We start from the raw sequence: 72,089 nt of genomic DNA on the forward strand, positions 1-72,089 counted from the left end.
GGATTTCTTTTCTGGTGATCCTCTTTATTGGATTTTATTCTTGTAATGATGTAAGGATCTCATATCATTTAAGGTAAGGGTGAAAACTACTTTAGTTTACAAGATATTTACTGTTTTATCACTTAAAACAGTATCTCGGCCAAAACCCATGTCTATGTTTTAAATTGCTACGAGTTTTTAGCCTTCATCATGTAGACATTTTCCGGACATTATCTGGTTGTTTAGAGTTTCTTTTGGATGAACTTGCTAATATATGCTTAATATTATTCAGCATTCATATAGTCACGACAATATCATCTGTGTAATTTCAATCCAGTTGACTACAGCTACTACAAAATTTGAAATTATGAGCGCCACACTGTTATTCATACAATGATAGTATGTCAACTCTGACATCTTAATTGTTCTTATATAGTTAGGGTAAGTTAATTTTTTGTGGATTTTGAATGTAGTGCAAAATTTATTATCTGTGAGATTCATCTAATTAATTCTATAAGTTTGGATCTTTCTTTTCATTGCTACTTTAGAATTATGAGAACCCATGTATATTTTATTATTTTTCTTGATTTGTAGGGAGAATCCCTTTTGCATTTCTTGAGGATATTCATGGAAGATTTGTGAAGACATATGGCCGTGCTGTTCATACTGCTCTTGCTTATGCCATGAATGATGAATTTTCAAGGGTCTTGAGCCAACAAATGGACTACTATTCTAATGACCCTAATGCAGATAGGATAAATCGCATGAGGGGTGAAATGAACCAGGTAAGCTTCAAATTTTGATGGCAAGCTCAAAACAATTCAATGATTATTTGTTTCCTTTGTCCTTTCTTTTGTCCTTTTGGAATACCTTTTACTTGTTGTTTTTGATGTTTGCCTATTTGCTGTTGTTTCTTTCCACAGGGATTGACAATTATACTTACTTTATAACTTGCTCTAAACCCCCTTGATTTTTCTAATGATTATTTGTTTCTTTTGTCCTTTTGGAAGACCTTTTACTTGTGGTTTTTTATGTTTGCCTATTGCTTCTTTCCGCATGGACTGACAATTATACTTACTTTATAACTTGCTTTCAACCACCTTGATTTTTCTCTTTATTCCTAATGACACTTTCTCAATATTGCGCAGTTAACCTTTTTTTTTGTTAGGTAAGCTGGGATTGAACCTACGACCTCAAGGTTGGGATACAAAGCCTCATCCAATTGAACTATAGGCCCAACCCAATTGTGCAGTTAACCTATTTTAAGATTTCTAATCCCCTTCTGCCCCTAATACTTTCTCAACAAATGAAGCATATGTTCTTAACAAGTCTTTTTTGAGGGAAAACCTCTTTCGAGGCATTTGGATTACCATGCTCTCACATCTGAAATGCCAAATAAAGTGGAATATTTCTCTGAATAGTTTGTACGAGAGCAATATGTGCGCAGTACAGGAAAAGTGGTGGCTATGTGTGCACCTAAAGGGAAAGTGGTGGCTGTTCTATGGAACCAATTTTCTTCAGTATCTCTTTGTCATCAGGTCCTGCAATGTTCTCTATGGTACACTAAATTGCTAATGCATAAAAGAACCCTGAATTAGTAGCAAGAGAAGGCCCTTCAGAGAGGAGTAAGAGAAGGCCCTTCATATGCTATGTAAGAGTAGACACCTGAAACACTTATTGTACATCCTAAATATTCATGTTAATTTTGGAGATTTTTTTTCCACAAAGATAAACTCCTTCCCCATTAAGTTTAATGCAAACTAATTTGATAACTCTCGGTGTTTTTGGAATTCCAGAAAAACTTGAGAAAATTCAGGAAGCTACTAGGGGCACTTCAGAGTAGCTGAAGTGCCCCTTCAAAACACTATAATACAATAAAGACCAAAATAAGATGGAGTATTCTCTATTGCATGCAAGGAGTTTGATAAATCAAGGAATGTTACATGAGACTGGGAAAGCACAAATGAGAGAAAATGTCCATACTGTATCAAAAGCCTCATGCTTGAGGTAAGTGCTCCGGAGAGAGAGAGAGAGAGAGAGAGAGAGAGAGAGAGAGATATGCTGGTTGTGGAGAAAGCCAAATGATGAGTGCTAGGCCGTCTTGCATCAAATTGTCTACGGGAGTAATTCTATGCCGTTGGCCTTTCTAGCAATGCGACATACCTGAACAAATCTCTCGCGGCACTAATGTTGCATCTCAATGTGGCTAACCTTGATACTCAGATTACTTAGTGGTCAGTTACTTTAAAGAATGACAAGGCTCTAAATGAGACTTTGCATTTTGAAGTACATGGGAATTTATAAATTTTCATATCTCCCAGGTATCATGTACATATAATACGAGTATGCATGCCACAGTGTACAGGGTGATCCTTTAGACGTTACCTGAAATTTCTTTGAATACTGAAATTTTATTGCAGTATATAGGTAGGTGTTAATGACTATTGTTTTCTTTTTTGAATGGTCTGTTAATGTTTATTGTTTTAGTCTCCTTCCTAGTCTCTACTATTGCTTCCTTGGATTCCCTAACATTTGGCCTTATAGACGGTCCACCTTATTTTTCTTTTCTTTTTATCTCGATATAATCATGCAAGATAATTGACATGTAAAAGTTCAATTGCCCACCCGACTGTTTCCTTCATTTTCCTCTTTAGTGTGATTTGTGGCCATAGATTTCTAGTTAGATTGTCTGTGATTTGTAGAAGAGCAACTCTTACAAAAAAAAGTGATGGTTGTGCAATTTGGTAGGTGCGCAATGTCATGATAGAGAATATTGATAAAGTTTTAGAAAGAGGAGATCGATTGGAGTTGCTGGTTGATAAAACTGCAAGTATGCAAGGAAATACATTTCACTTCAGAAAGCAAGCCCGTCGTTTCAAGAACACTGTCTGGTGGAGAAATGTCAAACTCACGTATGTGCCCTAAAACCAAACTGCTTTTATTTATTCGTAATCTGCTCATAAATCTTTTAGTCAAGATGTTCCCTGATCATCTGAGTGAAATATTATAGTTCTGTTTTTAGCATGTGCTACTTCTACAGGTTAAAGTGATATAATCTGAGTGAAATTTGGTCTACAGGTTAAAGTGTTATCATCTGAGTGATTTTTAATCACGATGTGCCCTGTTTGCTCATTTACATGATATGGATATTGATATTTCACTCAGATGTTTTCTCTGTCAAATATTGTTTGATAGAGTTGTATATAAGAGTTGTCTCATCCATCACAAAGTTGTTATATCTATTTTTTCATCTATCTTTATGTTTGTACTAACTTCTTCTGTTGCTCTGCTGAAATGACTCTTCACGAATACAAGTTCCTGAAAGTTAAGTGAAATATTTGTAAAGAATGATCAACGTAAATTTACCTATTCTTCAAGTAATCCAGATTTGAACCTCCAATGTTAATATTAAATTGGCTGGGCAAATTCTTAATAAACAATGAATGCTGTCTATTCATTTACTTGAATTTTTGAATGATTGTCTTTACATTTACTTGAGAATATTCGAAACAAAAGGAAGAAATGATGCAATAGTACCTAAAGTTGCATAAGCTTTTTCATGTATTACCTAAAAAGCTGTTTTCATTGACACACAAGGTGTGAGAAATCAGCTCACCTGCATTCACTTGTGGCAGAATTCATTTGGGGAAACGAACTTAACAGTAACACTGTGGGCTTAGATCATCATGGAAAAGTATAATCCTCTGGAATTTTACATTATTATTGTAATTTTTAAACATAATAATGCCAGGGCTGATTGTTATAGTAATTAAACTCCACACAATGGTACCATCCAAGTTAAACATGGTTATATCTCATCTTTGAAGAGTATATGCATTAGTTCCAGCCATGGCATGAGATTGTAGACACAGATCCCAAGAAAACTCAATAGCTGGTCCATTTATATGCCTGTGTAATGGAATCAATTATTTTTTTATTGGTAAAAATATAACTTTAGTAAAAATATGCTTAGACCTATAAATAGTATAGGCTACTAATATTGGTACTACCATGTTTTAATAATTGCACTAACTTATCTTGCCTTTTATTATTTAAACTGCTGTCAAAGGTTATTACAGTTCACAAAAAGTTCTCATAATCCAATTAAAACAGAAAATACAAGCTGAGTTTGTGCAATTATTAAAACACAGTAGTGCCAAACTGCCAATATCACCCGCCATAGTATAAGAGAACAAGAAAAATAGTAGCTTCAAGTTTTCACCACCTGCTATCTCAACATGTGTCCCTGAAGCACTTGGTTGAAAGTGATATATCGGTTTATGACTGAGGTTTGAACTGTTAGAAATAGTTTCAGTTTTGCTCATCATTATCATATATCCAAGCCTGATTGAGTACCAATGATCTCCTTTCCGAGTCAAGCCTTCGCCATTGTCACAGGCACAAGTATTGAGGCGAATTAACTGTAACTTTCTGCTTCCTTATTTGTAGAGAATTTCAGCTGATTACTATGAGAGAGAGAGAGAGAGAGAGAGAGAGAGAGAGAGAGAGAGAGAGAGAGAGAGAGAGAGAGAGAGAGAGAGAGAGAGAATTTCAGCTGATGGAGAATTTCATAACTTCTATACTAGATAAAACTCGGGTTAAATCCATCCATCTCTTGGCCCAGATTACTCGAAACACACATAAAAAGCCTTAGTTAGACACAATCAAAAGGAAATATCCATTTATACGTAATCAGAATGGTAATTAAGTGTTTTCCAGGCCAAAAAAGAGAGGTGGTGATAGACTTACTTTCTAATCCTTAATATTTTCTAATATTTTATATAAAAAGATGTCATGGGGAATACAAAATATAAGAGCGCCAACTGTATATCACTAGTGAAATCGAAATTTAACACTTGATAGCAATGACATTTCTTCGACCGCCTCTGTACATCTCTCTGTGTTGTAGAACTATTGCACTTTTTACTTTGATGTTACATTTAAGTGAGAGTTTTGTTAGATATATCACAAGTGAAATCGAAATTTATACACTGGATAGTGTTACATTTCTTCCACTGCCTCTGTCCATATGTGTGTCGTAGTTGTGTTGTTGTTGAACTATTTTACTTTTTATTTTGATGTTAGATATATGTGCAGAAGCTTACTTAACTAATGTACATCTAACAGGATTGCGCTGATAGTTCTCCTCTTGATCATTATTTATGTGGTGCTAGCATTTGTCTGCCACGGGGTGACGTTGCCGTCCTGTCGGTAGTGCAGTGAATGTGAGTTATTTATTTTCATTTGGTTTTTATATAATACATATTTATTTCCTTTTGATTGATTTTGGATGTATTATCTATAAGTTTGTTCTCGTGATCTCGTCTTTAGGTTTGCTTGAAACCTCAAATCATGTAATTTAAGCAATAAACATTTTTGGGTCTTTTCCTTTCTGCTTCCCTTGAATTGATTGTATAATGTGCATCTATTAGAAGTTATCATCTTCATGGTTTAGAATATATTTACCATATTGTTTTGGTTTTGATACCCTCTCTCTTTTAATCTTCTCTTGTTAGCTGTTGACAACTTGTTGGGAAATGTAACAGCTAATGAGAGAAGTTTAAAATAGAGGGTTGCCAATATCAAAATAAGTGGGTTGCTGATATCAGTTTCGTAAGTGGCCATTTGGATGGCATTATTTTAAAATCTTGGATTTCTTCAAAATCTAAGTGGCCGTTTGGATATCAATATTTTAAAATCTTGGATTTCCTCAAAATCCCGGATGGGAGAAGAAGACCATCCATCGTTTTCTGATTTCTTACCCCTCTTTTCATCAGGCGAGAGTAGATCTTCTTGTGTTTCCCGGTTTTAGAAATGTCAGGATGGGGGAGAGATTTCTAAAACCTGAATGTCTTACAATTCAGAATTTTACTCCGCTTTCAAACTAAAACACGGATTCTAAAATCCCCGTATCCAAGAAGAGGGATGTTTCCAAGGGCATGCTTTCGCAAACATGAAAAAAAATTCAGGATATTTGTTTATCTAGTCCCGGGGGGGGCGCCAGGAGAGTGAGATTTTGGAGGGTGATGAGTAAGGAGAGCATGGCATGGGGTGAAATCAGGGAAAATAAAATTGCTATTTTAAACTGGATTTTATTTCTATTTTCCAGCCCCATCACATGTTTTCTTCACTCACCAGTCTCTCAAATCTCTCTCACACCAGCCCTCTACACTAGATAAACAAATATTACCTTTTTTTTTTCTTTCTGTGGTGATTATTAAATCCTGAATTTAAAGATATGATGTTTGGATAACATCTTATAATTTCCAAGGATTTAGTCATAGGGAATGTGGGCACGTGAATTATAGAGAAATGGATTGATTCAGTGTTGTAGGCCCTCATTATATTGTGGGCTTCTACCTTTATCTGTGGACTGTCCATCTAGAGGGTCTTGGATTACCAGTGACCCAAAATTCTGTCAGAGTCAAGCGAGGTTGCTTGAAGCATTACACCCTAGGTATCTAGTTTGGAATACCTAGTTTGCTGCCTCTAGGCCCTATATATAGAGATACACTCAGGTTATTGACTGGTTAATGGACTCTAGCCCAATTAGACCCACTACACCGGCCTATTATTTTATTGGGCTTATATTAGAACATAATTAGGGTTATATTATATACCCAACAAATTCAAACTAATCAGGCAATCTTAATCAAGTAATTAAGATCATCAAGTGCTGAAAATGCAGTTCATTACCTTGGATTGCCATTACTTTTTATGGTGATCTTTCTATAGCAGAAAAAAAATGAATGGGGAAGCCTGAAAATCGTGTGTTTGTACTACACGAGAGAGAGAGAGAGAGAGAGAGAGAGAGAGAGAGATAAAACAGAGGCTATAGTTTCTTCTTGTACCATTAATTTGAAATAAAAACAGAGGTTATAGTTTCTGCTTGTATGTACCACAGGACAAAAGCTCAGGACAAAGTTAATTTTAATGAGCCTGTTGTCCAGATACATAATTCCATGGGTACAAGGACCACGAAGGTCTGTGCATGGGTTTCTTTTAGGCTTTTGCATTCTCACACGGCTCGTGATAAATTCCAGGTTTCTCGCCAAAGGTAGAGAGAAGCCAAAGAAAAATCTTGCATTGGCTTTTGTCAATTTTGCTGTCCTAAGCTGAATTTTTTTTTCTGGTAGGACTTGAGAAAGTATTATGCTACGATTGAGTTCTTGATAATGTTGGTTATCAAATCTTAGGAAGCCGGAAACTGAGATTTAATGCTTTATACCATTCTACTTGTAGTAAGGGTCACAACACTGCAGTGATGTGAACGTGGTACAACAGTGCTTCCATTCCCACTACAATTTTGGGTTTTGGGACCCAACAAAGTCCTTGTGTTTGTTTTGGATTTTGAGAACCGATTGCGAGTCCAAAACTGATTATTGGACTCAAAATTAAGTAAATTTCAGTCCAATAATCAATTTTGGACTCACAATTGGTTCTAAAAAAGGAATGAGGCCTAAAACTTTGGGATTTTGGACTCATTCTACGGCGTGAAAAAAGCACTTTAACTTTTGTAACAGTCCCAACCCTTCAATTATTCTTCACCTGGGCAGTATGGGTTGCAGCAAATGTTGGGTCATAATACAATGTCGGGTCTACTAGAAATATATCACCCCAAAGCCAAGGTTATCACCCTCAAAACCTCAGTTTCACATAGAGACATCCCGAGTAAAGGGTGATCAAGCCTCTGAAGTAGTTTTGGAGAGAGGAAGGAGTCAAGTAAATAGAGATTTAGCTTATTCTCTGCCAACGTCAAACTTAGTACTATTCTCTTAAGAAGTTAGAGAAGCAAAGAAGTAAACATAAGTTTCATTCCAAACATTTTCTTTCTAATAACCACCACCGAATGCGGATTTTGAGCATTAAAAAGGTAAAAACTTCAAGGGATTTGCTAGGGATCTTCGCAGAAGGCATTTAACGGAATGGCTGTTGCATGAGAGTGCAGCCACTCCAGATGAATTAAATGAATATGACAAAATCTGAGCCTATGTGGATGCACTCTCATGCAACAATGGTTCCGCGAGATGCCTTCTGCGATGGTCCCTAGCAAATTTGAAACTTCAAATATATAGCATAAAATATTCATACATTAATAGCAAAATGCCCTAAGGTTTTTCTTGACTTAGTATTCACTTATTCTGAGTTGACTCAACCCACTTTCGAGCTGACTCGACTTTTCGCGTTTTTGAACTATGATTGAATACTGAATAGGATTGAACAGGTAGTAAATCTAAAGAATGGAAACAAATCTAATAAGCCTACTCCTAACGAATAAAGTTCTATGTTATTAAGGAGTTTTTATATGGTGCCGCAGCCAGATCTTCAAGTACTGTCAAAACGGTACCACCCTTGATATTTGATCCAATAGCTGCCCACTTTTTAAGAGGCTGCTGTTGGATCAAATATCAAGGGTGGTACTTCTGAAGTACCACCTTCACGGACGGGCATCATATAATTTCTCGTTATTAAGAGTGAACCCACATGTAACTTAGGTCGAAACCCTCCTTTTTATGCTAAGTTACATTAGGCATCCCTAATGAAAAGTAACATCTTGAAACCCTCCTTTTTATGCTAAGTTACATTAGGCATCCCTAATGAAAAGTAACATCTTTCCTTGTCATTCTAAACATACAAAAAAAAACATTCCAGGGAAATTATAAAAAGTTAAAAACAAAGAGAGAGTGTAATTACCAGTTTCCATGAAGAACATTATAATAATTTTAATTTCTCCTTAGAGGAGAAGTTGATCATGCCAGAGAGAGAGAGAGAGAGAGAGAGAGAGAGAGAGACATATCACATCAAAATGAGGGAAGTGGATTCACGGATCCACATAAATCCAAAGAGCCAGCCTACAGATAACAGAAACCATTCACGGACGGAAAGAGCTTAATAGCCTTAAACCCACCTTTCTCTTCTCCTTTCGTCTCCTTCCAAGATTCTGCACCACGTACTGCACATGCATGCCTCACCTAGCTGTATTCACCCTCCCCTCTCCTCTCCCTATCATATCTTTTCCTCTGCCCATTGTTTTACATCATCTTTATCTTCCCTCCCATCATCACATCAAACACAAATCTATCTCCCCATAATTCCCTTCATATATTTATTTACCCCTACAAGGTATTCTCTTAACTTTTCCATTCATTACCTTTTTGTGACAAATGATACTAGGATATAAAAGAGGAAAAAAAGCATGAACAGGGCCCTCCCACATGACCTTAGCATATCAACCAAATCCTTCAATGTCCTACTACTTTATAGATTACACTTTGATTCTAAATTTTGAAAGTGTCATTTGCAAACCATTGATTGGACAGTTGGGATCATCTCATGAGTGTTTTTTTTGGTCATGTCATCGGTATACTACAGTCTACCATATGGGTGATGCTAATGTTATGTCGGTTGGCCCGTATCAAGCTTCTCATTCCATGCATACGTAATATGTATGTAGATACATACAATGCCATACAGTTGAGGCTCTAATGACTGATGATCCATAAATTTGTAATCTCTTATGTCTTATTGCTCAAACCACGAATCAACCTTGTTCTTTTGCTGATAATTTGTAACAGTGATCACCTACCAGAAGATTTAAAAAAAAAAAAAAAAAAAAAACCAGTGATATAAGATACAAGAGAGTGCCTTCTTAAAAAATTTAGTTCAAAGTACATACTTGTGAATAATAATTTTGTTTAAAGTACATATGGTATGTAAATACATACTATATGTTGGCACATATGAAACATTCTTCATTCTCTTTAGTGGAATTCATTGTGGTGGTCGCAGCAGCTATGGAGTGATGTAGCAGTGGTTATGATACCAATGACAAATGGAAGCAGGACATCAGCATTAGACTAGCTATCACCTACCAGTGGCAATAAAGGTGTCCTGCATTTTTTCTATCGCTAAACTTGGTGCATCAGAAAAATGGGTAGGGTAAGGACAAAGAGTTGGACAAAAGAAATAAAGAGCGTGTCAAAAACTACAACAATTTTTTTTTTTTAACACAACTTATAATAAAAGAAAGAAGCTAACAATCTTATTCCGTATAAATAAACGACCCATTACATTATTTCAATTCTAACTACCATCAAGTCCATAACTGAGAGTAAATAATTTAAGTAGATGTCTGAAATAACAAAAAGTAAATGTGAATATGATAGCTACGTCATTCCACCACTAATCGACGACTTTCCCCATCCTGTGATGTATGGATTCTAGTTTGTTCATTTACGAATGCTCCGTCCTCCTCAGCATCCACAGGTTCTTCATGTCCAAGTCCTGTGTAGTAACTGAGTCAGCCCTCAGGCGAACAAGACTAATAATGTCCAAAACACTAAGAGCATACAAGAATATGAATTCCATTACAAGCTATCTCTTATGATCAACAAATTAATAATAGAACAACAATTAATAATCTAAATAGGGCATATTCAACAATTATGAACATTAAAAATTCAATGCAAATGATAGAATTTAAATGTGAACATGCATGAGACTTCTATCCCCAGGGTCATACGAGAATCCACTTTTCCTTTTTTTTTTTTTTTTTAATTTGGTATTTATATATACCCGCTGTTGATCCCTGACCATCAGGAACCCCCTCCACCGATACTTGGTGTGATTCCATCTAGGGTTTCCTTTGGGTCACCTTTCTAGGCCCACCTGAATTACATTGCCAGCCTGAGGTCGTACGCTCTCAGTCAGATTGGCTTTTGACTTTTTGCCCATGGTTGGCTCCCTGCCTCCCTCCTCATCCCGAGTGTTTATGCATGAATTTTCATACCAACCTTTTCCCTCTTTGTCATGAGGGGTATACTTATCTCTTTGTTACCTGCCATGGTTAGTTCACATTCACATTCATAATATTTCAACAATCAATGATAATTATTCATTTAGTAACTCCATAAAGAATAGAAAAAGACAGATACATATGAAACAACATTATAATGTCAATCCATTTGAAGTCACCATTAGTAGTTCGGTCACTATTACTTGCCTTAATTTCTGAGTGTAAGGACAACGCTAGGTCTCTACGAGTCACACAGAAAGGCCACCTGAAAATTTATATGCAAATGGTGTTAATGTAGTACTTTTGAAATTCTTTTCTTATTTCTAATATTTTATACCATCTTTCTTTCTTTATTTTGTAGGTTCTAACAAGGATTCGAGCACACCATGGACTCGAGGTGTGCTCATCCATGTTGAAGGTAAGTTCATTGGAGAAATAACGAAATTTTAACCAAGGTTTTAAATTTCAGTTTTGGAAGTAATTTCAGTCCTGTATGAAACTGAAATTTTAGCCGAAATTCCGAAATTTAGGCCGAAATTTGGTAGCGGGCGCTCGAAATGTTGATTTTTGGGTTGAAAATTCAGGCGGTAATTTCGGCTGAAATTATGTAAAGGAATAAAAAAATTAATATTTTATCTTAAATTTCGCCAAAATTTCGGTTTCGGAACGTTTAGGTTTTGGTCTTCACTGAAATTTAAAACCTTGAGTACAACAACTATCTAATATCTTATATAAAATGTGGCCACCAACAATTTTAATTATTAGAGCGCCAACTGTTTATACATCCCTAGAATGGCAAGTGTGTAGGCATATGCTTTAAGTAAGAGTACACATGAGCCAAATTAGTGAAATGATTATCATTGGAACAAGGGAGTGTGGATGTCAATTCTCACTCAATTAGAATTTAGAAGGTAATGCAAGTTTGGTTAATGCTAAGGTTAAAGATGCCAGTCCGAGCATTGCAAAATTTGTCGCTCTACATATCAGATGACCTTGTGTGATTTTTTTTTTCTTCACATTTTTTCCTCATGATCGACGCCAACATCAAGTACCACTTCACCCTTCCATGATCAATCTCCGGCGACAACATACCACGGTCACTCTCCCATCTGGTAATGTTCATCATGACATTTCTCCCTGTTCGTTTGAGATGGTGGCAACCGATTGTGGGCACCAAACCAATTATAAATCTCAAAATTAGATTTAGTTTTGAGTCCTGTAATCAGTTTAGGGCCCACAATCAGTTGCCACAATCTCAAACGGCCTTAAATAATAAGGAATTGAAAGACAATATGTCCAGGATGGATTGCCTACAAGACGCCAAGATCCTTGCCGATTAACTAGCTGTGACTAGTCAATTGACGCTGGATTTAGAACTGGTTCTTTGGTCATGGTCATGAATATGACAATCTTGTGATAACGATCACCAGTAGTGACATTTTCAATTAGACAGAGTGACAAACTACATGTCTCAGCCCCAGGATATATTTCACAAATGCTAGCTTCTCATCATATGTTTGTCTTCTTTGCAAGGCAATCCAAAGCCTAAATCATGTTCCATATGTCCGGTTCATTGTAGCGGCCCTGCAGTATCTCTCATTGATGCGTCCTGATGTTTCTTTTTCCGTCAATAAGGTTAATTTGCTAGTTCATGCATAGACCCACAACTAAAGATTGGGTTGTAGTAAAATGGATCTTGTGTTGTCTAGAAGGGATTATCACCTTCTTTTTTGTGGTTCATCTTTGCTCCTTGTACAAGCCTATTCTGACTCTGATTTTGCTAGGTATCCGAACTATCGCAGGTCTACTGGGTCTACTGTATCTATCTAAGCCCAATCTCATCTCTTGGAGCTCACATAAGCAACCTGTGGTGGCATGGCCATTTATCGAATCTGAGTATTAGGCCATACCAATACCACGACTAAAGTCACATGGGTATAACCTATCCTTGGTAAATTGGGCTTGTTTTTTAAATAACAGCCTATACTATTGTGTGATATTATTCTATCTTACTCGCACTAAGAGGTCGATAGGCAATCTACCTAAGCATCCTACTTTAGAAAAGCTTTGATAGCCAATCTTATATTTTTAGGAGTTTCACAATTGTGATCTCTTTCTTTTCGGTTTCACTTGATTATTTCCCAAGATCTTTTGTAACTTTTTCTAATATAAATGTGTATCTTCTCCCAAGACTAAGGCTACTAGGAGCATTACCGAAATTGCCAAACCATACATTTACATAGACTGGTTTTTAGAACCATAAAAGAAAAACACCCTGCAAGGAAACCGGCCTTACTATTTTACTCTCTGACGTTGACCCCGTTAAAACACCATAGGATTCCTTTATTAATGAATTCACAAAGATGTAATGGGAATCACTGTTAGGGGTGTGATCCAATGTTCTCAATTCACATTAAATATATAATAATAGTATCAAATGTGGTGTGGTTGTAATGTGATAGGCGTTCCCCATCTTTGATCAAAGTTGAGAGTCCATCAGGTAGCCCCACCTTCCAATTTCCTTTGTTTCTAAAACAAATCTCACACCCATTTTTAAGTGCACTAATAGGTGTAAAATTTGTTTTACGCCCATTTTATGTCGAAAGAAACCGAACCGAAATCATATACAATTTACAATTTTGATGTGTGTATATATATACTTCTTTACTGCTGCAAATAGTTTTGTAGTATAACAAGAATGTATTGTATTGGGATCCTTCTTCCATAAAGAATAGTTAAAAACATATACAATGCAATTATAAACAAGACCCATTTCTTTAAGTGTAATGTTCTAACTAAACTTGCTTGTTTATTTAATTTTTAAGTGAAACATTCTAACTAAGTATGTTTGTTGGTCTTAATAAAAGATATCCGATGGTCTCTTCTGTCCATATCAAATTCAAGGATCCCTCTCTTTAAACAAGTTTGAAGCCCAGTAGAAAAATTCCAACTTTTTCCCTCTCTACCATCGAAAATTTTTACTATGTAAAAGTAAAATAACAGCAAGATAATGTAAATAAATAATCAAATAATGTAGACACTAGGGCTACTTTTCCATTTCATGGAAAGACAATGCCAACTAGCAAATATTGGCATTTCCCTCCCTATCCTTTACGTGTTCACGTGATTGGTCTTTAGGTTTCTTACACACACACATTTTTCTATAAAAACACCACTCCATCTACTCCAACAGGGCCAATCCATCATCAGTAGTATCTGTAGTAGTAGTAGAAGAGAGAAGAAAGAAGAGAGAGCCATGGAGTCCTCCAAAACCTCAGCTCTCCTTCTAATTCTAATGATCTTCATTTCCACCACCCCTCCCATCCTTGCTTGTGGCTACTGCAATAAACCCCATAAACCACCCAAAGGTAAGCCTCCCAAGACCCCCATCACTCGTCCTCCAGTCATTGGAAAGCCACCCATTACAGTCCCCCCAATTGTCAAGCCACCCATAACACTTCCCCCCGTGACCCTCCCCCCAATTGTCAAGCCACCCATAACTCTTCCCCCAGTGACACTACCACCAGTTGTCAAGCCACCCATAACTCTTCCCCCAGTGACACTACCACCAGTTGTCAAGCCACCCATAACACTTCCCCCAGTGACACTCCCACCAATTGTTAAGCCACCCATAACTCTTCCCCCAGTGACACTCCCACCAGTTCTCAATCCCCCAGTAACACTACCACCTGTAACTGGAACACCACCCAAAACCAAATGTCCCCCACCTCCGGCGCCGCAGACCTGCCCCATCGACACACTGAAGCTCGGCGCTTGTGTCGATCTCCTTGGTGGGCTGGTGCATATTGGGCTGGGAGACCCCGCGGTTAATGAATGTTGCCCGGTGCTAGCGGGGCTCGTCGAGCTCGAAGCCGCGGTTTGCTTGTGCACCACCCTCAAGCTCAAGCTCCTTAACCTCAACATCTTCCTTCCACTAGCTCTTCAACTTCTTGTCACTTGTGGCAAGACACCCCCTCCTGGTTTCACCTGCGAGGTGTAAGATCTAGTTAAGTAACCGCCACTCTAAACCCTAGTCTTGCTCATTTTCGTTATACTTTCCACTTCTAACCCTAGTTTTCTTACTTCATATTTCCATTACAATTGCTCCTCATCTTTTTGGGTGTATGTATGTGTGTATACATAAATGTAAAGTGGATTACTACATCATATACACATATTTCATCTCTCTATCTGCAGATCAGTGCTCACTGAGTGAGTATTTTTATCTCTTTGCTTTGTTTTAGTTCCTTATAATTGAATCTTCTTATCTTTTAAGACAAAATTTACCCCTTTGTATCGGTACCATACACCCCTTCTTAAATGACCAGATAGGGTGCAATGTACAAAAATAAGGGGGTATAAATATCAGCTCCCTTCTTAAAACCTTCTACATGTGAATACTTGGAATTTTCTAATTAGAGACTACATGTGGTTGTGTATGCAGGTTGCTTAGATTTATATCTCATGGAAAGGTGCATTGATGGATGGATGCATGATTTGGACATGAAAGGATGTCTAGTCTCTCTGATGTTTTTTTGTGTTTTGCTTTTTCCTTTATGTACATTTATTTTATGCAATTGTTGCATATGTGTGTTGGGTCGTATGATGTAGTGGGAGAGGTGTTGCTTTCTTCTGTTAGGTTTTGTCAAAAAGCTTTGTGCTATGAAAACCAAGGAAATAAATTTGCTTCTACTTTTCAAGATCTGTTCTTACTAGAGAATGTTAGTTTCTGTCTAAGGTTTTGCTTGTGGTTAGAACAACCTTTTCTAATAGGAAAAAAAACTCATTACATTCACTTTACCAGAGAGAGAGAGAGCTTTTTATTTTACTTGTGATGGCTGTGAATTAGAAAGGATATTCTAAGAAAATGTAAATAGACGTGGGACCTTGACACTTGCATTATTTTGTTTGTCCTTATTCTTGTGCAAGGAAATGTAGTCTCGTGACCACCCTGATGCAATTTTGGATCTATGAATCAATAATAGTATCTTACTCTGCATTTCGAGATTCTCTGAATGGGAATTCGTAGATAAGTTCGCAGAAGCAATTTAGTATCCCCTCTTTAGTGAGATTTATCTGAGCCCTTCACGAAGAAGCTGAACGCTGATATTGCCGTACCTCAGGATTGTTAGGGACCTTTTGGATACATGAATTTTACAATCTGTGGGATTGTAAAATCCTGGATTTTACAAGCTGTAAAATCCTGGATTTTACAAGCTAAAACTTGGATTTTATAAGCTAAAAGCTAGATTTTATAATCTAGGATTAGAATACCTCTACTTTTTAAAATAATAAAAAGAACTATATCCCTACCGTATGGGTGCCACTGGGGACAATATTTATGAATCCAGGTTGAACTTTGACAGTAAAACAGGGTCGGGTTCTAACTGATTCCAATTCACTCTAGCAAAATCTCACCGCAACCCGACCCAAGTACCCAGATGGTCCAATGGATCAAAAGGATCCGAACATTAGCGGACAAGATTTGGGCAAAGCAGCTGGATCCAACCATGTTCATTGAATCCATATACTAAGGTTCAGAGATATCTTGGATCGTGACCCAAGCCACCATAGATCCCAATAGAGGGCACCAACGCATGAAAATATCCTTCATATTTCGTTCATTTATGTCCATCTGATAGTCTTTGCTTTGGATCACCTATGCCACAAAAGCCACGCCACTGATGCAATTCAAACATTCAATATTTGTCGTTCAATATGAACCGTTCATATCTTTTTGCAGTCTCGAAAAGATATGGGTGATAGTTTTAAAATATGGCTATAGAAGATGTAAAGATTGCATTCAGCAGAATAGAGGAGAGGAATGCTTGGTTTCTATTGTAATTTTTGGTTATTTTGGTTACTTTTTGAATTGGTCTCGGGTATGCCCGGGCCAATTCAACTTAATATTTTGTATTGCAGGCTGGGACTCTGGTCCGGAATGCAATCTGAATATTAATGAAATATGTTACTTTTCAAAAAAATGAAAAATGAACCGCTCACTCTGCAGGCAACAGAACCTTTATTTGACCATATCAACAACTTATGAACAACACTTAGTAAATCAAAATATGATACTTTAGCACCCCAGCTTGCTTGCGGGAAAAAAGGTACTCCGAGCTTATGAGAACAAGCAAGAGAAGACACTTCCATCTAGTTAAGGTTTTCATGCAAAGAATCCATTAAAGACCAGTTACATCTATGAACATCAATCATCATCCCTTTCACAAAGAAAATTCATGATTCAGATGCGCTCATCTACTATACACATGAGAATAAAAACTAACAAAATTGAAGAAAAAGTGAATCATGAATGAAAGAAAGCTTACTTCCCACACTGAAGAAACAGACGCCGCACCATTATCTTGTTGAATAAACAGATGCCACGCTGTTAACTTGTCCAACACAGGTAATCTGAATTAGAGCTACGTTGTTGAATTTGAACGGTGGGCCAAAACAATGTCCAGTGCCACCAATTCCTAAAATATAAAGGACGAGAGAAATGGGAGGGGGTTGTATATATGTTACAGATACTCTTCATGGTCTAAGTAACTCTCATAGGGGGGTCGGAACACTAGTTAATAAGCCACCAATACAAACCACCATCAAGATCTGGTCAATGTTGTCACACCACTAGGAAAGAATCTAACATGGCTACACTGTTTCAACTTGACAAGAGCATCTTGTGTCTTACCAACCAGAAGATCCACATAAACTGCAGCCAGCACCGCTTTTGGGTTGTTTGGTATCGCCAATAGAGCTTGTGTGATAAACCACTGTGCCTGTTCCATATCACCTTGCATAGCAGAAATGGCAGCAAGATTTACATAAAGGGCTCCACGAGACTCTTCGGGTTTGGAGAACACAATACCTAGAGGTTCTTCCATTGAGGTGTTATTTGCAACTACTGGACCATTCAGCTCCTCACTATCTCCTCCACCCTTTTCAATTCTCCACTTCTCACAGTCTTCATCACTGTATGGCAAGATTACATTGTTCCCATTTGAGACATAGACGGACAACTGCTCAGCAGCTTCTTTTGGCCTGTTCAGGCGAGAAAGGGCCTCTGCCGCATACACATTACCTAGAAAAAAGTATATTCTGGAGCAGTCTGGGAGCTGCAGGAGTGCTTTGGCAGCTGATAGAGCTTTCAAATGGTTTTCTAAGTTCAGCTCAACAAATGCTAAGTCTGCTAGAACCGCTTGCTTTATCATGTGATTCTCTCTTCTACAGATCTCTTTGTATGCACAGATAGAGCTCTGGAGGGCGGTGTTTGAGCTAGCACCTCCTTTGGGTTCTTTGGAGTCACCATTTGCGCTCGCCTGAGAAGAGACGGTGGCTACATTTGATGTCTTTGAATCCCTAATGGGTAAATTCTTGTGGTTTGACTCTAGAGCGTTCAATAGATGTAGCGCATTGAGCAAACACTGCCGAGCATAGGGAATCGAGAGCTTGTGTTGATCATCTCCACTCACTAAACCATCCTCTCCCAAGAAATCCAAGTGCCCATTCCTTGTGTTCATACCTTCGACAACGACCTGCCTCCATTTACCATTACTGACAACATGAACTTTAACTTCTTTGCCATTTTTAGAAACCCCACAGGATTTCAGAAGTCCTTTCTCTAGGGCCAAAAGAGAGCATTCAGCAAGTCGGAGCCAAAACAGGGGTCTGTTGTAGAAAAATGAACTGGCCTTGTGGAAGCAGCGGGTAGCAGGAATTGGTTTCCCACATACCAAGTGTTGCAAACCACAGTTGTATACAGTAAGGAGAGATTTGTCCTGTGAGAAAGTGGAAAGCTTCATAGGCTTCTCAGATCGAAGGGAGGAGCTGCTCTTCAATGCCTTGGAAAAGAACACAGTTGAGACGTGGTGTTTCCCTAACTTATGATATATACACCCAAGATTGTTGTTGAACATACTAGACATCATCCCTGAGTCCGTCCTGTTACCGGAAGTCATCAAGAGCTTTATAGCTTTGCGATGATTACCACGGGAATACTCTAGCTGAGACCTCAAAAGCAATGCAGTGGAGGGATCTCCACCACTACAACGTGCAATGTTCATAGCTAACTTGACTTCACGCTTTGTCGCTTTTAGGTTTTTGGTGAGAAGCAAAAGCTGGACTTTGTAAAGTTGCAACTTGAGCTTCAGATCAACGGCCGGAGAAGGCCGTTCAGATGTTCTAAAGATATCATTTTGGGATGGTAGTACAGAGGACCTTGGCAATTTCTCGCCTGTAATATCCAGTGTTGATAGAAGGTTTTCGTAGTCTGCCTCATCTGATAAGGTTCTTGCTAAAGGGCTCTCTGAGGCATTTGCACCGGTACTGGAATCAAGATTAGAGGCATCGGGAGCCACCAAATTGCTTGGTGTGGAGGGAACTTTTACTGCCTGGTTTAAAAGCTGAGGTTGTGTAGTGCTGCCACTATCTCCTTGACTAATCATGAAATCACCACAAAAAGCTTTTTCCAGATACTGAATGACATCCTGAAAACCAAAAGAATTACAAGACACTACTGTGATACTGTTAACAGATCAAGGTCATATAAACAGAACAGAAAACATGACATCCCAAAACAAAGACATTTTGGTAAGAAAACAAAAAACATTGAATTAATAAAACATGTGCAGTACATTTGATGTTTATGAATTCGGAAATATTAAGGGGAACATCTGTATCAGAAGTTGTTTTACTTAAACAAGAAAACAGCATGGACTATGCGCTAACATTATTCATACGAAATATTTCTGTTATGACTAAATTTTTATGAGACAAAAATAGAGCCAGAACATAAAAAAAGGATGTATTTAATATCTGCAAATAAATTTACAACTATGATCTAAAAAGGTATTTAGTAGCTAATCGTGTGTGTGTGTGTGTGTGTGTGTGTGTGTGTGTGTGTAGGATACTGATATCCACACGATCGTGTTTTGATGATGGTGTGAAACCACGGGTGATGACAGCCAACATAGACTAGTTCTTTTTGAAAACATAGGGATTCTCTTAGTCTTAACAGCCCTGGAGATTCTCTTAGTCTTAACAGCTCCTGATGCAAAAGCCTTCTCATGATGATAGTATCACATTGAATACGAATAGTCAAAAATACGATGTGATCCACTACCCTGAGAAAATCAAACCAATCAAGAAAATCATTGGAATTTTCATCCCAGTAGAGGCTTGCAGCTGATCTCAATTTTTAATGGTAGATCACTTTTTTTTCTTAAATGGTAAGAATTGTATTAATAAGAGAGAGGAGAACCAAGACCGAGAGGATCTTGGGAGTAAATACAAGACATGAAAGATACCACAAAATATGAAAAACAAATCATGGAAGAGGAAAATCAAATATCTCCATGGACGCTCGATTCACCCCGTCCCTGGCTAATCGATCCGGCTCACTGTTAGCCGACCAGCGCACATGTTGAAAACAGAAAGGATGATCATCAACCTGGTCACGGATCTCCTAGATTAAATTCGCAAATCTCCACGGATACTGCCTACTTCCATCCATCCACCTAATTGCTAATGGTATTAAGAGTCTCCCTCGACTATTAATCTATCCAACAAACTATCCTCAATGATCCTCATGCCCTGATGCACCGCTCTGACCTCGGCCTCATTGCAGTCCTTGACCCCAATGGGTCCCGAGAATGCTATAGTTTTGCCGGCCTCGTCTCTAAGTAATCCTCCCAGCCCACCGGCCATGGGTTTCCTACACTAGATCCATCAAAATTTAGCTTGAGCAATCAAGAATCAGGCCGTACCCAACAAGGCGTGATTGGATTCTCTCTTTCTGATTCAAAGAAAATCTCCTTCCAACAACGAGAGAGGACAGAGTTGGAACTTGAAAGGAGAGAGATCTCTCAACCAAAAAATAATTATGAAGCTAATCTTTGTGAATGTGAATAGCGGGACTTTAGACCGGTTCTTGAAGAGCCTAGCATTTCTCTCTTTCCAGAGAATCCATAACGAACCTAACATAGTCGCTCTCCATAATATTCTACCTTTGAATGGCCAAGGAACTGCGACCCAGCATTCAAAATGATCTGCCAAGCAACGACGGAAAACCCAAGACATCCCAAACTTCTCGAGGATACGGCACCAAACCTCCATAGCGAACTAGCAATGAAGCAAAAGATGGTCAACTGATTCCCCATTCCTCACACATAAAGCGCAATGGTCAATAATCCATATTTGATGGTTACAGAGATGATCCACCGTTTGGATCCTATCGTGTGAGGCTGTCCAGCCAAATGCAGGAACTCTAGGTGGAACCGGAATGCTCCATACCTTAGATGAGAGAGATTTAACACTGACGAGATCTGGAAACAAGCTGCAATATGAGTGTAGAAAGATTTAACACTGACGAGACCTGATGTGCTCCAGATCAAAACCCTTTTGTCGCTCCCAATTTTGCTCATTGTAAGTAGACTCTAATAGTCTAATGTATGAATGAAGCTGCAAATCTATCCACCTCTCTGTCGAAGAAATTTCTTCTAAAATTAATGTTTCAGACTATTCGGCCTTCAATCCTCTCAAAGCAATCCTGGACAAAAACTTCTTTGCAGATATTACTGCAAATAAATCAAAGAACAGCTTCATGAGAGAAGCCTCGGAACACCACCTATCCAACCAGAATCTAACTTGGTCGACTCTGGGGACTTTGAATCTAGTGCCTTCCAAGAACTTTTGCTTAGTCTTCAAGATATCTCTCCATAGGGTTAAGGTAGTGCACTCATACTTATCATATGAGATCCAGTTCCTACTAATGGTCTTGTATTTACTTTCTATCACTTTTGTCCAAAGCTGCTCTTTTTCTTCCCCAAACCTCCACAACCACATGCCCAAAAGGGCAGTGTTGACTAGTCTTAAATTCCAGATCCATAGGCCCCTTGATTTGATAGGTTCACACACATCTTCCCAACATACCAGATGGATCTTTTTCTTGTCATCTGCACCCCCCACCCCAGAAAAAAAGGCAAGAAGTTTCTCTTGATTTGCTTAATCCGCTTGATCATATAGGACATCTCTGAATGATTTATAGGCATAGTTGTCAAACTCTTACGAGTCATCCGAGCCAACTCCCGAGTCGAGTCGAGTCGAGTCGCTGGGTGACTCGCCTCTGGTGAAGACTCTTACGAGTCGTCTGGTGACTCTTACGAGTCGCTGTGAGTCAATTTGAAAAAAAAAAGACTCTTACAAGTCTAGTCGCTGGGCTTTCTTGTTTTGATGGTTGAAAACTTGGAAGTTGGAACTTATAACTTAATTATTATTTTTTGAATGGTAGGCAATTACATTAAATGTGGAAAAAAAAAAGATTGAGGAGGTCTACACAAATAAAGAGACAGAAAAACAAAAAGAAAGACGAGAACAAACCCCACTGCAAGGGTCAAGGAGGAAGAAGTTAAATAACTCAACTCTCTCCCTAGAGACACCATCTCTAGCTAAAATACCCACCACACGATTAGCTGACCGCCAACACGATGGAAAGAAATCGATGCATCCCCCCACCCTATCTTGGATCTCATTGAAGAAAGAGGCAAATCTCCAAGGAAAGGAATGAGAGCCACTACGCCACCTTATCATATTGAGTGAGTCTCCTTCTACCACTACCTTATTCAAATCTTCATCCTCAAGATAATTTATTCCTTGGTAGATAGCACGCACTTTAGCTTCATTAGCATCTGCGCCAATGGGACCCACAAAAGCCCATTTCATGGCTCCAAATTCATCCCTCAAGACTCCCCCAATTCCGGCAGGACCAAGGTTCCCCATGCTACACCAGTCGAAGTTTAGCTTCAAAAAACCATGTGCGGAAGGCTCCCAGTCTTGGACGATTTTGGGTTCTTGGCTTGAACCACCACAAATCTCCTTCCAACCATGTCATAAATCATGGGTGGATACAAATCTAAAGAAAGGAAGGGTTTTCCACATTTTTGTGCTTTCAACTTACAAGCATATAGTTATTTATATTTTTTATTTAAGTGCTTTATCTATGTGCTATTGGGTTATATTTTTTACATGCTTCAACTTTTGATATATAATTATATTTTTTCAACTAAATTCCTATTCTTATCAAAAACTTACGAGTCACAAGTCATAAAATTAAGAAATCGAGTCATGAGTCGAGTCGAGTCACGGGTTGACAACTATGAATATAGATATATTTGCCAACACTACTTTGACTAGAATGATTCTACCCAAGAGATACTAGATTCCTTTTCCATGTAGACAGTTTTTTCTCCACTCTTTCCACTATCGCATCCCAAACTTTCTTTCTAGAATAATTCTACCCCCAGAGATACAATATTCCTTTTCCATGTAGATAGTTTTTTCTCCACTCTTTCCACTATTGCATCCCAAACTTTCTTTTTGGGATGACCCTCACCCAAAGGGAGACCGGGGTACGAGGTAGGAAGAGTATCCAAAGAGCACCCCAGGAGGCCTGCCAATCTGTCTCTCTTCTTCATCAATATGAATGCCAAACAATTTTGACTTTAGGAAGTTTGATCTTTACCCCGTAATGATCTATAACATCTCAACATTGCCTTTAAGCTTAGCACATTTTCCCTTTCAGCCTCACTAAAAATGCGTCATCAGCAAACTGAAGATGAGTGATAATGCCCTAATGCAAGTAAACTAAAAGATTGCAGCATAAATTAGACTATTGAAAACCAGTGATATACAAAACTCATGAAGCCAAGCATCCAGAATAGTAGAATGGTATATCTCATCCTAGAGTAATGCCCAATTCTACTGATGCAACAACGGTTCTACAATTTAGTCTTTAATGGTTATATACTTATATCTTTTAATTTATTATACTGATTCTTAATTGCACAACATAATTTACAACATATTTGAATGTCCAAGTTACAGTTATTGATTCCACATTGGACAGGCACATTTGCTTTTCTGAGTGCACTCTCACTGAACCCTACTAGTTTCATGCTTTTCCGAGCGCACTCTCACTGAACGCTACTGGTTTCATTATATTCTTAAATACTCTCACCTAAAAAAAAGAAAGGGAAATGATAAATTCGCCCCCTTTCATCACTTGGGACACCCAGCAGCAGTGTATCAATGACTTCAGAGGGGCTGATGTACTTCATGTCAGAAGGACTCAACGGATTTGATAGCCATGTACACTGCAGTTGGGTGTCCCATGTGATGAAAAGGGGCACATTTATCATTTCACAAAAAAAAAAAACAAAGGTTTCTGCTACATTAACAAATCATCAACTTAATTCCTTCATCTCACACCCAAGAGCCCAAACATGATGAGCCTGCTAAGTGCTAACTCTTTCACCACATTTAAAGAAGAAACCTACAAGTCTAAAAAAAAATTGTCTTTACATTGTTCAGAAAGCTATCTATTGATCTATTCAAGGGCGGTGTACTTAAATGGTTTTAAACTTCCACCGAAACCGACATGAAACAACCGAAATGTTTCTGTTTCCATCCCCATAAAAAACGAAATGCATAAAAAACCAAAACTGTAAGTGCATTAGTGGTATTATATCCCAGTGTGTTATACAATTATATTCATAAGTTGTGTTGCATGGATTCTTTGCCCCCCTATGCTGAATCCGTGTCGACACATCTCCGCACCCGAATCGGACTTGGATTCACGTGGGACATACCCGGATTCGTGTCGTAGCCGTGTCCTGCACGAATACTCTTTTTTCTGGCGAATCTGACTCATTGTTGCCTCTTTTAAAATGTGAATCCTATATATTTTCCCTTTAAGTGTGTTTTCTTCTTAACTTCATTTATATGAAAGCACAAGTCATACTCTTTTAATAAAAACCCTAGCACCTGGACCCCCTTCCTCCTCCTCCTTCTCCGACACTCTTAATAAAAACTCTTAACACCTCGACCCTCCACCCTGAAATTTTTCATATATATATATATATATAGAGAGAGAGAGAGAGGGGATAGAGTTCCTAAGGTGTCACCTCATATAGCTTATATGAGGTGGCGCTTAAAAACATAAGGGACCTACTTTGTTTGGATGATCCAAAGCATTCATTTGATAGGCCCTCACATAGATATGGTGTGCCCAAGAAATGAACTTCTTAGGATCATCCTAACCCTTCCATTTGTGGAGGTTGAAATGGATGGGTATAAACCTCCATAAATTTGCCTATTTTGAACCTCCATAAATGAAAGGGTTAGGATGATCCTATGGACCTGGTTTTTTGTAGGCACCATATCCATCTAAGGGCCTTTCAAATGAGTGGTTTGGATCACCCCAAAAATGTGGGCCCCTTATGTTTTGTGAGCGCCACCTCATATAAGCTATATGAGGTGACACCTTAGGAACTCTATTCTCATATATATATATATATATATATATAGGGAAAACGGTTCGTGAGCTAGAGCTCATATAAGCTTATATGAGCTAGAGTGCCACAAACACATGGGTCCCACATTTTTGTGGTGATCCGAACCATTCATTTGTAAGGCCCCATCATAGATAGGGTGTGTACCAAAAATCAGGTCCATTAGATCATCCTAACCCCTCCAAAAGTGGAGGTTTAAAATGGATGGTTAGAAAATGGGCTTCTATAGATCCAATGGTTAGGGTTATGGTATGGAGGTGATTTTTTAGGAACATCCTATCTATGTGAGGTCCTATAAAATGAATGGGTTGGTTGAGTCAAACAACTATGGGAGAAGTGGTTTGCCAAATTCGACACCTCAAATCCGTGTCGGATCCCGAGACACGAATCCGAATCCATGCAACACAGTTCATAAGAATTGCATGTCAAATGTGGTATATATTTTATATATGAATTACATGTGAAATGTGGTATATACTGAATTATTAGACACTCATGATAGTGCATGTCACTAGGTGGTCAATGTTGTTAAACCATTATGGGTAGGTTTTTTTTTCAAATAGTACCCTTGTTTTTTAAATGGTTCAAATGGCACCATTCTCCAAAAGGTTTTACCTCGCCTACCAAGATTTTTCAACAAACAACTGGATAAAGACGTCTCATTTTTTCCTAGAAGATCCATTGCATACCAAAGCACTTGAGGATCACATTCACACCCCATATTGCTTGAGCAGTCTGGCAATGGATGAATAGGTGGGCTGCAAATTCGTTATCTTTTCAGCACAATAGCACATCCACTAGGTGTTCGATGTTGTTAAACCATTACGACAATGCATGTCTTTGTTTTGAGACCCAATAATTCCTCTTTAAAAATGGAAAACCAAATGAGAAGAGACAAGATCTCTGCCTTTTCAAATCTTTGACAATGATAGCGTACGAAAATAGTTCAACAATCTCCAAAATATCATTTCTAATAGTTCTGTCAACATCATCTGGACACAGATTTCTCTACGAGCTTCCGTCAAAGTTCAACTTGAAATCACCGTTGGGAGGAGTCCACTAACCACTCTGAAATCTGAAGAAATAACCTCTTCAAGACTAGATTAGCCTAAGAGCTCCGTCAAAGTTCAACTTGATAGTAGAGAGCACCTTGAGGAGGGGGGAGTCCAATAACCATAATGAAATCTAACCTTGAAGAATATGCTCCAATTGGATAAGATGTTAGCAACAGGAAACCTTGAAATTCTTCTCACTGGAGCTTACTCTATGATGGGCAACATAATTTATCTGATCAATACTCCTTAGAATCTTTCCTTTGTCCCCCAAAAGACTCGTTAACCACCTACTAAATAGTTCAAGCACTGATTATGGATTCTTCCAAGAGACCCCAAACCTTTGATAGGGCTGACACACCGACACCATGGCTGAGACAGTGACACTGCTAACTTGCAATGGATAAAAAGGTAAAGCGGAAATTCCTCTCCTCTGCCACTCTAGTGGCGCATCTATGAACAAGTCTAGAATTCTCTTCACTTAGCATATCCTGTGTGCAACTTGCCCACAATTGCCATCGAAAAGAATGTCTCGACGAGAGGGAGAACATTGCTCCTTCACTTAGCATATCACATGTTCAACTTGCCCACAATTGCCATCGAAAAGAATGCCTCGACATGAGGGAGAACATTGCTCTGCAAACAATTGAAAGATGAGAGGGTGCCGTATTGCAAGCTGAGGGGAGGATAAATGAGAACAGCAAAGTAAACTTGACAGGAGACAGGATTTTCAATATGGATGAAGAAAGCAACCATTAAAGCTATATAGCAGATTCTCTGCCTTCCGGTCACAATTATAGATCCGTTTTTTGCACGCAATTCTTAGATTGGGATAAAATCTGGGGTACCAACCGCTAGTACTGTGATAAATTGGATAAATTGAAAATGAAATAAGTGCCCATAAACTGGCATAAAATCAAGGGAGAACAATGACAAGTATAAACCAGAAGAACATATTTAATGAAAATGACAAGGATAGATCTGCTATGAAAAAGTTAAATCTAGGGCTGCAAAAATTGCGCATCAGGATGGAAGCTCAACAACAGGTTCATCGATGTCACAATATAGATATGTATACAATTACAAGGAGACTGGGGGCAAAACGACAGGTGTTTATAAACAATATAGAAACAGATAGGAGAAGAATTGCGAGAACACAGCCATACAAATGATTAGGCATGCAACTTGGGTCTGGTCAAGTTCAGATTTTGCTAAAAAATGAATTGGAATCAACCTGATCCCGATCCAATTTTATGGTAAAAGCTCAACCCGAACTCCCAAATAATCGACCCGAGTTGCACCCCTACAATGATGAATATTAAAATGATGGTAGAAAGGAAATGGTATCAGCACTTTCTTGTTTTGATACTGGCATTCCTCCCTTTCTTTTAAGCTTGTTTCAATGACTATTGATAGCATGTGGAGAATTGTACAAGCCAAATGAGACGCTTGTCTCAATGACTGTTGATAGCTTGTCAAGAATTGTACCAGACTGCCAGCCAAAGAAGACGAAATATAAAATAAAGGAGGGCCAATATCAAAGGGAGTGAGGATCCCAACTCCCTCAAAGAAACTGCACTCTCGAATAAGTGCACCTAAGCTTTGATGAGCTTCTCACCACCTCTTTCGCTTCACTAAATACATGAGGAAACCGGAGAAGAAAGTTGAGGGTAAAAAGTTAATGCCTACAATTAACCTAGGTTTGCTATTTATTGGGGGAGTTATCACTCAGGATCCTGATATGAAAGGTTCCTAGCTTGATAATACAAGTTATCAACAGAATGTATGATTAGAAAACCAAGGTTGTTCAACAAAACCTGGATTAGCCCCCCGCCCATTCTTTAAGGAAATAACAAACAGGGCTCGATGACATCTTTGTTTGGGGCTAAAGGAATCATAGTTCCATTCCCCAACCCAGATACGGGGCAGTGTCTACCATCATGAAAGATGAATCCAATTTGCTTCATTCCTCTCTGATGATTAATGAGTAAACCACTTCCCAAGGTTCCTCTCTAGTGCTCCTCATCAGTTCAAGGCTTTTAGTTATCCTTCAGCATTGAAGATGTATAGCACCCAGTTCCAGTAACTTCAAGGCAATGGAAGGGGGCATAAGGAGAGATGGAACGGGAAAGCATCGCAAGCCAGCAGCACCAACATGCTTCTAGGCAAACTCAGTTCGGCTTCCGAAACTATCAGCAATCTCAAGTTCAGAGCAATTTATGTAGTTAAATGAGTTTTTATAATTATCATTCTGAATGACTACAGAGTTTGATATGATCAAAGAGCAACTACAGACTGAATTTAGAATTTTTTTTAATAAACTGAATTAAGAATTATCATTTTGAATGACTACTAAGCTCAGGCTTTTCACTTGTACCCCCAGGCCTTTGCAAGAATGATATTTCTGATGTTTCAGTTTACCTGAATCAGACTATCACTCAATTAATAATCATAAATTTCTAAATAAAATTCAATGAGACAATAATTGGAATTTGAAATGCAATTCCACTCCAACTTTTTCCAGCAAGTACAGACAACTTCATAATCAGTCTCTTTAGTCAAAGTCAAATGGGTCACATTTTTTTGTGGCAACTAAGCTCAGGCCTTTCACTTGTACCCCCAGGCCTTTGCAAGAATGATATCTCTGATGTTTTAGTTTACCTGAATCAGATTATCACTCAATTAATAATCATAAATTTCTAAATAAAATTCAACATGAGACAATAATTGGAATTTGAAATGCAATTCCACTCCAACTTTTTCCACCAACCGGCACAAGTATGTGCAATGGTTCAATAGTGGAATGTAACCAGGGTAAGCAAGCAGAGAAGTGATAAATTCAATAGAAATTCCCAACCATCCAGATGAGTACCCATAAGCCAACATGCTTAAGTATTCATAAGTTTACCATTAGTACCCAGAATTACAATAGATATTTATTTATCCTACAAATCACTAAACAGTCGACTGATTGACCACAGATTTATCAATTATTTATTTATTTTAGCTTTGAACATGCATCATATCATCCCTAATGTATTTTCCATGGAAAAATCTCATGACGCCTTTAAACATGAACAGCGAACCCTGGCAGAAAAACAATTGAGTAACATCTATAAATTATAACTTACTGCAGCTTTCAATGGGTCAAGCGAAGCCAGTGCCACGTCCAGTAAGAGAAGGCATATATGAAGGGCTGTTGTCTGCATATGAATAAAAGATTAATGAAAAATAATTGTGGCACCAAACAAACCTTCATAACATCTTAAATAATCAACAAAAATGCAGTACCTCATCTATGGGTTCTATATTTTGATATAATGGTTCAAGAACAGATAATGCATTTCCATATTCGTGGAGATGGAACAAGACAATTGCCTGTATAAAAAAGAAAAGGTGAGTGATAAATATGCACACCATTAACGAGTAATTCAGAACCAACTAAAATATTTTCTAAAGATAGGCAAACGAATTTTTAGAAAAAGATATACTAATTTTGCTGAGGTCAAGAGAACATACAGTGTTTAGCGTTGCTACAGATGTGTCAAATTGATCGGTACAGTCAATACCGGTTGCATTTGCAGAGGAAAATTGATATGAGTTACTACTGCTCCCTTTAGACAAGGAAATAACACTACCTCCAGGGTTGCTGACAATATCCGCCTGTTGTCCAGATGCACGAGCAAGGTCTTCGCTTCTCTTCTAAACCGTGATTAAATAAAGAGTCAACAAAGAAATATTTCCAAAAAATATTATATAGAACTTTAAACTGCCAGAAATATTTAAAAAACAAATGAAGAAATAAACAGAAGAAAGAGGCAACCCTCATTTGGCTAACTAACTTTGTGTTGGTTGGAACCCTGGTTTTAAAAGGTCACAACTCACAACTGAACTGAAATGCATAAAATTAGAGGAGAAATGTGTAATCATCACTCAATTTTTTTTTAAAAGCTGAAATGGAATAAATATGGGGCAAGGGGCGGAAAGAAGATAGAGGAAAACAGAAACTATGACTCGTCATTCATCGGTTCTACATAAATATTCTAAAATTCCTCCATCAAATAACCAAATTTAACATTCATCATGAGTTCATGAATCATGACATTCTCTTTATGCCACATTGATATAAAGAGACATATGGAATTCAATATAGCAGTCATATATCATAACAGAAGAAAAAACATGAATCAATTCATCATTCATGGATTATCCATAATGCCAATATGGTCATTCACTCATCATTTACCAATCATCAATCATCCGCAAGAAAAATAACTCCACAGTAGACCGACCTTACATTTGAGAATATTGATGAAAATAGTGATTTATAAAATTCTAGAATGGAAAACCCCAAATCCTCAATAGCTGTCAGATTGGGTGTGTGTTTTTCACATCATTGTTTGAGAGAGAGAGACAGAGAGGAGTTGGGGTTTACATTTCAGAGAGAGAGAGAGAGAGAAAAGAGTAAGGGTTTATCATTTCCATAAGGCTTACGCTTTTTCAGTTTTTTGAAGTTTACAATCTTTTTAAATGGTAAGTTTACATTGTGATGCAAGTAGGCTTCACAATATCAAGCTTATGCTTAACTGAAAAAATAGCCTGAATATAAATCCACCCCCCCAACACCCCATTGGTCCCCTCCCTGAGGTTTCCTTAAGCTTAACTTTGATGGTCAAGCATAGGTAGCCAAAGCCCTACTAGGATTTGTGTGAGACTCCGTGCTCATGGCAGCTTGGTGAGATGGGTCATTTTTTGGGCTTATTGACGTTGCTAATTTTAACATGGCGGGAGATTTCACACTTAGGGAAAGCATCTTGCTTGTCGACCATTATAAGCTCAATGAGTTGATTGTTGAGGAGAATTCACCTAATGTCATTCGGTGGTACTGGTTGTCAAAGGAGGGTGGATATCTGTGGAGGTTTTCCAATGCAATCAAGGAGATGATTGACCATATCGATGGCAGTCTCCGGTCTCCGTGCTTTCAGCATACGTAGAGGTTGGTACATGGTGAGGCCGGTGATCTAGCCCTTGGTGGGGTTTATCGATGGGAGTTTGTTGCTTCTGAGCATTACCCCTTTGATGACCTCTCTCTCTCTCTCTCTCTTCCTCTTTATTGTTTTGCCTCTTTTACCATCTTGTATGCTTGTATCTTATATTCTTATCTTTTTTATTTTCTCTTAAAAGCTTTTTTAAACTTTTGGTGTAACTTCTAGCATCGATTAATCAGAATCAGAGAACACAATTTATCCGGACAATCATGTTTTTCAATATTCCAGAGACCTATGTGATGCAGATTGTAAGCCCAATACGAGGCATATTTGCCCATTAGGATTTTAGAGATTTTTATTTTCATGTTTTAGTTTTAGTGCTTTTATTTTCCATGGAATTTATTTCCATGTTTATTTCCATTGCCTTATGTATGGAACTTTAATAAGTTTTGATGATTAATAAAGATTGATTGAGATTTCTCCCCTAGCTTCTCCCCTTAGGTTTCTTCTTCTTCATCCTTCCCCTGTTTCTCCTTCTATTCTTCTTATCTTCCTCTTCTTCTTCTCTATTCTCCTCTTTCTTCTATTTCTCTTCCCGGTCCTACATCACTATGAAGTATAATTTTAGAACTCTCCCGCATCATCATGGACCCCCCAAGTTGACTCCCTTTTCCCTAGGTCGTATTTCGCATGTTGCCCTGCAACATCAATAAAATTTCCTACGACTCTCCCGAGTTATGACCGTGTAAACTGACCGCGCCAATCGCGTTCTTGGTCGTGTCCACGCTGAGCCAACAAGGATTTTTCTTGGCCGCATTTTAACCCGCATCCGCGTTTTGAAACACTGCTATGAAGGAACAACAAAAGGGTTTTACTCAAAAGATAGCAACAGTGATGAGTAGGGCTATATAGCCATTTCTGTACATTCAATGTACTCTACAGATAAAGGAAAACATAGAGCTAAACATAGTAAAATAAGACATTGAATAATTCATTGAAATTGTTCATTTGGAAACTGTCACATAATTTGTTAGCCAATAGTTTGAATTAGGAACTGGTTAAATACAAATTGTTTAGCAATTTGGTTTGAACTTTGATCCAATTCTTAAATATCAGCAAATTACGAACAAGCACCTTAAAAATCCCAAAATTGGCCACATTTTCTGTTTCGTCTTTAGCTAAGAAGATAACTGAAGAAAGATCAGTCAAGATGAATTGGTTGTCGAGCTTGAAGATACAAGATTGAAGGGCTTGCTTCTTCCACTAAAGCTATCAAAGACCCTTCCTCAAAGTGGCATTGTCTTTCAACAAAAATGGCATACGAAATACACTGAGGGCGTATTCGGCAAGACTTCTCATTCTCGCCTATTTACATGGGCGAGAAACAGATTCATGAGAATCTTGGTAAGCACAATTAGTCGCTTCGTAGAATCCTGCTGTTTAGGCTTAAAAAGAAGGTAAAAGTTTAGAAACGGGCCTTAACGGGTTACCGAACAAGATCTTTGAGATTTTTTAGCATTTCTCATTCCACGCATTTTAAAAAGCGTAGAATCCTGTAAATAGATGGTTGCCGAACACGCCCTGAGTATTCTTAGCTGAGCAATAGAGAATTGCATATTCTCTCATACGGAGTCTCCCATCCACAACAGTCTCAGACATCGTGAAAGCAAGAAAGGCAGTTTGCCATTGTTCCCAATTCTGAAAATGTAGAGCGATCGGATATGGTTTTGGGCATGGGAATACCAAAACCCAACGATACAAAAGCGTGTGTGCCAAAACAAGATCTATTCACATCTTTTGAGTGCAACAGAATGAGGAAGGAACAAAGGAACAACAAGTACTTTTTACACCTTTTTTTTGGGAGAGAGCGGGGGGAAATGGTTCCGTGGTGTCCTTGATTTGTTTTTTTTGTTTTTTGTTTTTTTTAATGGTTGGTTTCCTTGATTTCTAATGTAGTAATATTTGTCTCATAAAAACCGGCGGGGAATATATCTACACATTCATAAATTCATATCGATGCCAATTAAAGGTGATTCAAGTGAAGTGTTGACAAGGGGAATAAGATTGTATGCACAAAAAAAAAAGTTGCCTTCGGACCAATGTTATAAAATTCGTTTCGTTTCGTCCGAAATGGACGAAACGTTTCGTTTTTCATTCCGAAAACGGAACGAAATCCTCAAAACTTCGTTTCGTCCGAAATTTCGGTCATTTCGTATGAAATTTCAGATTTCGTCCGAAATGGACGAAATTTTGAATTTCGTCCGAAATAGCCTAAAACGGCTAGTTTGACTTTTTTTGCAGAAATTACCTCAATGCTCCTGTAACGGGTCTTTTGGGTTTTTGAGCATTTTAGCCTCAAAATGTGATCGTTTATAGCTGTTGGGAAGGGTATTTTAGTCATTTTTACTTGCTTGTACAATAAAAGACTCTATAAATAGCCTTTCCCCTACCGTCTTCTCCTCCACCTCCACATAAGTGATTCTCATTCTCTTTTCTACTTTCACTTACACTATCTATTCTACTAAATTTCTTACAAGTCTACACTCTTCTTCAACTCAATCCAAGTCCATTTTGGAGCAAAGGGAAGGCCTACCTTCAACTTACAACTACAAGAACTATTTCCAAAGGCTTGCAAATTACAAGTTACACTACAAATTTCAAGTGAAGGCTTACAAGTTACACTACAAATTTCAAATGAGCGAAGGCTAATATTATCTTATTCTCTTCAAATCAAATTCAACCTCAAGGTTCTCTTTATTTCTTTCCATTTCCTTTCTTTTATTTCTTACTTCATTTGTCCTATTCTACTTCATTTTTTTTGTAATTTGTTTCCATTTCCTTTCTTCTAATTCATTTTCCCCCTTCTTCTACTTCATTTCAGAATGAGTGGGTCGGGACCTTCTGCAGGAGCATCCTCTATTGGTTCGGCATCCGCTAGATCGGATGACCCGGCATGGGCTTACGATACATTGGTTCCAGGTTAAAAAAATAAAGTAACTTGCATATTCTGTGGTAAAGTCATATCGGGTGGAGGTATAACCCGCTTGAAAGAACATTTAGCGGTTGTTCCTGGTGAAGTAGCATCATGCAAAAAAAATGACTGAAGATGTAAAATATCGAATGAAGCAACTTTTAGATGCAAAGAGAAAAGAAAGGGCTAGGATGAGCATATCCAGAGCAGAGGTTAGAGGTTTTTATGGCATACCAGACGAAGAAGAAGAGCAGGATAATGAAGAAGACATTGGCACACCATTGCCTCAACGAAGGGGTAAGGAAGTTCTTATAGAACCGAGTGGTACAAAAAGGAAGAATATGGGAATCACAGGAGGGATCAGGAATTTCTTTGCACCATGAACAACCCCGGGAGCCCAGCCAAGCATTAAAAGTGCTTTGGATAAGAAAGAAACAGTGGATAGAGCAGACATGGCGGTTGGCATGCTTTGCTACGATGCCAATCACCCTTTCAACGTTGCCAATTCACCTTTCTGTAAACCTATGTTTGATGCTGTGAATGCCGTGGGTTCGGGTTATAAGGCACCTACTTATTATGCTTTGAGAGGTTCCATTTTGAAGAATACAGTGGATGAGGTAAACAACTACTTGGAGGAGATTAAGATGTCATGGAGATACACTGGCTGTAGCATTATGGCCGATGGATAGACAGACATCAAACAACGTTCCCTAATCAACTTTTTGGTGTACTGCCCTAAAGGAGTTATATTCCTCAAATCCGTTGATGCATCTGGCACAGTGAAGAATGCCGATGAATTATTCAATATCTTTGAAAAGATTGTCGCAGAGGTGAATCCGGAATATGTGGTGCAGTTTGTAACTGACAGTAAGCAAAGTTATGAAGCTGCTGGGAAAAGACTAGAAATCGCATATGGTACATTCATCTGGACTCCGTGCGCAGCCCATTGCTTAGATCTCATCTTGGAGCATCTGTGCAAACCAAGTGTATTTCCTCACATAGCAAGCACAATTGAGAGGGCTCGGACGATAACAAAGTTCATCTACAACCACGGAGGCCTCTTGAATTTGATGAGGAAGAAGTTCATACGTGGGAAGGAGTTATGCCGTCCTGCTTCGACCAGATTTGCTACAAATTTTATTATGAATCGGAAAGCACTTCAGCAAATGTTCGTGTCTGACGAGTATAGTACTAGTAGGTTTGTCCAACACCCACTGAGTGAAGGAGTAGTTAGTACTGTGTTGGACAAATCTTTTTGGAACTAATGCAAGTACATTCTAAACATCAGCTAGCCTTTAGTGAGAGTGCTACGTTTGGTAGATCGGCAAGACAAACCGGCGATGGGTTACCTATATGAGGCCATGGATAGGGCGAAAGAGAACATCAAGGAGAGGTTGAAGAAAAAATCAGATTACATGCCCATCTGGAGGATCATCGACCAAAGATAGGATAGGCAACTCCACAGTCCCCTCCATGCAGCAGGATATTTTCTTAACCTTGCTCTCTTTTTCACTCCTACCTTCTCTAGGCACAGTGAGGTAACCAGAGGCTTGCTGGCATGCATTACTCGACTGGTACCTGATGAAGGTACACAAGACCTCATCACCAACCAAATTGAGGATTATCGAGAGGCTAAGGGTATGTTTGGAATGAAGCTTGCAATCCGCAACCAAACGAAGTTGGGACCAGGTATATTTGAGTTGTTTGTTTAATTAAGTATAATTCATTTTAACTTTCAGTTTCTCAGCAAATAATGCTTTACTATTTGTTACTTTACAGTTGCATGGTGGAATCAATCCGGAGGTGACGTGGAAAAATTACAGAGCTTTGCGATCAGAATACTCAGTCAGACCTGCACTGCGACTGGGTGTAAAACGAACTGGAGCACCTTCGAACACATTCACTCTGCAAAGAGAAATAGGTTGGAGCACCAGAGATTGGATGACTTGGTGTTTGTCCATTACAACATTAAGTTTCGGCAAAGGTATACAACGTAATATAATATTTTCACTCTCACCTCATCAGTTTAAGCTTTTAAGTTTAACCTTTGACATTAAACTTAATGTTTTTCTTTTCATGGACTTGTTGGGGAAATCATCTACCACTAGTGACCCTTTGAGCATAGACCATCTGGATGTCATAATGGATTGGGTTGTAGAAGAAGAAGATGTCATTTTCACGCAGGAAAACATTGGGTGGGAAAATCTTGAAGCACCTACTAGGCTACTACTGTAGTTGGGGCCAGGGACGACAACGACTTTGTCATGCCTCTAGAAGAAGATGTCCCTATTGGTGGTCCACGTGGTGGTGGCGGCGACGACGACATTGAGTATGATCATCCGGGTTATGATGACTGAGAGTTGTTGCTACTAGCTATTATTTATGTTTCACTTTCATGTATCTCTTTTTTTTTTTATGTTCTTCTATGTATCAGACTATCAGTTGGACTTGTGCAAAACTTTAAGTGTTTAAGTAATGAATATGCCTTTTGGGACACATCTTTTGGACTATTTATCAGATTTTTACCCTTTCTATTGATTTTTTTTTTTGAAATTTTTCTCATATTTTTTAATATTTTTTATGTGTGACCGAAAAGTTTCGACCGAAATGACCACTGAAATTTGGTTTCGGTGGCCAAAACGAAATGGCCACCGAAAACGAAATTTACAACTATGCTTCGGACTGTTTTTGGATGATAAGTTGCCTCCGAACTTGCACGTTAATGACATCTTCAATATCAAGCTTATCTCTCCTCAGTGCAGGGAGTATGAAAGAGAGAACTAGAGGACATGTTCTTTTCGTGTGGGGGTGATTGATGGACTGCAAAGGATGAAAGGCAATCAGGAGGGGTGGAAGTATCAAAACAAGTGCAAGAGAAGAGAAGCCTATGTCCCACGAAATTGGGGCCCACTTTCAATTCTCATATCTTTGTTAGAATTCGGATAAAGATTGTCAATGTGAGGGGACCATAAAGAAAATTAAAAGCTCAAGTTACAGGACTTTTTGTTTTATGTGAAATAAAGAATGTTGAGTATTTATGCGTGCACTTTGTGCGGGATTTGTTTATTCGTGGGATTTGAAGGAGAAAGCTTCTATCTACAAAACCTTTTACTAAATATTGTGATTGTGATTTGAAGGGTTAATCCACACCTGTAATCAACTTGGATTAAATCTTGTTTTTACTGTAATTTTAGTATTCTGATTTGTTACCTATAAGTCTATAACAGGTTAGTGGCTGTGATAATTTTTCTGCATTAATCTTCTTTACTTTGCAAAATTTTATTTCAAGAATTGTAGGCAGTGAGTGTTTGTATTTGAAGAGATATGCTCATCTTGAGTTTATGAAGACCTTAGTTGTAATTGACTTTGTGGTTCACAAATTTTTTGCAAAAATTATGTGATTTGTGGACACGTATACTTTTTTTTTTAAAGGGCAAATAGATAATATCAATAACCGAGACCAAGGAAGTCCCGAGGGAAGTATACTAGTGTACTAGTGTCGTGTGTCGACACTGACACGGAGTGCAAACACGGCAAACCCCCAAAATATAGAAATGGTGACACGGAGAAAATAGAAAGTATATCTAATCATAATTTGTCGATACGGATTCTTCTGTTGAGTTTCGACATGGATACAAGTTGTCTAACATGGCAACATCTAGAAATGGTGACACGTACATTTCTTTCTTCTTTTTTTGAATGGTATTGGTGGCAGGTACATACCCATAAAATTATTGATTAGTATAATAATTTGTAACGATATAAATATGGTATTCATTTAATAAACTAATAAATTTTAAAATTAATGAACTATAATCTAAAACAAACATGAGATAACCAAATAATAACGCATTCATCAATTTAATCTAGTTCTCTTCCGTCTCCAATATACAACGAGAAGGGGAGACCGATATGATACACTGAATATAGTATTAGAATAAGAGTTTGTTTACGATTTTAGGTTTAGAGGAGGGGATATAACAACAAATATTTGTTAAAGAAGAGCTAAAAGAAGAGATATAACAACAAATATTAGTTGAAGAAGAGCTAAAAGAAAAGTTAATAATAAAAAAGGTAAACACGTTTAAAAGTGTCCAAAGGAGTGTCAACACGAGTTGACACGTGTGTCATGTCGGACACGGCAGGACATTTGTGTCAGCAATAAATTCAAAGTGTCGGCTAAATCATAGCAAAAATTTCAGTTATATTAATTCTTAAGTTTTGAGGGTCTTGAGTATGTTTTTTTTTTTTTAGTATTATAATTATTATAAATTGGTATAGGACCTTACATCACAAGTTCACCATACAAAAACTCTTATACTAAAGCATAACAAGTTCCAAAAGTAAGACTTACCTTAACCATATTTAGCACTTCAAGTAATTTTCTAGGATCAGAACAATCATCACGAAAGTACCCTGCTACAGCAATATTATGAAGAACCTGCAACAGTTATAATCATATGATAGTCAAAACACCATAAGTAGGAAACAAAGAGATGAGGAAGAGAATGAGCACTAAGATATCCAATCAATCAACATAAGCATGCATAGAATACATGGATTCAAATGATGAAAAGTGGCAAAATTTTAAAAGGACAAAAAAATATAAATGTTTGATGAATTTCAGAAAGGTCACTTAGTTTAGTAACTTTAGTCACGATATTCTGTTAGCAGTTTAGCCATTGAATCCCATCCATGTAGAGATATATCACCAATTTATTATAACGATTTAACTTTATGTAAACTAAATAAATTCATCACAAGACCAATGTTTCAAAACTTGGACTCAGACAAGAACCTTGCGAATGACTCGAGCAAGTCAATGATTGAAGCAGTCAATCTTTCATTAACTTGGGTGAGCTAAGGAGTTTCGTTTGAGTTGGTAGGGCAAAACTCAGACTCGAACAAGAATGTAACCAAGGTAAAAGTTAGGCGAATTGATGAGTTGGTAGGCAGTTTACATATGCAGATTGCCAGCTGCATATATATATATATATATATATAGAGAGAGAGAGAGAGAAGTGTTGGTGCGCTTGAGGCGTTATAACGCCTCCCGTTGGTTTAAATGTTTGGGTAGCAGAACCAATGGGAGGCGTTATAACGCCTCAAGCGCACCATTTTTTGGTGCGCTTGAGCACACAATCTTATAGCTCATATATATATATATATATATATATATATATATATATATGGCTTTGGTAGAGTCCATTGCAAAAGGCATTTCGCAGCTGGTCTGTTGCATGTCAGACCAGCCACCTCTTGAATAAAGACAACAGCTTTTGTCTCCATTCACGAGGTGGGTGGCCTGAAATGCGACAGACCAGCCGCAAAATGCCTTTTGCGATGGACGGTAGCAATTCCCATATATATATATATATATATATAAATGGCATATCTTTGAATATTTCATCCAATAGATGTCATATCAAATCCTAGATCTTCCTCAGTTGTCAATTCAAAAATTTGAAACAACTGATTGCTGATTGCAGTAGCCATTCCCTTCAGAAAAGTACCTGAACAACCCCATATACGATCGACTACTCTATAGATAGTCACTGCATCCAAATCTCAAAGGCTTGTTATCTTCCTTTATAAACCTAATTGGGTGATCTGCATCTAACTCCATTCGTTGATGGCCCTCTAATGCCACTTTCTAGATACAAGCAATTGCTTAATTCCTGTGTGTATAATAAATTAAAATAAATCTACCTGATAAAAATGTATGGCATGCACAGAAGCAATTGATCGTGTACTCCATGCCCATTGTCCCAAGTTATATTTGTCAAAAAAATTGGGAACATATGGAAATTGGTGCAAAACTATGATATAATGCAAAAGAAATATTGGGAAATGCAGAGAATAGGAAACCATGTTTCGAAAGGAAAAGAAGACTGGGGAGGTTGTGGGATACTTCTGTAAAATGCCTGAAGTCCTACGATTTATCCGACACTTCGAATTTATTGTTGACACACGTGCCGTGTCGTGTCGACACTTATAAACGTACTGCTAGGAGTGTCAGCTTCAATGTGGGTGTTTCAAGTTTCAACATGCTTTTGTACACTGTCGAGCGTGACATTTTTGTTCTATTATTGATTATTGTGTTTACATCCTTTATTATATTAACTCTTCTTTTGGCTCTTCTCTAACTAATATTTTTTGTTATATCCAAAACACACACACACACCCCAATCCTCCCACCTTAAATCTAAAACCTTAAACAAACTCTTATTCTAATATTATATTCATTGTATCCTACTATGTCAACAAATCATAGATATATATACTTTTTGTTTTAGCCGTGTCCCCGTTTCTACATTTTGGAGGGTTGATGTGTCTGAGACTCTAAGTCCATGTCGAGATGCGACACCCGTGTCCGTGTCCACAACGCATAGCAGAGTCTGTGCTGTACATATTTAGGGAGAAATCATTTCCATGTTATGGAAATGATTTTTAGGCATTCCTAATTACTCAAAGTGCCTTCCAAAATGACTTCAACAACTCGTCCACCTAGTACAACAGTTTCAGAAAACTACAACCTCACTGAAAGATTTTGTTTAAGGTGGAACTAAAATTACTCTCAATGATGGAGGGTGAACCACTAACCTGAAGCAAACTGTTAGTGATTTAATTTCTGCTCATGAAACTTGGTAATGAATTTGGTGTCGGGACTTACTGCATTAAGGAGCTACAATTGAAATAGATTTTAATATCCATTAAATGGACACAGAATCCTTTCACTTACAACCCCTTGATAGGTGAAAAACAGAGTATATGTATGACATTTCAAGCCTCTTTCTAAATTCAAAGTGATGCAAGTAAATGAGAACTGATTATTCTTTCATTTACTCACCCATCTCTCCCATCACTATCCAGTGAAGTACCTGTCTGAATAACTTGCATTACTAATCAAGCCTACTCATCCACTTATGCAAAATTTCATATGTTACCAAATTCATGGACAACTTCATATCCACTTAATCAAGCTAGTTTCCTTTAAGTTCCTTCAGATTCTGCTCCAAAAATTTTCAATATGAACTTCATGTCCACTTAATCAAGCTAGTTCCCTCTAGCATTGCACATGCCCATATGAAAAGAGTAGCAGTTCGTAGAAAACGGGAAAATAACATTTGTTTGTTGTTTCTTCCAAGTTTATGGTGAGTATTAAATTTGAAGTTTATTATTGGAAACTAACTCCGTCTGTGTTTTTCACAGCCTGTCCCAAGCCAGGATAAAGGAGGAGGGTTGGCAGCCGGCCGTAAACTTTGCCACTCTTCTATGAAATGAAACCTATAGAAATCCAACGTACGCCTTTGGATGCTCCGGTGAGAAGAGGCGACTCGTGCCAAATTGATGGAGTAAAAAGAGATAGGGGCAGACCGAAAACAACTTGGGTAGAAACAATGAGGAAAGACTTGATAGCTAGGAACATAACAAAGAAAATGACCTTGGATAGGATAGAATGGAAGAAAATGATCCACGTAGAAGAACCCCCAACTAGAGCCGGGTAGATTACCTCTTCATGAAATTTTTCTAAAGGATTCATTTAGCCGACCCCAACTAGTTTGGGACAAAGGCTTTGTTGAGTTGAGTTGAGTTGAGTAGATTATTGGAAACTCATTCTGTTTACTTTACTTTTATTTTATTTTTATTATTGAGAGATGCACTAGGACAACATTGTAATTTTGTGTCTAATGGCATTTTAGTCATTTTGCCGGCCTAGCTTGCACATGTGTGAGTCACACATGTTTGCTCCATCTTTTCCTCAATCTTCCCACTTCCCTCCTATTTCAAATTCAAACTCTACTTGAAACTCTAATCCCACCACTAACTTCCCTTAGCAATTAAGTTGCCACATTTTTATACCCATCACCATTTTCGTAAGCAATTAGCTCTATTTTCCATTGGCTAAGCCAATCTCAATTTACTCATTTTTGTTGGGATTTTTTTTTTAAGATTCTCAACTAGAGAGACCTCCATTGAAGCAAAGATTCTCAACAAGCGTGTGTGCACGCTCGTAATTGAAGCAAAGTGATGACTTGCCCCATTTTCTCTATGCTTTGAAGGTTTCTTTTTTCTATTGTCTTATCTTGCATTGTTGTTCTTCTATCATCTGTTGGACTACATCTTGTTGGTGTGTTCTTCTTCTACTTTGGTTGCAGATCTTGGGCTAGTGTAAACTTTAGTTTCACTATTTGTCGTGAAATCCGTCTTTCTCTGCAGCATAGAGTCTCCAAATAGTTTCTCCTCCATGACCCACCCAGACGGACACGGTACCCCAATAATCGGTACCTTCTTTCAGGCCATGTTCGTTTAGGACCTGTTCGTTTCAGATTGTGACAATGGTGAGGGTCCCAATCGATTATTGGCCCAAAATTAAACATAATTTTCAGCCAATAATCAGTTGTGGCCCTCACCATCAGTTGTCACAATCTAAAACGAGCAGGGCCTTAATTTTTAGTCCAATAATCGGTTTGGCACTCCCAATAGGGTGTCATAATCTTAAATAAGCAGGGCCTTACGAGCCCATTGATGTAATCAATCATCCCCATCAGAGAATAATCACTCCAATAGGTAAGCCAATGCAACGCAGTCCAAAAGCAGCATTGCGAATACATCATCAACATAACAATAACAAGTGATCAAATCAAGCAAAAATATCAATTTTTTCACCTAAAGAATCGTTATTCATGTGCAGTAAAAGGAGATGAATATGGAAACAAAAAACTAAACAAAACAGCAGAGATCCAGTCCATCTCCCCCACCAAAACGAATAAAAAAACCCTAAAAATGAAAGAGAAAGCAAAGACCTTTCAAATAAAACAAGAAATTGGGGGGGAAAAGGAGTACCTTTGGATCGTCTTCTTTCTTCAGCAACAACTGATTCAAGACATCGATGCATTCGGTAAATTGACGGGATTGGAAGAGACCAGCGGCGTCTTTGGCTAGGCCGCCGGTGACGGAAAGATGGCCGTCGTCGTCCGCCGGAGTTCCATCTCTACTCGCTCCGGTGGATGTTGATGAATCTCGGGAATCCATTGTCGGATCGAAAGGGATCCGATCCCAAAACCCTTTTTTTCTTTCGGGAAGAAACGGTTCGAAAGATTTTCTCAAACCCGGTTCGGATTCGGGTCGGAGGGTTTAGGGATTTTTGGTTCCATATTGTAATCTTAGACTCAAAAGGGTAAAATTGAGAAAAATAAGGAGGAGGATAGATTCGGAAGAGAGAGGTGCATAGATTCGGGAGAGAGGGTTGTTCATGGTATTTGTTAGGACCAGATTTCCTTATTTAGATTAAGCTTTCCTTATTTGCTTTTCCTTATGGGGATTTGCTACGGACCGTCGCAGAAGGCTTTTGGCAGACTGTCTGTTGCATGAGAGAGCAGTCACATCGTGTATAAAGACAAAATCTGTTGAAAAGTAAGCCCACGTGGCTGTTCTCTCATGCAACAGACCATCCGTGAAATGCCCTCTGTGATGGTCCCTAGCCAGGGGCAGAGCCACATATAGCGTGGAGGTGGCCAGGGCTCCAATGACTTGCAAAATCCTTGTGTGAATTAGTGCCCTTTCACAAAATCCCTTGTGTGAATTAATCCCTTGTGGCCACGCCCCACCCCCCCCCCCCCCAATGAATTAGTTCCCTTCAGCCTGGAGCAAAGTGTAAATTAGTCCGGCCCCCCAAGTATATGTTATTCTATATTCTAGGGGCAGTGATACCCCATCCCCGCCCCTCCCCCCTTCTACTCTACAGCCAGTACAACACTTTCAAACCGGTCTCTCCCTCACTCTCTGTTGGTGGGCCCAACAATTAATTTGTTGGAAATCTTTGAACAACGTAGGCCCCACCCATATTTTTTAAAATGAACTGTACAGCCCACACCACAAGGTGATCCAAACCGTCCATTTAATGGGCCACAACGTAAATAGGTTGCACCCCAAAATCTCATTTCAATAGGATGATATTAGCCCTCCGATCTAAAGAGAAATTGCATATCATGGTAACCTCTATAGATTGAAGAGTTGCGATCATCCCATGGAAATGATAGCAGTGTCACCCATTTCCTCGAATTAACTCGCTCTTTTCCTCTTTCCATATCTTCTTCTTCCCTATTTTCTATTTTGATAGAACAATGTTCTATCAAGTTGGTATCAGAGCGGCTTCTTGGTGTATGACTCTTACATGCCATCAGGGATCTAAAGGCTTATTCCATGACTACGGAAAGTAAGAATGGATCATCTCTAGAAGAACAATCCTTGAAAGCGAGGTTGGATGCGAGGATATGCGAAGTTCAAATCACGACTCGAATCAAGAATCCAAACGCTTGTTGTAAGAGAAGGACTTGGAAAGTCAATGGCTTATATATATTTCCTTAGCTGAACTCTAAACTAGACTTGACGAATGAAGGGCCTAGGATCATCCTTAATTGGCAAATGTGATAAATGCATGTAAATAAATCAAAATAAGAGAGTGCTTTTATCAAAACACTAAGCCCATAATTATCATCTTTATGGAGTGTACCCATGCCAAAATATATGCTGAGAAAACACATACTTTTTAACAAAGTTCCTACATCTTATAACAGTTTTTTAATTAGTCACAGTATGCTAAAAGATTAACATTAAAGGTAACTACAGAAGCTTCATTAATTACCTTTAAAATGACAACTTTACTATTTATTGGTTTTAACCATTACAGTTGTCATTATCAAAATTGGAGCCATTATCAAATTGTTTATATTTTCTTTCAAAAGCCTAGGCCTTGTTCCAAGATTTGAATGTTTTCAACTAGAGGTTAACATAAATGGGTCTGGGTAAACACACGTTTAATCATCATTCAAGCTAGTTTCGTCATTATTTTTGTACACATCAGTCTCATCGATGTGTTAGCCAAAATTTTCCCCTTTTATTCTTTGGCTTTGGTGAGTAGGATTGAATCAATGGCCACATTTATGTACACATGGCACAAGTGGCCCAAGTATGATAAGTTCAAAAGGGAAATAGAACAGAATTGTTGTAGAATAATTGATTTTAGTTCCTTCTCTCATGAAGTTTCCATGCATGCTGTGAAACTCCAACCCCGTATACTGAAGCCATCCACATAGATGGCTAAGACCTCCAAATCTTTGAGATTTTGTGGAGAAAAAAATAAAATAACTAAATAATTCTTAATGCTAACGAATCAGAACACAAAATAAAAGAATGAAAAGACAAGTATACCGATATTTCCTTTGCAGTCGTTTTGCCGTTAAATGTGGCGGAGATGATATTTTATTTTCATTTTCTTAAAGTAGTGTTAAAAGAAAAGTCCTAATCAATATTGTCTCTAAGATTGTTGGAGTTTTTGTCAATAAATCTAGGGCAGCGATAAATCGACCCCCCAAAATGATAAATCGACTCCCCATGTGTCTATCTCTCTCCTCTTTCTCTCTCTAACCCCAAGGAGAGAAAAAGACACATGAGGAGTCGATTTATTATATTTGGGAGTCGATTTATCACTCCCCTAAATCTATGAGGAATTTCTATTAATGTTAATTTCTACAGATCTATCAATACTCATAATAAACAAAAATATTAAAAATAAATTAATCAAAAAAGGGTTAGAAATAGTCTGTTTACGGGATCGATGCATGCAGGAAATAGCATTCTCCTCAGAGACAATATGCCCCCTTCTTTAGTGGGTTTACCAGCATTCATCTCCCAGGATACGGCAATCCTTCAAGGTCTCTTCCGTGTAAGGAATCGATCCCATGAACTCATCACCGCACGCATCGCAAAATGAATGATAAAAATATGAAAACCGAGAAAGAAAAGATGTAGGGATTTTTCCAAGAAAACTCAATTGCTTTGAGGAAGAGATCGAGGTAGAAGAAGACGTTTCTCCTAAAGAGAAAATCATTACTATTGAGAGAGAGAGAGAGAGGGAGATATATTATAGGGAATGAAGGGATGAGATATGGAAACGTCCTTGGGTTCTCTGTCAATTGGAGGACTCTTACCATCCAAGACCTGGAGATTGAAGCCATATTTTCTGGAATCCATTTAGCTTCAGCCAAGCACATTCAAAACCTCTGGGTAGAATCTGATTCTCTTTTAGCTGTGAACACAATCCTTGGGTTCTACAAATGCCCGTGGAGAGCAGGCCAACCCTTCACCAAATAAAGACTCTTCTTGCCATGTTTTCCTCATGGAAAATCTCCCACTGCTGGAGAGAGGCTAACCGTGGAGCTGATTTCCTGTTTAAAATAGACTCTCCAGTAAAGGGCCGAGAAATCCATCCTTCTCTTGCCCCCCAGATCTCCTGACTATTATAGATGAAGATACCTCGGGGAAAATATATCCTAGGTTGTGATTTTTGGATTTGTTTGGGTATTTTGGCCCCCTTGTTTTGGCCCTCGGGCCCCTTGATGTAATTCTCCTCGTGTTTTTTTAATGATATCTAGTCGGGGTCCTGCCTAACCCCATCTTACTCACCAAAAAAGAAGAAAAAAAATGGAAATGTCTCTCACCTCCCAGAATTCCCAAATGCCTACAATATCTCCTAATAAATCTCTCTTCTGTAACTTACCAAGGAAATAGGTGTAAAGTAAAATTTATTAAATTTCTTAAACGTTAAGAAATAGCAAATTATAATTTAATTTAAATCACAAAAAATCTAACGGGTATACGCTATCATTAGGGCTATTCTCGGATGGATAGCAAGCCTATCCAAGGATAAAATAAACCCCAACTTGCTACACCCATGGAGGACAGCCTCATTCAATCTCCATGGTAGAGCTCACAAGATGAAGGGCAACACAATTGAAATGAATAAGGCAGCTCAATTGAAACAAATATGGCATGTTCTATCCACCAAAAACACACCCTGGGTACAATGGTTTCAAGCAAAATACATTAGGAATTGGGATATATGACTTCTCAATACCCCCCACAATCCATCTTGAGCCGCAAGAAGCATTTTTCAAGTTAGAGAGAGGGAAAAAAACACATATATTACATAATCGGAGATGAAAAAAATAAAAAATTCTGGTCTCATCCATGACACCCGGATGGTCCGGTGGATAGCCACACATCGCTAGGGAGAATCATATCCTAAATCCCTTGCCAAAGTACTGTTTATCACCTTCTGATAGTTGGGAGTTGGGAACCTAGTCTTAATAATAACCAGTATATAGACCTTATAAAAATACTATCCTGGGCATTGCTAAATCTAGGATGGGGTAATGAGCTGATCTGGAAGCCTGCAACAGATGGAAAATTTTCACTTAGAAGTGCATCGAGTCAACTCATATTAAAGGACCCAAAACTCCCTTGGAACTCAACAATTTGGTTCTCAGAGCACATTCCTCATCATAGTTTCATATCTTGGTACAACACAAACTAAGTCCCCGAGATAGACTTTCCTTCCTTGGGCCATCTCGGGAAACAGTTTGCCCGCTCTGCAAATTTGAATAAAAAACGCACGACCACTTGTTTTTTTCTTATTCAGATTCAGCTTGGGCGTGGGGGTCTATACTATGGAAATTCTCCAAGAAAACCAAAGAAAAGGTTTAAAGAGGAAGAATGGATCAGAAACACTTTCAAAGGATCAAGGCAGTCTGCTAGAGCAATTCAATTAGCATTTGGTGCCACAGTCTACTTCCTCCGGACCGAACGTAATAGAAGGATTCATAAAAACACCTTGAGACACAAGCAATCCATCCTCCAACAGATCATGTCCACCATCAAGGAACGTCTCCTATTCCTTGGTCTCAAGGATTCCTCAAAAGAATGAGCAAGGCAAACAACGATCGACTTGGGGATTCCTTGGTATCACACAGAACAAGAAATTAGAAACTGCTCATGGATACCTCCTGACTATGATATTATCAAACTAAATTCAGATGCATCTCTATAGGGGGACAAAGCGGCGATGCGAGGTATCTTATGGGACAGAGTAAGTAACATCATCTCGGCTTTTTCCGTAAAGTACGCCCCAATCCCAACCTAAGAGTTAGAAATTACATCTACTCTAAAGGGATTTAACATTGCCATTCAGCACAAAGTGGATAAGCTGTGGATTGAATCCGATTAATTGATAGCTGTAAACGTGATTAATGGCACGTACAGATGCCCATGGAAGATGAAGACCACTCTAGTTCAGATTAAATCTCTCTTGTCCAATCTAAAATTCTGGACCATCTCTCATACACCGCGTAGGCTAATCAAGCTACAGATTACCTGTCTAAATTTGATTGCCCATGTAAAGGGGACTGTATCCATCTTTCTTCTTTCGCTCCCCTCTTTGTTCATCATTTCAAATGACTCAAATGGAATCTGTTACACAAGATTGTAATTTATAAAATTTAATTAATGCATGGGTAGGGGTCTTCCTAACCCTAGCTTAGCCATAAAAAAAAATGATGAAGGGCTTGGATATACAATATGTGGGCCCCTATGAGATAGTAATGGACCTCATAATGTTAGGTGCGACTATTCTGCTTGGAGACGAGTTGGGGTTTAGCCTTTGAGCAATTGTCCAAACTCATTTGGATCTTAGGTGGGGCAGTTCAGCTTGGACAAGTAGCTTTGTGTTCGGTAACAATTCTAGGCCTCATTCATAGAAACGGGTATAAATCTTTTTTACAAACAGCCCTACTTGATGTTGGACTTGTGTCATTTGAGTAAATTTTTGCTTTTTAATTTCTTTATTTCTTGAGCGATAGATCACTAGATAATTGTCATGGGGCATCACACGATATCGATTCCTTTCCTTTAGCAATATATTAAAGGCCCATGTGTATACGATAGAGGTCCTTGATCTGGTGGGGCGACCAGTGTAAATTCCCCATTAGTCTCACACTCAACAAACCTCTCTCTGGTCAATCATGGGATGGAAATGTCAATCGCCAAACTTTCTCAAAACAAACACCCTAAAAAAAGAAAGTTATTTTTTGATGAGGGGTAATTTATTTGCATGGTTTTAAATTTTCACCGGAACCGACTAAAATGTTTTCAATTCCACAAACCGAAATCGAAATGACCGAAATGCATAAACAACAATTGTAAGTGTAATAGTGGTATACTATATTAGTAAATTTTTCATGATTATATTTATATGAATTGCATGTGAAATGTAGTATATGTATTACGTATAAATATTTATATGATTACATGTGAACTTTAGTATCTACTAAATTATCATACTGCATAACAGTGCATGTCACAAGGTGTTCAATATTTTAAAAGCATTATGAATGGTTGTCTTGCTGAAAATTTTCACTTTCTTCATGAAATTTTTCTAAAGGATTCATTTAGCCGACCCCAATTACTTTGGGACAAAGGCTTTGTTGAGTTGAGTATGAATGGTTGTCCTGCTTATGTAATTTTTTCTCAATGTGTATTTGAACTTATTCTAGCTGTTTCTAAAGTTTCGTCTTTATATCCCATCACTTGCATATATTTCCTATATTTCCATGATTTTACAGTATTTCCGCCAAAATTTTCAACTGAAGCTGAAACATTTCCCTCTCCGACGCACGAAAGTGAAACTGGAATTTAAAAACTTATTTATTTGTTTGTTGCGGGACTCACTATGTAAGGCATGTCTGATAGCCGCTCATCAAACAAATATCTTGAATAGCACGTACACGTATTACATGGTGGTAGTGTGTGTGTGCGCGTGTGTGTGTGCGTGTGTGGTGGGGGAGACTGGCAAGTACCGAACTAAAACGTCAAATGCTCAAGAACAAATGGAACACATTAGATTAAGCCCTTTAAACCTATCTCATACCATGCTAGGTCCCAACTAGTCTTATAATTAGTAAGGTACCCACCTAGGACCGGAACAGGAAATAGAAGGAATGCTATATAACAAAAGTGACCCAAGGTGATGCCCTTAAGAAAACCTTTAGCCATAATAAAGATGAAGTAAACCCTATTTGTTTCCCCGTCGGATGGTATTCTAAAACAAAACTTTGATGGCTCTAGTTTGGGAAACCCGGCCCGTTGGGTATCGGTGGAGTCTTGAGGAACTCTTTGGGTGAGGTTATTTGGGCTTTTTCCGGCCCTATTGGAATGACAGATGAAAATGATGCGGAAGTAAGGGTCGTTCACCATGGATTAAAATGCCTAAATAAAGAATCGATGGACTCAACAATCGTTCAAGGAGATTCCATGAATGTCATTCGATGGCTTAGAGGGTTGATAGTTCCCCCATGGAGATTTGCCCATTTTTTTGATGAGATTCTGGATCGGATCGGCGACTCCTTTATCACTTTTAATCACATAAGGCGATCGGCAAACCATGTGGCAGATGGTTTAGCTTGAGGGGTGTGGGGCGGAGACCGGGGTTGGAGATGTTTGACTACGTACCCCACTGATTGTATTTTGTTTTTATTTCCTTTTCTCTTCCTTGTTTTTCGTTGTTCTTTGTATCTTTGTGGGTCGACTTTATCGGCTGTGCCCTTTTCTTTGAATGAAATTACAGTTATTAAAAATAACCCTATTTGTTGCCGCTGAAATATGGATTAGAGCTCTGAGCTCTCAAATGGCGAGCGGTGCTAAGATGGCTCCCAAAATGAAGATCTCTAACCCGTGAGCACAGAAGAATCTCGGAAAGCCATCGGAGTTTGAAACTCCTAGGGGCTCTATGATGCCTAAGTCATAGTGGGCAACATATACGAATTGAACTCTCACTGGTTCAATGAAAGCAAGAGAATGAATTGGAATTGGATCCTTACCTTTGAGCCCATAGTACCCTTTTCATACAGCAGAGTTCTCAGCCAATTCGGAAAGTTGCCTCTTGGGACTCTCTTCCTACTGTCTGGCTTACCTGGAATTTTGGATTTCAAGTTTATCTTTGGCGGGTGTGAATTTGGGTTGTAGTTCTAGGGTTTCTAGGGCTTCCAGAAGAGTCGTGAAATTACCCTTACCCGTAATGCATCTAAGCTTGTGAGCGCTACATGTTGGTTTTTGACTGGTTGCTAGTTTTCACCTCCAACATTATTATAGAAAAAAGAGCAAAGATCAAGCTGATTAAAAATAAGGAACAATAAAAACTACAAAGCCATCACCAATATACCAGATTTTCTTGATCAGCCGCAAGGGCTATATTCAAGGCATAGACGCCGAAAACAAGCGGCTAAAAATAAGCCAGACAAAAAAAAGAAATTCATACATGCACTCCTTTGTTTCAATAAATGTCATTCTTATCTTTGCTTTATATTTCTCTTAGGCTACTGATATTGGCACTACCATGTTTTGATAATTGCAGTAACTTATATTGTTTTTAATTATTTAAACACCTGCCAAAACTTATTACAGTTTTCTAAAAGCTATCATTATTGAAGCCTATTAAAAGAAAGAGAAGACAAGCTAAGTTTGTGCAATTACCAAAACATGGTTGTGCCAATATCTGTGACCTTTTCTTAAGGCTATTATAATTCCCAAGATACTCCATAACCATTTCAAAAGCGATTAATAAAGTGTGGAGTGCCATTTACCGATATCATTTCCTAAAATAATACATGAAAATCAAAACATGTGCAACCTCTCAAGAAGTTATCTGCCAAAAATATACACCTATTGCCACTTCCATTAGTTGTATCAAATCAGCTCCACCTTATACTGGCGGTTGAAAAGACAACGAATTTGCCAAAAATATACACGTCATGCTACCAGGAGATAACACACACACACACCCCCACACCCCTCCACACACACACACACACAGACACACAGAGAAAAAAAAGGGTAAGCCTTGGAGAAAATTAACAGAGAACCCTATACCAAATCCTTTGGCATGCGTTTGGATTACTGAATCAAGTGCTGGAATGGGGATCTGATTTCAATTCCACCTGATTGGGGCATTTGGTTCCCAGATAAAAAAACCGAATAGTCACCGTGGAAGATCGTTGTGAAACTTAGTTTAGTCCTCTCATGATAGTAGAAGATATAGTTTTTCAAGGGATAGTTTTTGGGCTGTCCGGGTAAAGGAGGTGATCTGATAGGTTGTCCTGAAATATTAACTTGGCTTTTCCTTCGGGAATATAATCCTGGCTTTTTACTTGTTGATTCTATGTAATGAATGTAGGGACCACTGGTCCCCACTGTAATCTTCATAGTCTCAATAAATTTGTCATTTTTCAAAAAACAAAAAGAAAGTAGATGGATTTGACACCGGGCCAGAAATAGAGGTAGGAAATGCTAAAATCTGTTACCCGCCCCAAGAGGTGGTATTCTAATTCCACTCAGGTTGGAATTGATTTTTTATTATAATTTTTTTAATTTTTATTTTATTATAATTTTTCTCATTTTGTTGACTACAAATGCTGATGGGTTGATTAAGCCTCTCAGTGGTACATAATTATATTGAACAACCAAATCAAGGGTCCATCAATGAACCAAAAATCATGGTCAGCTATTGATCTTTCTTTATCAAGATTAACTCTCTAACTTCTTTTACCCTTGAAAAAATAAAATTAGAGTGACTTGCTAGCGTCACGGAAACAACCTCTCTCAAAGCAGGGTAAGCCTGCATACATCTAGCCCTCCACACTCCAGACCCCGCAATCGCGAGAGCCTCGTGCACTGGGCCGCTTTCGCTTTTTTTTTTTTTTTTTTTTGCTAGCGTCCATCGCAAAAGACATTTCACAGGGTCTATCGCATGTCAGACCAGCCAACTTGTGAATGGAGACAAAAGTTGTCGTCTTCATTCACGAGGTGGCTGGTCTGACATGTGACACACCAGCCGCATACTGCCTTTTGCGATGGACCCTAGCAAATCCCTTAATTAAAATGATTGCTTATTAAGAAGTCCCATCAATCCAACTTGTATGAGGTTCTGCTCAGGAAAATTTAAAACTTTGATTTTTGTGGACCTTTATCTTACACATCGGATGCCTAATGGGTCTCTTTCTACTGACCAAAGAAGGTGAAAACTCAAAATTAGACGTGCTTATGGTGTCTTAGATCTTATTAGTTTCGAATTTTGAGAATTGATTTTGATCCAATACTGATTATTGGACTCAAAATTGGGTCTAATTTTGAGTCAATTAATCACTTTTGGACTAAAAATCAATTCTCATAATCCAAAAACAAACAGGGACTAAAAGGGAAATGACATTTCCACTGCCATTTCCAGCATTCCGACCCCTCTTACTTGTCTTTTTCCGAAAAAAGCTGCAATTTTGCAGGTTTTTTTGTTTGTCTTTTCTTGAAAATGACTTCCATTTCTAAAAAAGACAGACAAAATGGAGTGGAATATCCATTCCTCAGCAGCGGAAGGTGAAAATTCTCGTAAACGCGAAAAGCTGGATGGAAAAGAGTTTATTACGTTAAAGGGCACGAAAAAAGGCAGCTCGCTATCCATTACGCCATTTGATAGCCACGTTACAGGACTAACAGGGGTCCTCGTATTGATATTTACACCCCTCCCTTGCCCAAATAATAATTGCTTCAATGCAATTACAGCCACAATTGGGGACTAGGGGGCTATTTAAATATGGCATAGCATACATCTTTTTCGGCAAAAACTGATAAACAACAGTAGGTAGAATAGGTGTTTTGACGTGGATGGGCAATATATAGGGTGTCTTTGTGGAATTTCATCAAAGCTAAGCAAAGAAGAGTGGTCCACCACCATCTCATTCAAAAATACCTTAAATTAATATATTTTCCTTTTTTAATTATCATTAACAATAGAGTTGATGGGTGCTAACAATTAGTTTTAATTTTAATTTGTCGGGCCACAGCATAAATAGGTTGTACCCGTAAATAATCTCCGTAGGATGATCGTAACCCTCTTATCTAGAGGTTTTCACGATGTACAATCCCGACACAGATCGGACGGTTAGGGTCATCCTAATGACATGATTTTCAAGGTACAGCCTAATTTACGATGTGGTCGAACAAATGAACGGTTTGGATCTTCTTATGAAGGCCGGGGTGCTCACCGAACTTTTTGGAAGATATTGGACTCACGAGCACTAATCATATAAAATCTAGTAAATTACATATGTTTAACCACTTCCTTCGCTTGTTGGACGTACTCCATTTGGTTGCCTCCTTCAGTGTAAAGGAAAGTGATTAAAGGCTGATTAAATAATGAATTATCATTAGGAGAGGCAAATTGTTGTCTGTTTAAATAATGAATTATTAATACAAAAGAAATTCCATAAAAAAGAAGGCAAATTATGAAAAAAGGTATAATATTTATACTTTTCCATTTCCGTTTTCCTTTCCAACCGAGGGGAGGCAACCAAAAGAGGGGTTCAATAAAAACAAAGGAAAAGAGAGGAAAAAGAAGCATTATGGTGGGGAGGCGGGGGCTTGGCATGGAAGTCCATGCCATGTTGTTCCATCCATTGATTTGGTGGGCCCACATGTGAATAGGGAATCATAGCATTCCAATTTGGTGGTTTAGAAACAGATCCCTAAAAAAAGAAACAAACGTGAAATCATCGAACGATCAACATTCAATCGGCAAAAGTATAAAGATATGGCGTGACGATCATTAATCTCGTCATGATTTTTCAGTTATAGCCCAACGGACATGAGGGCCCCACTTGATGAATTCAACTGGATCATCACCACACGCATTGCCACGTGTACGGCATCGACAGCATGGGATGTATCTCATGTCATGCACCAAACCTAGTAAGTATAATTTTCTAGAGAAGAACGAAAAAGCAAAAGAGAAATAGACAGAGTAGGGAGTAAACGGGATCACATGGCGGCATGTGAGTGGGATGGGCGACGTAGAGATTTTTCCCCACCCCCTTTTTTTCCTTCAGCCACCCCCTTTATTTTAGTAATTCCACCCCTTCACCCATCTTGCACTGCGCATCTACCCCACCTCGCACTACCCAAGTCTCTCTCTCTCTCTCTCTCTTTTTCTATCTGAAAAACACAGCATATAATGATGGAAGAGATCATAATACTGACGATCATAGAGTGGTCCATGAGAATTGGTTGGGCTACTCTCTCTCTCTCTCTCTAGTTCACACACAAACACACCTACCATTATTCTCTAACTAATGGTTTGAAGACTCTCATTCTCCCTTTGAATGAGAGAATGATCGATTCTTTTAGAGAGGGGAATCTTCAAAAGTCCGGCCATTTTTTTCCACAGCTTTCTTGAACTTCTTCTCTTTCTTGCACTGTCTAGAAGTTCAAGAAAGCTGTGGGAAAAGATGGCAATCCAGGACTTCTTCTTATTTATTTTTTTATGGGTTCTTCTTCCTCTCTCTTATATATAAACACATGTTTGTATGTATGCACTACAGTGCAATTGGGATAATGTTTTTGGGTCAACGTTTCCTATACACGGCACTATGAGATAGAACTCTTGTTTTCATTTTATCTTTTATCTTTTCATTTTAGATTTTCTTATAATTAATAACATGCTTTGTTTCTTCTTGTGATTGACCTTGCAGATGAACAGATCGAACGGTCCCTATTCTTGGTTTCAATGCTTTCATTTTTTATTTTATAAATAGTTGACATTATTCTTACTTATCTCTCTCCTGTTTTTTTCCCCTTTTGGACAGATAATCTGCAATTTCTTTGTGGTGAGAGAAACCCAATACAGGCAGCAAACAGAAGAAAAGAATTACAACATACTTATATAGTTATATGTAAGCAAAAAAATCACATCTAGATGTTTGATGATCAATTGCAATTGGGTTTTCTTAGCTAGGTAGCCTTCTTTTGATTCATTTTATTATATAAAATTTTTCTAATTGGAGATTAGAATTGAGATGGAGATGTTTAATGATCAATTACAATTGGGTTTTCTTAGGTAGCCTTCTTTTGATTCATTTTATTTTATATTTTTTCATTAATTGGATATTGGGCATTTTTTTTTGAAATGGTGAGATTTTATTATAAAGATAAGCCACGACCGAGGTAGACACGGAGACAATACAGAGCAAACTGAAGAAAGGAAATAGACAACCAAATACACAACTCCTCAAGCGGGGGAAGAAAGTCTTGGAGATTGGACATTTGCAGAGAAATCATGCATTGTGATTTTTCACAGGCTCTACTTTTGATTTTAGGGTGGAAAAATCTATTCCATTTTACCTACTCGGGGCGGTGGCATTCGTCTCATGGAGCGTTAATTGGCATTTTTCTATGTGCTGCATTGATTAAATCCTTTCTCTCTTAATTCAAAAAAGATAGAGTCAGAGGTGCAACAAATCAGAGATGTTATAGATGCATTGTGGTTGGCACATTGCAGTCAGGCTCCCAGGCCTTCAAGTCAGATGTTTTTTTGTCGTCTTTTGTAATGAAATATTCCTCCTATGACGATGTGATCTCTCTCTCTCTCTCTCTCTCTCTCTCTCTCTCTCTCTCTCTCTCTCTCTCTCTTATGAAGGAAAAATATTTCTTGCAATTTTTTTTTCATTTTCACAATTCAGGGGGAAATGATATGATTACGATTAATTTAGAGGGATATTATCATAAATTGAAGGTTCCCTAGGTAAAAATTTAATAGGGTCGGTTCAAGTTTTCTTCTTCTTCTTCTTCTTTCTTTGTATAATAGCAGGAAATTTTAGAAATATTTTTCCTTCCCAAACTTTTCATAAAAATTCATGCAGTCCAGATGGGATCACCTCAGTTCTTAATTTGGAAAGGAAAAAATATTTATAAATTTTCTTAATATTTTACAAATAAAAAAAGATGACTTGAACTAACTCTATTCAATCCCTCTAAATTTACCATAATAATACCATTTCCCTTTAAATTTTAGGAAGAAAAAATTTCCATCCGAAATGTATTTCTTGCAATCCAAACAAGGCCTTGATGGACAGTAATTGGATTTTGATGCATGATTCTATCTTTTAATATGGAATTTATATCCACACTCCCTTTTTTAATAATTATACTTTTCTCTTCATTTTATACCTTTTTAGTTAGAAATTAAAGGCTATTAACATTCTAAAAAAGTTAATAAAAAGAGCGTGTAGTGAAAGTGCAGATTATTATTATCAAAACAAGTGAGTGTCAAAATCATTTCTTTTTAAATAATGGACAATTTCTAGAGTTGGCCTAATATGATTGACACATGACTTGGGATCCATACCTTTATATAAAAAAGGTGTCAGGAGTGGTCCAATCATCCACTCCATTTTTGGCCTATGAGAACCTGAATTTTTTTGGAGTTTAGGGTTTATAGTTCAGGGTTTACAGTAATAAATGATTAAAAAGACAGATGAAAAAGAGCTTATAACGAATAATCTCAACATTGATCGGGCAAAAAGCAATCTGATCACACAATGAAGATCATACACGGTGAAGATCATCTAATTAGTGCAAGACGGAAGGAATGATATGAAACTCCAAGAGATGGGAATCTTAGTCTATAAAACCAAGCAGAATTAATGAAAACAATGATATTTTTTCATCAAGTTTTTTGACACATTTGGAAGGTGTAATTTCGTACTGTTTGGAATTTAGAAGCATTTCCAAGTAGGGTATTCTTCCTTGTTGCATGGGCTTCGGATTGAGCTAAGATTATTCAGTGAAATGGTAGGGTAGACTGGTTGAAATGATCACTAGACAAAGTGGACAATATGATCACATAAATGGTCTGTTTGTGGGTGGAACTGGGTTCACGACGAGCTCCCTTGTCCACAATAATAACATACCATGCATATGTAGAAGTGAGACCTAAAGGCCTTTGTGGTCCTCCACTGTGAAATGACATCGTGTGATCGAAAAAATAGTGCAACTTGTTCTCTCCACAACCTCTGAAAGATTAAAGGATAGCCCAATTCTACTACCACTCTCATAATTTAAAGTTTCAAAATTAAATGCAATTTTGAGTCTAATAATCAGTTTTCGACTCAAAATCAATTCTCAAAATCCAATACAAACATGACATAAGCTGTAGCCACTCAGAATTTCGATTATGCTAACCAAGTCAAAGGATGGGATTGATATTTGTTTCAAGTGGTAGACCATTTTATTGTTGAAAATAAGCTTGCTGGCCCATTATGACGCGGCGGAAGCGTGCATAAACAGGCGAAGATCACTGTCTTCAACCCGTTAAAGAAGAACACCGTCTTCTTTCAAAAACTCCCTGGAATTCATAAGACAAACTCCTTCAATCAACAAGGAAAAGATAAAAAAAAATACTAAAATTTTATTCCATCCAAGATTTGATTTCTACATACACATATATCCATATTTATAGACCATCTTGTTTCCTAATTTTTCACAACTAAAATAGTAACTAATCCTTATCCCATAAGGATTTTAGCTTATCTAAAATTAGAAATTCAAACTTACTAACAAATCTACATAAATTGTCCTACATCACATTAAGTCAAGTAGCAATTGATTATGCAAGGAAGATGTGAGGAAATTACTTCAAAAAACATGATCTAAAAGTGGATACAGCGATTTGTCATATAATCATAGTAATACATAAAGATTGACATGCAATGCATTTGTAGAAAATGATTTATTCTCTGCTGCTTGACATTAAATGCATTGTTTTGGTGGAGATTATAATTAACTAGAGCCATTTAGATACCTCTAAGAAACATTTACAAAACAGATTATATGCAAATTATTTACAAATATTTGTTTCCTTAGCATTAGAACTTAACACTAATATACTTAATGGCTTCCAAAGAGGCCTTAATTGTTGGCGTTTTAATTATGGCATTTTATGTGCTTGCAAGACCATCTTAGTCTAGTGATTGAAGGACTCTTGGAAAATCCTCTTAGCCAGTTTCAACCTATATTTCCGTGGTAAGCGTGGTGTCAAGAATGAGAACTGACCTAATAAGGGCCGGGACAAGACCATGTAACACATCACAATGGTGATAGGACCATGGGACCTGCGGATGGAATTTTAGTCTTGAATGTAATATATGAAATGTTCAGCTAGGGTTTGTCTGACGAGATTGGCTTCTAAAGATTGTTGACCCTATGTGTTTGAGGACGCACATAGATGGTGTTTTAGTGTGTCACACATTAGCATGTGCTCATTCACAATTCGTGTAAAATACCCACATGTGTGAGGGATCTCATAGTTCGTACACAGTATATTTAATTAATTAGAAAAGCCGTTGTAGTGAACTCTTCAGTATACGACATAGGGCACTGCGTCCATATTGAGGCTCCTTGCAATATTCCGATCAAAGTTGATAAATCAATTGTGGAATTCTCAATTATTTTATGTTAAACTATTCTATTTAATTTGAGTGTCTTGAGAGTTCTCAACATATTAATGATAATTAAATATCATTATTCTAATAATTCTTGGTGATCAATTAGACCAAATTTGAATTTTTATGGGAATATTTTGGAAGAAAAATAAGTAATGTAATTTTCATAAAATTAGTACATTATTAAATATTTATTTTTTTCATATAATTGCATCGTGGGAATTTATAAAACGATTAAAATTTTTGGTTGATGAAGTCAAGGAACATTTTGAATTGAAGAAGCACAAAAATATATGGAAAATTAGAAAATATAAAATCCTTTGTTTGACTCAATTCAAAGTTAAGGGGTTTGATAAATGGAATTAATTGGGAACTATCAAAGGCTTGTGCATTGTGTAGATTTATAGAAGTTGTCAAATGAGGATGGCTATGTTGGTAATTTAAGCAATGGTCAATGGGTTGAACAATTTTTTGTCCCTTACAAATTAAGAAATTACATACCTGGCCTTAGGTGTAGGGTTTTAGGGTCTGTCTATAAAATCCAAAGAGATCCCACTCCCTGAAACTTTCAACACCATACAATTCTTGGAATTTTAGAATTAGAAGAGAGAACCATCAAACTCGAAGGTGAATAGGGAATTCATCGAATTGGTCGATGATTCAAAACATCCAGATCCATGATCATTAGTCTACTACATACGAATCGAGATAATTTTCCAGCTTTCAAGTCTTTCATTAATGTTCCCTAGGCAAATAAGATTAAATTAAAAATATTTTTTTTTGAAAAGGAAGATTAAATTAAAAATATTATGTGCAAATATGGAGCAATTTTGGTGGCATCCAAAGAGGCCCAAAAGTTTCAAAAGTACTTCATTTAGCTCTAGATTGCTTCCCTTGAATGCCATCTTTCTCCTTCTCTTCTTTTTATTAGAGAATGCAAGGACTACATTAAAATATATATAGTAAGTGCAATCTCAAGATTTTTTTTTCTTTTTTCCTAAATAATTAACAATGCATAGACCCCAAAATTCCTTTGATTTATCCTTTTGTTCTTCTCCATAAAGGAAGGGAGAGATGGATTTGATCAAAAAAGAAATCACTACTTCTTGAGTTGTATGGTTAATAAAAGCATGATAGTTGAAATGCAGATTTTGTGTTCATCACTAATAAGGTTCTTTTCAATGCAATTTGGAATTTAATTGCAATGGAAGATTAACATTAATTCAAAGACAAGTATAGAATCAAATCATGGAAACTTTAGTGACATGATCGATGACCCCAAATGGTTATGGAATCTTTCAATACCAATAAAATCAAATAAAGTCTAGCTAAGAAAGCAATCGATCATCAAGTACCTGAATGGTGGTTAAGCAAAGAAAGAAAAAAAAAAAAAAAAAAAAAGCTGAGACCACTATCTAGGTTTACCTTTTTTGTTTGGGTGAAGTATGAGTAGAAATGATATTTTTACCCTCTTTTCCAGCATTTCACCATCTTTTGTCTGACTTACTTTTCTTAAAAATGACTGCATTTTTTACTTTCTTTTTTGTCTTTTCTTGGAAGGACCCTATTTTCAGGAAAGCCATACAAATGCTGCGGAGGAGGGGAAATGTCATATTCCTATTGTGTATGAAGGACGGCCAAGGAAATAAAACATAAATAATAGTAGATGGGAAATGATATTTTCGCCCCCTCTTCTCTCAAACATCACGTCCCAGCACCAAATCCTCTGCTAATGTAGCACATGCAGTTCACTCCATCCCGCTCACTAATAAATGAAACTCAGTACTAGTGAAACATATTGCTTCAATCCACCTATTTTGCCAGTAAAATAAACTTTTTAGACCACTACTCTCTCTATATATGTCCAAGCCAACATTAAATGCTACTATATAGGGTAAAGAAAAAAAACTGAAACCAGTAAGTAGCGGGGGAGATGGGCATATTTTCTAGTAGTTAATATTCTCCAATATTTTATACAAAAAGCAACCACCACGAATTTGAAAGTTAGAACTCCAACTATATATATATATATATATATATATATATATAACTATATATATATATATATATATATATATATATATATGGGGAAAGTGATTGTGAGCGGCCCCTCATATAAGCTTATATGAGGTGACCGCTAAAATCATGGTGGGCCCACATTTTTGGGATGATCTGAACCGGTCATTTGATAGGCCCTGACATAGATAAGGGGTGCCCAAAAAATCAGCTCCATAGGATCATCCCAACCCTTCGAACTTTGGAGGTGAAAGAGGGGAAAATGGACGGGTAAGTGGGCAAATTTATACCCGCCCATTTCCCCCTCTTTCTCCTCCACAGTTCGAAGGGTTGGGATGATCCTATGGAGCGGATTTTTTGGGCACCCCCTATCTATGTCAGGGCCTATCAAATGACCGGTTCGGATCACCCAAAAAATGTGGGCCCACCATGTTTTTAGCGGTCACCTCATATAAGCTTATATGAGGGGCCGCCCACAATCACTTTCCCCTATATATATATATATATATATATATATATGAGAATAGAGTTCCTAAGGTGTCACCTCATATAGCTTATATGAGGTGGCGCTTAAAAACATAAGGGGCCCACTTTGTTTGGATGATCCAAAGCATTCATATGATAGGCCCTCGCATAGATAGGGTGTGCCCAAAAAATCAACTTCATAAGATCATCCTAACCCTTCCATTTGTGGAGGTTGAAATGGATGGGTATAAACCTCCATAAATTTGCCCATTTTTAACCTCCATAAATGGAAGGGTTAGGATGATCCTATGGACCTGATTTTTTGTAGGCACCATACCCATCTAAGGGCCTTTCAAATGAGTGGTTTCGATCACCCCAAAAATGTGGGCCCCTTATGTTTTGTGAGCGCCACCTCATATAAGCTATATGAGGTGACACCTTATGAACTCTATTCTCTCTCTCTCTCTCTCTCTCTATATATATATATATATATATATATATATATATATCTCGAGCGCAGCTAGGCTTAGCTGCGCTCGAGCACAGAAACAAGGGGTGGGGCCATTGGGGGGTGTTGGAAGGCCCCATCATGGATGGGGGGTCTACCAAAAATCAGCTCCATTGGATCACCAATGGTTGTCCATTTGTGGGGTAAAAAATGGACAGGTACTGTTCGTCCACAAATCTGTCCATTTTTTCCCCCACAAATGGACACCCTAAGGTGATCCAATGGAGCTGATTTTTTGTGGACACCCTACCCATGAAAGGGCCCATCAAATGAATGATTTGGATCCCACCCAAAATGTGGCCCCACCCTGTTTTTGTGCTCGAGCGCAGCAAATACATGCTCTCTCTCTCTCTCTCTCTCTCTCTATATATATATATATATATATATATATAGACACACACACACACACTTGAAATTAACTCCTGTGTTAAGGGCATTTGTATAATTTTCTATGAATATGTATATTTTTGTGATTTTCAAAGCTAGATGTTTTACTAGAAAAAACAGTGTCATTTCCAATGACTTTTCCAATTTTATATTTGAATAATGGAATTAAAACTGCCACAAATGGAACCCTTTACTCGAAAATTGATAAAATATTTTGTACCTAAAATAGTTGTTCAAAGCCAATCTAATTAACTGCATAAAACTAAGTTTTGATTGAAATTCTATTTAAAAGGGATGCAATTTTCCTTGAACAAAACTCATTTTTCCATAAAAATACTTTTCCAAGATAAAATTTCAATACATCCAAATAATGATTATAATAGTTTTAGAAATGATATATTTAATTACTTTGCCCCTCATTTTTATAAATTATACACAAACTAGCATTCTTGGCCCATGCTATGCATGGGTGTAAAATAATGGGCCCAACCCTGTGCATGGGATTATGGGACCCACCCGATCTAAACATGAGATAAAATGAAAACTAGCATTCTTGGCCCATGCTATGCATGGGAAAAATTTGGGTTTAATATGGTATTAATTAAAAAAAAACACAAAGTCAAAAAAATGAAAGTTGGCAAAAAACTGAATGGCAACCGACAGAATGAAAGATCTAATTGCACTAAAAACACGTCCTTAATCCTTAATCTTTATGGGCTTTTCATAATTTCAACGACTGATTGAAAAATATTTTGTAGATTAGAGCTTCATAAGCAAAACTTGCTTCTTCTTTTTTTAAATAAATGATTCGGTGAAAGTTAGCAAAAATCCCATTAAGAAACTAGTCATTTGTTCCATATACCGATCCAGCACTCTATATCGGACAAGTGAACAGTGCTCCTCCATCTAGTGGGCTCACCTTATATTGTACATTGGCCCAAGAATCCTTATATAAGTAGAAGATCTCGTACTGTTTGGTAGGTTGTGTGATCTCCAAATAAGACGAATAAACAGAAAAGACCTCTCTTGTCTAAATTGGTCGTCTGCAATTCTACATGTCATATATAGAAAACCCTCCACTGCACTTGCTTCTGAGTTTTTTTTGTTGTATTCTTGAATGCTAATACTTAGCTGGGAATGATATTCTAGACAAATTTATAAATGATTTTGTTCTGCTGCAATTGATTTTATCACTTGTTTTTTTAGATCCCTTGCTATTTTATGAAGGATTCACCTAATCCCTCATCATCATCTTTATGGCTTGCATAAAAATCTGTATAAATCAAGTGGGTGGGCTCCAATTGAAAAGACAAAACATCTGAGCAATCACTAAACAATGTCGTAATTGGTGGTCCATCTTTTCATTAGTGTTCTCTAGATGTGACCTCCACAATTCGATAAAGCATCTTATCAGAAAATGGAGGACATACATCTGTTTCAATTACTTCTTTAACATAACATAGCTTAATGTACACAATAGGATATTTAATTTACACCATAGGATACAGTAATCCGCTGTTTGGAGATGAGAGGAATCACATTACCATAGGATATTTAATTTACACCATAAGATACAGTAATCTGCTGTTTGGAGATGAGAGGAATCACATTACCCATATCCAAAATTATTGTAATTTTTGTGGTCAGAGATTTACAGATGCAGGATTCTCAATATGGCTTTTGCACAGCGGTTCTAAATTTATGTTTGGCCCTGTTTGTTTTGGGTTTTGATAGCCAATATATTGTGAGCCCAAAAGATGATTATTGGACTTAAATTTACGTTTAATTTTGAGTCCCATAATCACTTTGGACTCACAATTGGTTATCAAAATCCAAAACAAACATGTCCATTTTATGTGATTACACTGTTAGTTCTTAGAATCTGTAAGAAGGATTGCATATATATATATTAGAAAATTTCCATTAAGGGCTAAAATGAATGATTTAACAATATGAAAAAGAAGGGCATCAACATAAAAAAATAGTACTCTTGCACAACTAGAACCATTAAATATGTTGTATTGCTTTGCGCTGGTGATTTTTCTCTATTGTCTTCTTTGAAGCATAGAGGGAAAGAAGACACAAAATATCACATCTTGCAGAGAATAAGAAGACGACAACGCTGACAAAGTGACAATGGTAGCAACAGAGTGTGTAAATCTATAAAGAATGAAGGATTCAAATTTCACCTGAAATAAATGGGACCCATGTAATAATTCCACCAAACAGATCAAATTGAGGATATTGGATACAGAATTTATCCAATTGAGATGGAATTAATGGGTAGATATTGTTGAACGTGTAGATGAATAAATTCAAACAAGATTAAATTATTCAATGCTACCATGTGAAAAATATCCCTCACTCCAGCTGCAAATAAATTCAGTAAATTTCATTTGATCAGGAACACAAAAGAAAATTGGAAAACAATAATCTGGGATAACCTGAGACTGTTCTGAATTTTCCCCTACATCTATTAAATCAACTTATATGTTATGAACCCGATTTGGTTCGCAACGGATTTGACCTTCTCAGGGGGAAGATCGGCCTCCTGATCCACTTCGAGGGAAGGGTCGGTCCTCCTTCTAGTGAAAAAACACAATTTCTAAGATAAAATTCTTCATTAATTTCTAAAAGCCTGCTTGCATATTATTTATAGAAAATCACTAAGACACCTATCCATACCAAACAACTTACCGCAAAATATAAACTGATTTATTCTAACTACGTGGGACCCAAGTTAGCATGTAACATTATAAATTTGGATGGAAACCCACTTCCACAAAACATAATGGTAGTGAAAAAAATGAACATTTATAAGCGAAATTGAAGAAATAAATACCAATATAAAAGGAACAATAATGTCTGAAGGATACCTTGGATAGGATCTGATGAAATTGAAACAAGTATCAGAGATGATAAATCATAAATATCAACAGTAGGCAGACTCTTTCTGTATTCTCCCACAGCTTTCTTGAACTGCATGCCTTTACTGCACCTTGCAGTTCAAGAAAGCTGTGGAAGAGTACAAAGAGGGTCATTTGTAGGAACTCCAACTAGAAAAAAGAAGAAGAAGATACTAAGGACTGAATTATAAGAGATGCAGGTTAAGGGGAGAGAGGAGAAGTATTTATAGAGGAGACCCACGAGAGAGAGAGGTAAAACCGATCCCGAGAAGAATATTAGGGCAAAACCAAAGAGATGTGCTTTTCTTATCTCTATATTAAAAAGGCGAAGACTTTTTGGGGCATTAAAAAGGATTAGGGTTTTGTTAATATTAAAGAAAAAGCATCCGAATCTGACGGTTACGATAAGCCATGCTGGTGGGCCCCATCAGAAATGGTGGGGGTATCCATTAGTGTAATTTCTCCTCCAATCTCGGGGAGGTTGGATGGTGTGGCATGTGAGGGTGGGCCCGTGGGGGAGTTTGTTTGTCTGGATGGTTGGCAGACACTAGTAAGGGTGCAACCCTGACCCAACTCAAGACAGCATTACTTCAACCCTAACTTGGCCCAATCCAAACCTTGGGTTGATGAGGTTAACCCAAACCTAATCGACCATTAAATCACTCATGACTCAACCATGACCCAACTCAGATTGGGTTCAAGTTGGCCCGGTCCAAAAGAGCAAAAAATACAAATAAAATGAATATTGAGTTAAGGGTCAGAACCGGTCGGATCGGGAGTCCTCAACCCTAACCCGACCATGAATTAAATTGGGCTGGCTTTTTTCCAACCGTAACCTAACCCAAGGAAAGCTGAACCTAACCTGAGCGAAAATCGGGTTGAACCCATCGAGTTCAAGTTGGGCCAGGCTCGAGCTACAATTCTAATCTCTCTCTCTCTCTCTCTCTCTCTCTCTCTGTGTGCTTCAAGGCGAGTGGTGTGTAGGTTAAGTCCCGGTTGGGGTCAATACCTTTAAGATCATGAGCAAGAAGAAAATGTTAAAACGTATAAAAGATCAAATAACACCATCTCCAACTGCTTAAGCTCTGGGAGTAATTGGTTGTTTCACATGGTAACAGTGCAAATTGCCTAGGATCAAAACTCATTGATATTAAAAATCCACATGTGATGGCCAATCCTAAAAAGGGTGGCCACACTCCGCTAAAGCTTTTGGAGCTAATTAGTTGTTTCACATGATATCAGAGCTATATGTGTTATATGTCATGAGTTCAAAACTCACTGATATTAAAAATCCACATGTAATGCCAACACAAAAGAGATGACACATGTAGGGGAACCCTAAAAAGAGGGGCCACGGGCAACCATACGTCGGGGGGGGGGGGGTTGTTGAAGTATAAAAGGGGTTGTTGAAGTATAAAAGATTAAAGGGATTTGGAGTAATTGGTTGTTTCCTAGAAAAGAGCTGGCATGCACAAATAATGTTATATTTATATTATTATTTTATTATTTTTTATCACGCCCGACACGTTTTTGTCTTTCGTTTTCTCTCTTCTCTGGCTATTCGCTGGTTTTGTTGTGCCATATGAAATATAGGGATAAAATAAGATGACTCGTCTCATGTAGAATAAATATTAGACACCTGCTAATTGGACGGGATCCCACCATCTATGATGTCAGCTGTTTCACCTGCGATGATGTCAGCTGTTTTGCCTATTACACCCCACATTTCAGTGGGTAAATCATCGAAAAGTGGGTGTTTGTAGTAAAACAGAAGGTGCCTTTATCATCGACCATTGTTTTACCCTTTACCCGCGAGTCGTGACTCGTGACTCGTAAGCATGGTTTTAAATTTCGACAATTTCGGATTTCGGTGGGGACCGAAACCGAAATTTCCTGAAATTTAAAATTAAGCGAAATTCCAAATTTCGTCCTAAATTTCGATTAAATGCCATTTTTTATTTTTTATTTTAAAATGTTACAAATTTTCTGAAATACGGTCCGAAATTTTGAGCCAAAATACCAAATTTCGGATTTCGGTCGGGTCCGAAATGGGTACCGAAACCAAAATTTAAAACCTTGGTCGTGAGAAGGTTTTTTTTAATCCGAATAAGAGATTTAACTTGTCATCTTAACCGTCCATTTGCCAGGCACCACTTCAGAATGGTCGAAAATAACAATGTAAGAGAAGGACATTAAAATCAAGTTGTTTTATTCGAAAGTCAAAACCATGGTTTTAAATTTCGACCGAAATCTGAAATTTCTGATTTTGGTGGAGACCGACACCGAAATGGCCTTTCCCCCAAACGGTCATTTATTTCGGCCAAAATTTTGGTCGAAATTTCGTTTTTGCCCGAAATTTAAACCAAAAAACCTTTTTTTATTATTATTTTAATATTTTACCGAAATTTCAGTAATTTCAGCCGAAATTTAATATTAAAATACCCTTTTCTTTGTGATACCGGATTTCAACCGAAATTTCGAAATTCCAGGGGTCCGAAACCGGTACTGAAACCGAAATTTTAAACCATGGTCAAAAGACTCAAAACAAACAATCTTGATTATTGAAACGAAGCAAGTTCTGGCCATTGGAAATTCAAGGTGGGGTCCATCAGACGGAAATGTTAGACAAAAGGTTGGAGCCATCCACGTGTCCAATGCACGGAAAAATTGTGACAACCTGCACGAGGACTAATGGACTATGGAAAATAGTTGGTATGGGAAATCCTTTGCACAAGACGACAAAAGGAGGACCCCTCACGTTTTGGCATCTTCCACCGTCCTTCTTACAAATAAGGGTGTGCCAGTATCAAACTTATAGTAAATAAGTACAGTGTTTTAAAGGAAAAAATATGTACTGACCGGATCATCTAACGGATTTTTGTCTTACACGACAACCCTGTAGAGAGTAGAGACGGCCTTAGAAGTTAGAACGTCTCACCTTGCCTACATTATTAGTGCTTAATTTTCCACATAATTTGAAACCATATGTAATTTCATTGTTCACTTCTTAGACAAGACCTATTTCATTTTAAAAATGCTTCCTGATTCAACAATTAAACCAAAGCCTGTTTTAATGTAATGCAACAATTTTCTTGGTAAGTTTTTTTTATGGAAAATGAGTTTCCGGCGTTTGACTAACTCATTTTCCACGGAAAGTTTTTTCAGAACTAAAGCTTTTCCGCATGTGCAGCATGTACCACGCCAGGATATAGGAGAAGGGTTGTCGTCAAGTTGGCAGCACCGTAAACTTTGCCACTTTTCTACAAGGCTGACCCCAACTGGTTTGGGATAAAGGCTTCGTTGAGTAGAGCCGAGTTGAGAAAAAATTTCCCAAAGGAAAAATATTTCAAGACGAGCATTGTTTTTGTTGTGATATTTGTAGTTGTTTACAATTGAAAAACCTTGTTAGTAGTAAGAATTGAGGAATGGTTTCTATCACTGTTTCTTTCATCATAAATTTGGTGTAGAAAAAAAAATTTACGCCCATTTTTATGTGAAAAAACGGGCATACAATTTGTTTTATGCCCATTTCCTATAAAAAGATGGGAGATGATATTTTCACTCCCCTGCATTACAGGCACGCTCCCCTTTTAACTTTATTTGATGTGAAAAGTGGGCAACTTTATGTCAAATCAAGTTATAAGGGGAGCGTGCAAGTAATGGTGGTGGGGGTGAAAATATATCACCCAAAAAGAAACGTTTCACTTGCAAACCTTTTTTTGTTGTAATAAAATCAGTGCCTTTATCGAATAAAATTAAGGGAAAACTACTAAAAACCCCTAAATCAAAACCTATATGCTAGAAACCCCCCAAAATTTTCTTATTGGGACTTCAATTTAAGAAAATTACTTTTAGGGGTATCCAAAGAGGCACTATGTTTTGAATCTTTTGATAATCAGCCTCCGTAATCAATGGGATTATCTTAGATTTGAATTCATTGAGTCCATAATTCAAACAAATTTCAGCAATCTCTGCAGTCTCATCTGTTTCAGCATTTCTTATTTCTTCTTTAGACAGGATTCCTCATAATAATAGTTAGTTAGTTTGGTGAGTAGTCTAATATGAATTGAATAACAGCAAGCATTATCATCAAAGAGCTGGCAAACACTAATTAGGGCCCTCCTTAAAAGTCATTTATTCAATGCTTATCCATTTAATGAACCGACAACGTTTTCTTTCCCTTCAACTTCTCTAACATATCTTCTTTCTTCCATGGGATTCGATTTTGATCACATCACTTTTCAAAACCTTGTATTGAATTTGGAATGGTATGGTGCATACTTGAAAAGGGCTGTCTTTTCTTTAAGATAATGAAATTAAATAGAGAGGCCCATAAGGTGAGGTACTCCTTCCCATCAGTTACTAAACTAAAACACACTCATTTTTATATAGCCTTTTGTTTTTAGAGTTTTACTTATGAGTGAAAGTTAGGTGGTTGTTCAAGGTTAATTGTGTGAGATGTTATTCTTACCCTTTCACCCTGTTTGCATCGTAGGAAAAACATTTCTGACAGAAAAAAGTTTCTTGGAAAATATTTTTCGTTCCACATTTTCAAAGGAAATGATATGTTATAAGTTATTATAGCCTTTCAGGAGTGAGTTTTATACTCAAAATCAGTTCTCATAATAGTTTATTTAGGCAATTTTTAAGTCCAATAATCAGTTTCGGACTAAGTTAATTCTCAAAATCCATAACCATGCCTTAGAGAGAGAAATATCATCGATTGAAGGCTGTTCTAAATAAAACTTGAAGATTAGAAAAGTTTGGAAAAGTTTTTCCTTTCCATACGTTTCCAGGAAGTTCCTGTAATCAAAACTGGGCCTGCAATGAATGGTGTTCCCCAATAAATTAGGAAGGAAAATGACATGTGAATAAGACATCCAAAGAGTGTAGTGTCAAAGAAATGAATATCTTTTTGGTGACTTACAATTTAAGTTAAACCAAGGGAAGCCATGGGAAACATCAAAGAATTGCATGGATTGGGTGAGCCATAGATCAACACACTCATTAATAAGTCTTTCTAATATAACTATTAGAGGCCGATCATGTGCCTGTTCTGATGTGATTATTCTTTTCACAAAGCTCTCCAATGGGAGAGAGATTAAGAGTCAGATAAGCTTTTCTTAGTAAAGATACATTGAATCCGATATTCTACCAACGCAAAATAATACTGCTTAACAGATCTGAAATGTGCTGATTTTCCTTAGAAAGAGACAGCCTTGCTTTTAGAAGAGGTAGTGGGATCATACGCTGTTAGTGGAGAATCACATTTTTTTATTGATAATGACCTCTCTTAACATCTTTTTATTAGCAAGAGCCAATAGAATAACTACAGAGAAAATCACTTTTACGATTGATGGTAAAAGACAATTTTTGGGGTCCTACAAGGGGCATAGGGGGGCATGTATGTATGTTAAATCAAGACCGTTGATCGGATCCGCCGGTCAAAAACGAGTTCAGACAAATGCACTTACGCCCTATTTGGATTGCAAGAAAAATATCTTCGATGAAAAAAATTTCTTGGATTTTTTTTTCTTTCTATGATTTAGAGATTGAAGAGGATATATTTCGCTATCTTAGTTTAATCCTACATGAGGAAGGAGAGATTGAAGAAGAGGATATATTTTGCTATCTAGGTTCAATTCTGCATAAGGAAAGAGAAATTGAAGTGGAAGCATGCTTTAGGAGTTCTGTGCGATCATAGACTGTAGATCTTGACGAGAGAATACGAAGATGAAGATTAAAAATGACAATTTACACCAGGGGTAATAAATCGACCCCCATATATCTTAAATCGACCCCGTATAGGACAGTAGAGAGAGAGAGATATGGGGGTCGATTTATCACACAATGATAATGGCACCTATTTTAGAGGCAATGGTTTTATAAGAACACCCTAGATCACTTTCCTTACAAAATGACGACCAAACATCACTTTCCTTACAAAATGACGACCGAACACTCTCCACTTTTTTGTTTCCTTTCTCGCAACTCTACGTTCCTTCTACTCAACTTATCTCGTTTTCTCATGAGAGATTCTACCAAGGCCCCCATTGCACACCTGGCACTCCACATTGATTGGCTCAGGTTGTAGGCCCCACTGTTGCAATTCTTTGCCACTCGTCCAATACAGTCTACAACAGATGGATTGCAGGATTTTCGGAAGAGAAAAACTTTTACAAAATTTCATACCGCTGCATTGTTCGGTTACACATGAAAAAATTTACGCTCGGCCACTCCAGTTCAATTTTTAGTCTAGGGGCTTTTATTTATAGAGATTTGCTAGGGATCATCGCAGAAAGGCATTTCATGGCTGGCTGTTGCATGTGAGAGCAGCCACATGGGCTCAATTTTCAGCAGGTTTAGTTTTGTCTTATTCATTTAATTGATCTGGTGTGGATGCTCTCACATGCAACAACCAGCCGTGTAATGCCTTTCTGCAATGGTCCCTGGCTTCTAAATCCCTTGTATATAATGCTACCCCAAAATTTTATCAGTTCTCTTTAAAGTTTTTGCT

At 37.7% G+C, this 72,089-nt stretch overlaps 3 protein-coding genes and 1 long non-coding RNA gene across 6 annotated transcripts in view; 3 read left to right on the top strand and 1 right to left on the bottom strand.

Annotated features, from left to right (window-relative positions):
- LOC143878277 (vesicle-associated membrane protein 711-like) overlaps positions 1–5,372 on the top strand; it is a 13,892-nt gene extending 8,520 nt beyond the window's left edge. Inside the window, exons 2-4 of the mRNA XM_077380580.1 lie at positions 574–764; positions 2,728–2,891; positions 5,107–5,372. Of these exons, the coding sequence (XP_077236695.1) occupies positions 574–764; positions 2,728–2,891; positions 5,107–5,194 (443 nt within the window). The 3' untranslated portion in view covers positions 5,195–5,372. The remainder of the gene's footprint in view (positions 1–573; positions 765–2,727; positions 2,892–5,106) is intronic.
- An 8,582-nt stretch (positions 5,373–13,954) lies between these two features.
- On the top strand, positions 13,955–15,474 carry LOC143879439 (Bifunctional inhibitor/lipid-transfer protein/seed storage 2S albumin superfamily protein). The gene is made up of 2 exons (XM_077381819.1): positions 13,955–14,780; positions 15,219–15,474. The coding sequence occupies exon 1, from the start codon at positions 14,031–14,033 to the stop codon at positions 14,772–14,774; it is 744 nt and encodes a 247-aa protein (XP_077237934.1). The 5' UTR covers positions 13,955–14,030; the 3' UTR covers positions 14,775–14,780; positions 15,219–15,474.
- A 1,284-nt stretch (positions 15,475–16,758) lies between these two features.
- Positions 16,759–43,415, bottom strand: LOC143879440 (uncharacterized). 2 transcript variants are annotated; one of them, XM_077381821.1, is made up of 6 exons: positions 42,981–43,415; positions 38,488–38,574; positions 29,694–29,873; positions 29,466–29,552; positions 29,306–29,377; positions 16,759–19,263 (listed from the first exon to the last, which is right to left on the bottom strand). In XM_077381821.1, the coding sequence occupies exons 1-6, from the start codon at positions 43,167–43,169 to the stop codon at positions 17,380–17,382; spliced, it is 2,499 nt and encodes an 832-aa protein (XP_077237936.1). In that variant the 5' UTR covers positions 43,170–43,415; the 3' UTR covers positions 16,759–17,379. The 2 variants fall into 2 exon arrangements, with proteins under 2 accessions (XP_077237936.1, XP_077237935.1); XM_077381820.1 differs by having other exon boundaries at positions 29,694–29,876.
- An 11,116-nt stretch (positions 43,416–54,531) lies between these two features.
- Positions 54,532–56,417, top strand: LOC143878278 (uncharacterized). 2 transcript variants are annotated; one of them, XR_013250915.1, is made up of 2 exons: positions 54,532–55,744; positions 55,986–56,417. It is a non-coding gene; the product is annotated as an uncharacterized LOC143878278 (long non-coding RNA). The 2 variants fall into 2 exon arrangements; XR_013250914.1 differs by having other exon boundaries at positions 56,000–56,417.
- Positions 56,418–72,089: the final 15,672 nt, after the last annotated feature.

Source organism: Tasmannia lanceolata, unplaced genomic scaffold (genome assembly GCF_043159265.1).
Source record: "Tasmannia lanceolata isolate RefF3 unplaced genomic scaffold, GAP_Taslan_0.1 ptg000006l, whole genome shotgun sequence".
Lineage (NCBI taxonomy): Eukaryota > Viridiplantae > Streptophyta > Magnoliopsida > Canellales > Winteraceae > Tasmannia > Tasmannia lanceolata.

What these genes read in the sequence shown, in the direction of transcription:
- LOC143879439 (XM_077381819.1), top strand. Translation starts at nt 14,031, where the DNA reads ATGGAGTCCTCCAAAACCTCAGCTCTCCTTCTAATTCTAATGATCTTC.
- LOC143879440 (XM_077381820.1), bottom strand. Translation starts at nt 43,169, where the DNA reads ATGGATTCCCGAGATTCATCAACATCCACCGGAGCGAGTAGAGATGGA. An exon ending in AAGTGCTAAATATGGTTAAG is followed by an intron (nt 29,877 to 38,487) that starts GTAAGTCTTACT and finishes ATCACGGTTTAG; the next exon opens with AAGAGAAGCGAAGACCTTGC. An exon ending in TTGACCCATTGAAAGCTGCA is followed by an intron (nt 19,264 to 29,305) that starts GTAAGTTATAAT and finishes TTTGGTTTTCAG; the next exon opens with GATGTCATTCAGTATCTGGA.